The 72,089-nt window shown below is 41.8% G+C and overlaps 1 protein-coding gene across 1 annotated transcript; it reads left to right on the top strand.

Annotated features, from left to right (window-relative positions):
- The first annotated feature begins 35,289 nt into the window (after positions 1-35,289).
- On the top strand, positions 35,290-53,838 carry BLK (BLK proto-oncogene, Src family tyrosine kinase). Its single transcript, XM_075266839.1, has 12 exons — positions 35,290-35,391; positions 36,175-36,229; positions 37,101-37,194; positions 37,414-37,515; positions 38,838-38,941; positions 40,717-40,866; positions 41,126-41,275; positions 42,493-42,672; positions 43,523-43,599; positions 48,089-48,239; positions 51,587-51,718; positions 53,469-53,838. Exons 1-12 carry the CDS (start codon positions 35,290-35,292, stop codon positions 53,669-53,671), a joined length of 1,500 nt encoding a protein of 499 aa, XP_075122940.1. The 3' UTR covers positions 53,672-53,838.
- The last annotated feature ends 18,251 nt before the right edge of the window (positions 53,839-72,089 follow it).

The raw sequence follows: 72,089 nt of genomic DNA, 5'->3' as shown, positions 1-72,089 counted from the left end.
AGATTATACTGTGTGGGGGTCACAGTGGAGCAGAAAGCTCTATAAAGCCCCATTCACATGACCTTATTCTGCAGGTCTATAATTGTGTGCAATTGTGGATCCGCACATTATTAAGGTTAAATTGCCATGTTTGCACTCTGTGATAAATTAGTGGGTTTTGGATTGCAGTTTGGGCAATTGGTCTTTAAAAGGTTCGATATCACTGGTCTAGGTGAACCCTTTAAAGTGTATGGATTTGCACCCATGATATACAGCCCTGGTCCTATCCAAACCCCTCGGCCAGTTCTTCACCCTTGTATTTTTTTGTCTGTGTGCAGTTCTTTTGGAGAATCCTTCAAATACCATTCACTTCATTGACAAAGGCGGGCCCCTCTCTCCAAGGGCCCCACGGCGGCTACACGCTGTACCTCCATGGCAGTAACAGTATGACCTCGCTTAGATCAGACCATCAACTTTCAGCCGCGAGTTTCATCAAGTTTATGGACTCAGTAGGTACTTTCTTACTCAAACCACTGCGGCGTCGCTATTATAGAGGGGTTCCCATTAGATTCCCCCCATATTGCCTTATATTGTGCAGTATAGGATTGCTAGATAGGCGTATATGACGTCTCCAGCACCCTGCCCCCGCCCCATACACCTGTGGACTCCTCTGATCTATTACCTGCGTTTCATCTTTGTTTGCACAGTGCGGAAGTCAAAGAATGTCAGAGGAAACAAGTGAGACCTGAATCTACTGTTACCGCTCCGTAATCCCTAATCTATTTACATAAGGACAGAGAAGAAAAAGCCATTCATCCTCCGACTATCGGCACAGGCTTAAGTAGCACTTGACTCTGCGCAGGAGTAACATGCACCTGGCGGCGAATACGTCTGTTTTTATTCTCAGAACCGCTCAACAATTCCTGCATGTGCGATCCTCACCATCGCTGAACAGATCCTGGAGACCAGCCCAACACATAGAAGATACTTGAGAGCACCCCCTTGTGTTTACTCAGAGGAAGCTGCCTTATAAGACAGAATGATGTAACGTGGTATTACAAATGTAAAACTGTGTCCTATATATAAGGACTAGTCTCTACTCGCCACTTCGTCTGTGTGTTGTTGATGTCGATGATCCGCCTATCCTTTCAGCTATTTTTGCGTGATTGAGGAACGAACATCCAAACTTTCACATTTATAATATTAGTAAGGTAGGATAGGATTCTTGTACATAGGAGGCAGTATTATAGTAGTTATATTCTTGTATATAGGAGTAGTATTATAGTAGTTATATTCTTGTACATAGGAGGTAGTATTATAGTAGTTATATTCTTGTACATAGGAGCAGTATTATAGTAGTTATATTCTTGTATATAGGAGTAGTATTATAGTAGTTATATTCTTGTACATAGGAGGTAGTATTATAGTAGTTATATTCTTGTACATAGGAGCAGTATTGTAGTAGTTATATTCTTGTACATAGGAGCAGTATTATAGTAGTTATATTCTTGTACATAGGAGTAGTATTATAGTAGTTATATTCTTGTACATAGGAGCAGTATTATAGTAGTTATATTCTTGTACATAGGAGTAGTATTATAGTAGTTATATTCTTGTACATAGGAGCAGTATTATAGTAGTTATATTCTTGTATATAGGAGTAGTATTATAGTAGTTATATTCTTGTACATAGGAGCAGTATTATAGTAGTTATATTCTTGTACATAGGAGCAGTATTATAGTAGTTATATTCTTGTACATAAGAGCAGTATTATAGTAGTTATATTCTTGTACATAGGAGTAGTATTATAGTAGTTATATTCTTGTACATAGGAGCAGTATTATAGTAGTTATATTCTTGTACATAAGAGCAGTATTATAGTAGTTATATTCTTGTACATAGGAGTAGTATTATAGTAGTTATATTCTTGTACATAGGAGTAGTATTATAGTAGTTATATTCTTGTACATAGGAGTAGTATTATAGTAGTTATATTCTTGTACATAGGAGCAGTATTATAGTAGTTATATTCTTGTACATAGGAGCAGTATTATAGTAGTTATATTCTTGTACATAGGAGCAGTATTATAGTAGTTATATTCTTGTACATAGGAGCAGTATTATAGTAGTTATATTCTTGTACATAGGAGCAGTATTATAGTAGTTATATTCTTGTACATAAGAGCAGTATTATAGTAGTTATATTCTTGTACATAGGAGGCAGTATTATAGTAGTTATATTCTTGTACATAGGAGTAGTATTATAGTAGTTATATTCTTGTACATAGGAGGTAGTATTATAGTAGTTATATTCTTGTACATAGGAGCAGTATTATAGTAGTTATATTCTTGTACATAGGAGTAGTATTATAGTAGTTATATTCTTGTACATAGGAGCAGTATTATAGTAGTTATATTCTTGTACATAGGAGCAGTATTATAGTAGTTATATTCTTGTACATAGGAGCAGTATTATAGTAGTTATATTCTTGTACATAGGAGCAGTATTATAGTAGTTATATTCTTGTACATAGGAACAGTATTATAGTAGTTATATTCTTGTACATAGGAGTAGTATTATAGTAGTTATATTCTTGTACATAGGAGGTAGTATTATAGTAGTTATATTCTTGTACATAGGAGCAGTATTATAGTAGTTATATTCTTGTACATAGGAGCAGTATTATAGTAGTTATATTCTTGTACATAGGAGTAGTATTATAGTAGTTATATTCTTGTACATAGGAGCAGTATTATAGCAGTTATATTCTTGTACATAGGAGGTAGTATTGTAGTAGTTATATTCTTGTACATAGGAGTAGTATTATAGTAGCTATATTCTTGTACATAGGAGCAGTATTATAGTAGTTATATTCTTGTACATAGGAGTAGTATTATAGTAGTTATATTCTTGTACATAGGAGCAGTATTATAGTAGCTATATTCTTGTACATAGGAGCAGTATTATAGTAGTTATATTCTTGTACATAGGAGTAGTATTATAGTAGTTATATTCTTGTACATAGGAGCAGTATTATAGTAGCTATATTCTTGTACATAGGAGCAGTATTATAGTAGTTATATTCTTGTACATAGGAGTAGTATTATAGTAGTTATATTCTTGTACATAGGAGCATTATTATAGTAGCTATATTCTTGTACATAGGAGCAGTATTATAGTAGTTATATTCTTGTACATAGGAGTAGTATTATAGTAGTTATATTCTTGTACATAGGAGTGGTATTATAGTAGTTATATTCTTGTACATAGGAGTAGTATTATAGTAGTTATATTCTTGTACATAGGAGTAGTATTATAGTAGTTATATTCTTGTACATAGGAGCATTATTATAGTAGCTATATTCTTGTACATAGGAGCAGTATTATAGTAGTTATATTCTTGTACATAGGAATAGTATTATAGTAGTTATATTCTTGTACATAGGAGTAATATTATAGTAGTTATATTCTTGTACATAGGAGTAGTATTATAGTAGTTATATTCTTGTACATAGCAGGTAGTATTATAGTAGTTATATTCTTGTACATAGGGGCAGTATTATAGTAGTTATATACTTGAACATGGTGGGCAGTATTAAACGTAATAACCTACTAATGTTATTCTATTGTACATAACAGCTCTGTGATATTAGGTGATGTTACACTACATCTATGGATGATCTGGGGCAGACATTTCAGCAAACATTTCTTATTTCTCCATGTAGTTGATGTTGTGTAAGTCTTACTTTTTTACGAGCAGGAAATGTATCATTTGTATAGATATGGATCTGTGTTGCAATGTTAGAGCGTTAGGTGGTGTCATGGGGCGTAACAGGGGCCGACAGGATAATCTCATGTAATAATCTAGATAATTGTTCCAATTTGTCTGGCAGTTACATGAATGGCCACTTGGTTGACACCGGATATACTCTCTTATCAATCTCCTGCCGAATAAGGGAGAGTTTGACAACAGATCCTTATATTATAACAAATCCTGTGGGACTTCTTTCTATGAGATTATCCAACAAGGAGTCTGTCTGTATAATATTCAGATTAACTTTCCAATGTGTCTGTATATATATATTCTTAAATATCTTTTATGGCCTCCATAGTCATATGGAGTTGCTCCTCTCTTTGTCTCTGTCTAATCTAAAAACTTTCTACAAGATATTGGAATTTTTGCCCTATTATCCAAAAGATAATTTTTGATCACCTGTTGGATGAGAGGGTCCGGCTTACTGTATGCATTCTAGTAAATACTTTGGGTGTTAGGATGGGGTTGAGGTTAGGACTCTATGCAGCCAGTCAAGTCATAGCATAGAATATTCTTCGTGCTCTTAGGAACCTATCTATAAAACATAGTGTATAACACTGTCAGGGCTCCTAGGAACCTATCTACAAAACATAGTGTATGACACTGTCAGGGCTCCTAGGAACCTATCTACAAAACATAGTGTAGAATACTGTCAGGGCTCCTAGGAACCTATCTATAAAACACAGTGCATGACACTGTCAGGGCTCCTAGGAACCTATCTATAAAACATAGTGTACAATACTCTTAGGGCTCCTAGGAACCTATCTATAAAACATAGTGTACAATACTCTTAGGCTGGTCTTACATGACCATATTGATTTTACAGTCTGCAAGTTGCTGATCAGCAACATAGACACCGCAGACACCCGTGTCCTGTTGCACTCGCCCATAGAGTTCTATGGGCGAGTCCATGCAGTGCCAGGAATTCACGGCCTTTACGGACCTGTTCTATTCAGCACATAGGCCCGGCACACCACGGAGAAAATATCCGGTGATGTAAGAGGCTGCAATGAATATAACGTGTTCGCAAATGGTACGTAATTGAAAACCCTCAATTGTGGACCATTTGTGGACTTAAATTATAGCCGTGTAAGATCAGCTTTAGGGCTCCTAGAAACCTATCTATAGAACATAGTGTAGAACACTGTCAGGGCTCCTAGGAACCTATCTATAAAACATAGTGTAGGACACTGTCAGGGCTCCTAGGGACCTATCTATAATACATAGTGTAGAACACTGTCAGGGCTCCTAGGAACCTATCTATAGAACATAGTGTAGAACACTGTCAGGGCTCCTAGGAACCTATCTATAAAACATAGTGTAGAACACTGTCAGGGCTCCTAGGAACCTATCTATAATACATAGTGTAGAATACTGTCAGAGCTCCTAGGAACCTATCTATAAAACATAGTGTAGAACACTGTCAGGGCTCCTAGGAACCTATCTATAAAACATAGTGTAGAATACTGTCAGGGCTCCTAGGAACCTATCTATAAAACATAGTGTAGAATACTCTTAGGGTTATGTGTGGTGCATGGACTGAGAAAGGGAATGATGAGATATTTGTGGGCACAGACATATTGTGAACAAGACATCATGGTGGTCTAGGAAATGTACATGCTACTACAATGTATGGTTAGGAAACAGCTGATGATTGTGAGCAGGGCTTGTACATGGATCCCACCATATCGCACAAATTTACAAAAGTCCATATTCCCAGTACGAGCTTGCCAGGTCCTCCACATTTACATTGAGTTGCTCCTTGTAAGTTATTGCGGTGCTGCGGAGCGATGTGATTGTTTGTACACATGACTGGTAATTATAGCAACAAGTTGCAACACTCCGCATGTGTCCTGATGGCGGCGCCTCCCATTGTGGCGAGCTCATTACTGCAGCAGACATCAGTGATGAAGCAGAACATTAACATTAATGAACCTTATGTTGTCTTCACGGGCGCAGATAATTGCGGCACTTATGGGGCGGGTTACAGTAACACCTTCATGTATGTGTCAGCTAATGGGCGACACAATGTGCTATAGAATAAATACATCAGCGGCACAGGTCTCTCTCTGGGTGTGATGGTTTGTTACAATGTATCAGAAAAGGTAAAATAGATGAGTCTGGACTGGATACAACTGTACAACTTAGGGTATGTTCATATCTGGGTTCAGTGAGCGCTCGGGGATTCCGGTCCCCATTCTTCTTAGACAAAAGTCCTGCAAGCAGGACCTTTCTCTCCACATTTTTCTGCATTTTTTGGACGGAAAGCCGTTGGAGCCCATTATAGTCTATGGTTCTCCAGATCCTGCCTGTATAGCTGGGATAACAGGATCGTTCCTGAGCGGCATTGTCACCCCACATAACCCCCTGCACAGATCTTATTGTATTCATTACATAAGACACAAATAAATCTCAAAGACAGACCCCCCCTCCCTTACTGGGGAACCTTACTATCGCCTCTGGCTGGTGACTCTGCCCAACCTCATATTTACAGTCAACAGTCAGGTCTGAAAATATTCAGTAATAATGATACAGTATCACACAGGAGAGGATTAGATACACAGCTCAGTATACAGTATCACACAGGATAGGATTAGATACACAGCTCAGTATACAGTATCACACAGGATAGGATTAGATACACAGCTCAGTATACAGTATCACACAGGATAGGATTAGATACACCGCTCAGTATACAGTATCACACAGGAAAAGATTAGATACACCGCTCAGTATACAGTATCACACAGGATAGGATTAGATACACAGCTCAGTATACAGTATCACACAGGAGAGGATTAGATACACAGCTCAGTATACAGTATCACACAGGATAGGATTAGATACACAGCTCAGTATACAGTATCACACAGGATAGGATTAGATACACAGCTCAGTATACAGTATCACACAGGAGAGGATTAGATACACAGCTCAGTATACAGTATCACACAGGATAGGATTAGATACACAGCTCAGTATACAGTATCACACAGGATAGGATTAGATACACAGCTCAGTATACAGTATCACACAGGAGAGGATTAGATACACAGCTCAGTATACTGTATCACACAGGAGAGGATTAGATACACAGCTCAGTATACAGTATCACACAGGATAGGATTAGATACACAGCTCAGTATACAGTATCACACAGGATAGGATTAGATACACAGCTCAGTATACAGTATCACACAGGAGAGGATTAGATACACAGCTCAGTATACTGTATCACACAGGAGAGGATTAGATACACAGCTCAGTATACAGTATCACACAGGATAGGATTAGATACACAGCTCAGTATACAGTATCACACAGGATAGGATTAGATACACAGCTCAGTATACAGTATCACACAGGATAGGATTAGATACACAGCTCAGTATACAGTATCACACAGGATAGGATTAGATACACAGCTCAGTATACTGTATCACACAGGAGAGGATTAGATACACAGCTCAGTATACAGTATCACACAGGATAGGATTAGATACACAGCTCAGTATACAGTATCACACAGGAGAGGATTAGATACACAGCTCAGTATACAGTATCACACAGGAGAGGATTAGATACACAGCTCAGTATACAGTATCACACAGGAGAGGATTAGATACACAGCTCAGTATACTGTATCACACAGGAGAGGATTAGATACACAGCTCAGTATACAGTATCACACAGGATAGGATTAGATACACAGCTCAGTATACAGTATCACACAGGATAGGATTAGATACACAGCTCAGTATACAGTATCACACAGGATAGGATTAGATACACAGCTCAGTATACAGTATCACACAGGATAGGATTAGATACACAGAACAGTATACAGTATCACACAGAATAGGATTAGATACACAGCTCAGTATACAGTATCACACAGGATAGGATTAGATACACAGCTCAGCAGTCAGTATCACACAGGATAGGATTAGATACACCGCTCAGTATACAGTATCACACAGGATAAGATTAGATACACAGGTCAGTATACAGTATCACACAGGATAGGATTAGATACACAGCTCAGTATACAGTATCACACAGGATAGGATTAGATACACAGATCAGTATACAGTATCACACAGGATAGGATTAGATACACAGATCAGTATACAGTATCACACAGGATAGGATTAGATACACAGCTCAGTATACAGGGAGGATTAGATACACAGCTCAGTATACAGTATCACACAGGATAGGATTAGATACACAGCTCAGTATACAGTATCACACAGGAGAGGATTAGATACACAGCTCAGCAGTCAGTATCACACAGGATAGGATTAGATACACAGCTCAGTATACAGTATCACACAGGATAGGATTAGATACACAGAACAGTATACAGTATCACACATGATAGGATTAGATACACAGAACAGTATACAGTATCACACAGGATAGGATTAGATACACAGCTCAGCAGTCAGTATCACACAGGATAGGATTAGATACACAGCTCAGTATACAGTATCACACAGGATAGGATTAGATACACCGCTCAGTATACAGTATCACACAGGAAAAGATTAGATACACCGCTCAGTATACAGTATCACACAGGATAGGATTAGATACACAGCTCAGTATACAGTATCACACAGGAGAGGATTAGATACACAGATCAGTATACAGTATCACACAGGATAGGATTAGATACACAGCTCAGTATACAGTATCACACAGGATAGGATTAGATACACAGCTCAGTATACAGTATCACACAGGATAAGATTAGATACACCGCTCAGTATACAGTATCACACAGGATAGGATTAGATACACAGCTCAGTATACAGTATCACACAGGAGAGGATTAGATACACAGCTCAGTATACAGTATCACACAGGATAGGATTAGATACACAGCTCAGTATACAGTATCACACAGGATAGGATTAGATACACAGCTCAGTATACAGTATCACACAGGATAGGATTAGATACACAGCTCAGTATACAGTATCACACAGGAGAGGATTAGATACACAGCTCAGTATACAGTATCACACAGGATAGGATTAGATACACAGCTCAGTATACAGTATCACACAGGAGAGGATTAGATACACCGCTCAGTATACAGTATCACACAGGATAGGATTAGATCCAGGGTCTCAGCAGTCAGTATCACACAGGATAGGATTAGATACACAGCTCAGTATACAGTATCACACAGGAGAGGATTAGATACACAGCTCAGTATACAGTATCACACAGGATAGGATTAGATACACAGCTCACTATACAGTATCACACAGGATAGGATTAGATCCAGGGTCTCAGCAGTCAGTATCACACAGGAGAGGATTAGATACACAGCTCAGTATACAGTATCACACAGGAGAGGATTAGATACACAGCTCAGTATACAGTATCACACAGGATAGGATTAGATCCAGGGTCTCAGCAGCCAGTATCACACATACCCCACCCCTGCACTACACTGACCCTGGACAGGGTGTAGAAGCCCCCACCACCAGGCTTATAATACAGAAATCCTGGTTGTATTTTTAGGATGATAGAGAATGTGCCGATACTGGAGTCGTGTTGTGTCTGTAGTCACATATTGTGAATCTGCACTAACATTTACTTCCATTATGTCATTCGTCTTAATTCTACTGCCTGCAATTATAAGAGAGACAGGAAACCATCAGCAGGAAGGGAGATGGTAGATATGGGCAGAGACGTCCTCTTATTCCACGTAGTCAGGGATGAGATATAGTATATAGTATTGGCAGTAGTGACTGCAAAGTCCTTTTGGCTTAGTGGTTCTAGTAGGTAAATGTCCGGACCTTTTGACCTAGTGGTGTATGGTCCTGGTGGTCCAATGCATGGTGTACAGCCCTTTTGAACTGGTGGTGTTTGGTCCCAGTGGTCTAGTGGATAGGTGTTTAGTACTTTTGACTTAGTAATGTATGGTCCTGGTGGTTCAGTGGTTGTGTCCAGTCCTTTTGACCTAGTGGTGTATGGTCTTGATGGTTCAGAGGGTCACTTTCCAGTCTTCTTGAGCTACCGCGATATGGTCCTGGTGGTTCAGTGGGTTAGTGTCCAGTTCCTTTGGCCTAGTGGTGTATGGTCCTGGTGGCCCAGTGGGTAACTGTTCAGTCTTTTTGAGCTAATTGTTTATGGTCCTGGTAGTTCAGTGGGTAACTGTTCAGTCTTTTTTTTTTTTTTTTTTTTAGCTAAGGGTGTATGGACCTGGTAGTCCAATGGGTAATTGTTCAGCCTTGTTTTTTTTGTTTTTTTTTAGATACGGGTGTATGGTCCTAGTGGTTCAGTGGGTAATTGTTCAGTCTTTTTTAGGTAATGGTGTATGGTCCTGATGGCCCAGTGGGTAATTTTCAGTCAATTTGACCTAGTGGTGTATGGTCCTGGTTGTTCAATGGGTCAGTGTCCAGTCTTTTTGAACTAGTGGTGTATGGTCCTGGTGTCCCAGTGGGTAACTGTTCAATCCTTTTGACCTAGGAGTGTGTGGTCCTGGTGTGCCAGTGGGTAATTGTTCAGTGCTTTTGACCTAGTGGTGTATGGTCCTGGTGTCCCAGTGGGTAATTGTTCAATCCTTTTGACCTAGTGGTGTATGGTCCTGGTGGTTCAAAGGGTCAGTGTCCAGTCTTTTTGACCTAGTGGTGTATGGTCCTGGTGTTCCAGTGGGTAATTGTCCAGTCTTTTTGACCTAGTGGTGTATGGTCCTGGTGGTTCAATGGGTCAGTGTCCAGTCTTTTTGACCTAGTGGTGTATGGTCCTGGTGTGCCAGTGGGTAATTGTCCAGTCTTTTTGACCTAGTGGTGTATGGTCCTGGTGGTTCAATGGGTCAGTGTCCAGTCTTTTTGACCTAGTGGTGTGTGGTCTTGGTGTCCCAGTGGGTAATTATTCAGGCCTTTTGACTTAGTGGTGTGTGGTCCCGTGCTAGAGACACAGAGGCTTAATACAAAATACCATTATATAGTGACCAAGCAAAGCATAAGACATTGTTTACGGCACTGAAGCTTTCAGTCAAGACCAAGGGCAAGGTAAAGGATAGGCTGCACCGAGGAGGACCGAAGCACTTGCTGGGCTTAGGACCACCCATTGGGCACTTAGACCTCATTTGCATATGGTAATAGGCCTAGAATGACATGCTTACCTGCTACTGTAGTAAGTTTAATGGGCTTCTTTAAGAAATACCATATAGGAGTCGGTTATAACATGTCACACATTCCTACGTCTCCGACTGACTAGGAGGAGAGAGATTCTGAGGAGCCTTCAGGGGATCGTACACCCTTATATTGGTATCTGTCCACTCCATAGTGAAGGCCGGGTGATACAGGGTCCATAATGGCGGATGTTATGGGGCTATTGTCCTAATCCCAGCAGATCTCAGGATCCCCGCACTACCTGACCTTTATCATGGAAGGTTCTCGAGCCGTCATCCTGGGATTCGTCACCAGCAGGAATCTCCCTTCGTTACAATGTGTCAGCCGGATTCCAGTAATGACTTGTTCCTGATCTGAGACCGAGGTGGTTTTTCCAGTATGACCACTTATGGCGCTGCTGAAATACAATTAGAGGGAAAATGGTTTGTATGTGACGCTGCCCCAATGCCGAGAGCCTTAGGCCATGAGACGCTGAGAACATGACCTTGTAACGGATATCTCCTCCAACCCGACATGTGCACCTGCACCGCAAGATAACCGATTCTGACCACAAGAGGGCGAACATTCCAAATAGAATGTCCAAAAAGTTACAACAACATCTGATAAACTGTTACAAAGTGAAAAAAAATTGGACATGTTGAATCCAACACGCCTGATCCTCCATTGGGATAAGGTCAGTCTGTTCTGCTCGTCCCGCCATCTAACGTATATGGCCACTGTACGTAGGAAGTCAGGGAACAGTCAAGTTGGACGTGGAGGGGTTAATATAGGGGGTGTGCTGTGTTATATATACTGTCGGTGAATCCCCCCCCTACTGTCAGGTCACCTCTGAGTACTGGTATACAGATACGTGTTATATACATATACAATACAAGTATCATCCTCACTAGCAAGGCAAGTGTGCCCTCTGCTGTTCACTTTCAATAATGCACTCCCATAGGCTCTATGCTACTCATGAGAAGCCCAATATGAACACAGCCATATAACCTGAGGGTCACCGTTTGCACAGAGGGTGATATATATATATATATATATATATATATATATATACACCAGGGAGATTCTGACCTCTTGCTGGAGCTGGAAAAGGAAATATCAATTCTTGCTTGTACCTGAGAGTCTTATAGGAAAGCGGAAGAGACGACCACAAACTTTCTGTTCCTTATTGCACACAAGAACAAATGGAAAAAGTAGAAAAGTACAATATAAAGTTATCATGAGTGACTCAGCTTTACCGTACTCCTGAATGGCAGGTTTGTCTCCAAGCAGAAGTGTAACATGAAGCTCCCGAACCCCAAAGGCAAAACCTGTAATTCGGCCTCCCGTATACTATATGTCATATGGGTGTCTTCTCACATAGCAGCGGGCCGTATCCTGTATACACACCTGAGTCTTCGTAGTACATATGTATAGGATATACAAGACCGGAGGCAAAAAGTCAAAAGTGAGGTCGTTTCATATAACACTCTAATCCATAAAGAAGACCTTGTCTCACGGTTCTTATGATGTCATTTATTGTCTGTAATTTCTCTCTCTACGACAGGGATATCGATATTTTGGAAGATCCAGGCACGGCCCCTCAGCATTACAATGAACAGGAAGGTTTTGTTATAGACGGCTGATAGAGTAGAAATAATTCAGTTTCTTACCGGTGCTGGGATTTCCTGCTGCGAGAGGGTAAGATAGAGCTGTATCCTACACGGTCTGGACAAACGGATGTTTATTTCACAAAACAGGTTTCTAGTGGTTATACCCTATTGAATGGTACACACCAAAAAGAACAAACGCTCTACTTGGAAGCGCTGTGTAGGTTTGAGAACAAATGTGGTTACACGGAAAACACCCGACTGCCGTGGGATCACACACTAATATACGAATCAGAGTACAGACAGATAAGTATATCACATAACCAACAACATGATTAAAATGGACATAACTTACAATAATTACAGATCAAAAAATCATACAAATGACGACTCCGCATAAATACGACAAAACAAATCGCAATGATTTTGATCAAAGAATCATCCCAACGATCATTTTATGAAGAGTGCAGGGAAGTAACCATAATGAAATCTCTTACCCCATGGAATAGTGATATATAGTAACAGTCTAAATCCATCCCGTACGTATCCCAAGTTCCGGCCTACGTAAGTCATGTGATCCATGTAGCCAATGATGTTGTAGCCGCTGGTCCAATACCAAAATATGAATTATACTGCAGGATTTAATATATAAGGGATAAGTCTTGCTTGATATTTAACCCATGTGGTATCTAACTTCCATATCCACGTTTGAGGAGTAAGGATCTCAAACGTCCTCCGCGTACCGGACATGGAATATAGTCAATTGCATAATACGAGGGGGGACCCAAACGTTTCCAGAATGAGGTTGCTGCGCATGCAGTTTTCATAGTACGCGATTCTGCAGCTAGTTATTTGTTCAACCATGCCTTCTCAGTCAGTGTGCCATGCGGCCTTGATGCAGAAGGTTTCGTCTACCCGCAGTGAATTTTCTTGCAAGAGCTGTTTTGTCCAGCCGCCGTTTTTCTTCATGGAGAAGTTCGGCCGTGAAGTTTTGCTTTCTGCTCAGGAAAAAAGCATCGGAAACCGTTCAAATGTTGAAGACCGCTTACAAGGATTACGCTATGTGTCAAGCTCAAGTTTACTCGTGGTTCACCCAAGAAATATCAATTGATGATCAACCGCGTTCTGGACATCCATCAACTTCCCGAACGGACGAAAGTGTCCAAAAAATCAACGAGCTCGTGCGTGAAGATCGACGACGAACCATTGAGGAACTGGAAGAGTTGTCTGGAGTTAGTTGCGCAACAGTGTGCAGCAAAAAAGGTCCAAAATGTGGCAGTCTGGTGATTGGTTTTTCCACCACGACAATGCCCCAGCCCACCCCGCCATCTCGGTGACCACTTTCATGGCAAGAAACGGCATGGCTGTCTTGCCCCACCCACCTTATTCACCCGATATGGCTCCCAGTGACTTTTTTTTATTCCCACGAATGAAGAGGAACCTCAAGGGGAAGCGTTTCGCCAACGGGGAGGAGGTGAAGAGGAAAACGACGGAGGCGCTTGCACACATCAAAGTAGATGAGTTGAAAAAATGTTTCGAACAATGGCAGACGAGATTTGACAAGTGTATTGCCGCTAAAGGAGAGGACTTTGAAGGAATTTTGTACAAAAAAAATAAATACACGCTTCAAAAACAACTTTTCTGGAAACTTTTGGGTCCCCCCCTCGTGTTTCCACCATGCTGTACAGAAAAATGTCGGGAAACATTAGACATATTGCCTGTTTGTGTCTTGCCACAATCTGCAAGGTGTTCCAATTTACGGATTTTGTGCAAGCCACATACATGAGAGAGCAGGTTGTACGTTCAATCAGATAAATCACCAAGGAACTATTACAGGTGAGGTGATTCTGATCTTAAAAATCAACGTACCTTGTGATGTACTAAAGAAGTCTTCTTGCAGTATTTGCACACCTTGTGTGGCCGCAACTATTAAAAGCCAAGTGTTGTAACCACATGTGTTTATTGCTATATCCCAAACTGAATAAACTAAGATATCATTCTAAGATCTCCCTTTACGTGAGACAAACTGAATTCCTCTATCCAATACTTTCCTGGTGGCATGGTCTGTCTCCAAAATAGGAATATTTCTTTGAATAATCTGCACAATTTCATTATATTGTAGAGTATAGGGAGTTGAAAAATATAAAGAGGAACCTGTGCTATTGTCCCTATCAGTTTTTTTTTATCCATGAATAAAGATGTACAATCCTTATGTGTCACAATATGTCTTACTCTATTTGACATCCACTGTGGATAACCGTTTTTGCTCAATCTAGTAAGTGTCAACACAGATTGCATCTGATACTCTTTTGGTGCGATATACCGTATATACTCGAGTATAAGCCGACCCGAGTATAAGCCTTACTGACTGGAAAACTTATTGACTCGAGTATAAGCCGAGGGGGGGGAATGCAGCAGCTACTGGAAAATTTCAAAAATTAAAATGGTCGGAGTTTTTGGGTGCAGTAGTTGCTGGGTGCTGGGGGAGGGGAGGGGGTGTTTTGGTTGTCTGTCTGCCCCTTCCCTGAGCTTGAGGACTGAGGTTTTTTTCCCCCACTTGGTATTTAGCCTGGCTGTATATAGGGGATCTGCAGTGCTCCTATTAACCCCTTCCCGACAGAACAGGAGCACTGCAGATCCCCTATATTCAGTAGAGCGGGCACTGTCAGACACAGTGTTTCACAGTAATTTTCTACTTTTGCGTCTATTCTAGGGAAAGGCGGAATTTACAACTTTTATTTTTATTTTTTTAAAGCTTTTTTTCCCCCCACTATTTTATGGGAGATTCTATACATTGATATTGCAGCTGGTCATAGACCCCCCCCCTGACTCAAGTATAAGCCGAGGGGTTTTTTTTCAGCACAAAGTCTGTGCTGAAAAATTCGGCTTATACTCGAGTATATACGGTAAATACTATTGAAGTTTGATAAGAGAAAAAATTCCCATTAAAACCAATGGCAGCCAGTAGGGTGAAAGCTTTGTATACACCATGTCCTAGGTACAGGCCTACACCTAATGGGTGAAAGGACCTCCATAGTCATTTACTGATAAAGTTTTATGACTATCTTTATATTATATGAACATGGTATATGGGGTGGTCACTGGAAAATATACCCCGAGACGTCTAAATATGTCCTTCTCAGTTCTCCTCGTGTTTGACTTGGGCTTCCCCTGTGGCTTCCTCTTGTGTCTCCACACAGTGTCCACCACTGAGGCCTCAAGCCCTCTGCGTGACAGATCTCCAGATCATGATCTACTATACTTCATCTAGATCAAGAAGTACGGAGCAAAATGTGCTTAGGAGGAGAGAACCATCAGATGGCGAGAATTTGGTTTGGGTGACTCAGACGTTGAAGTCTTCTGGATGTCCTCACCATCTTACCTCTTGTGGTCCGTATGTGTGGTGTTACCTTCTGTATACTGATGTCCTCCATGCTTGACTTCTATGTATACAATGTATACTGAAATATTGTCCTGTATGTATTATATGGCGGCACGCTGTACAGGCCTGTGCTCACTGTAGTCTCAGTAGCAGCTTTAGGAAAATAGATTCCCATAAATAAAAAAAATTACAATAAATTTAGTGAGAAAAAAGACACAAAATTGTTAAAAACAATTAAAAAGAATCAAAGTGTATACAGATAAGAAAACGCCAACAGAAAATCGTACACGTAGCTAAAGCCACCATAACAAGTGATGCCCTTCCCATTTTTGTTCTCTCTATATGATCACAGTCCGACCTCTATTTTCTAGCGTGGGTTGCTGTGTACAGGAGGTAGATACTAATGAGAACCATGTGACTGCCATGTGACTTCAGATTCATCAGAGTCCTGCCCCTTGCTCCTCCTCTGCCTCTCACGTAATCTGCTCCCAATAGCCCCCCTTCTCACAGTCAGGTGCCCCTATTACATTCCATAGGGTTATCTTCAGCAGTTGGTGCAGCTTCCAGGACCTGTGGTAACAGAAACGCTACTGTCTCAGGTTCTGGAAGGTACATTGGGGTATTAGCTCTGCAGCCTTTTGCAGAATCAGGCAACAGAGATGGATATTGCTCATAGAGAAGGGTACAGGTACTACACATGGATACAGGCATACCTCCCAACTTTTGAAGAACCGAAAGAGGGACAAAATGCAAATTTAGCCCCGCCCACTTTTGTGTTGACTCCACCCACTCGTTAATTTTTCATGTGCCCGCACACAGTATAATCCTCCTACAGTCACCCGTAAATTATATGTCCCCCCTCTATCTCTCCCCCAGTTTCATATACGCCCTTCATCTGCCTCCAGTTTCATGTCCCTCCATCTCTGCCCCCAGACTCATGTCCCTCCATCTCTGCCACCAGATTCATGTCCTCTCCATCTCTGCCCCCAGATTCATGTCCTCTCCATCTCTGCCCCCAGATTCATGTCCCCACATCTCTGCCCCCAGATTCATGTCCTCGCCATCTCTGCCCCCAGATTCATGTCCCCACATCTCTGCCCCCAGATTCATGTCCCCTCCATCTCTGCCCTCAGATTCATGTCCCTCCATCTCTGCCCCCAGATTCATGTCCCCCATCTCTGCCCCCAGTTTCATGTCCACTCCATCTCTGCCCCCAGATTCATGTCCCCCATCTCTGCCCTCAGATTCATGTCCTCTCCATCTCTGCCCCAGATTCATGTCCCCACATCTCTGCCCCCAGATTCATGTCCCTCCATCTCTGCCCCCAAATTCATGTCCTCTCCATCTCTGCCCCCAGATTCATGTCCCCCATCTCTGCCCCCAGATTCATGTCCCCCATCTCTGCCCTCAGATTCATGTCCTCCCCATCTCTGCCCCCAGATTCATGTCCCCCATCTCTGCCCCCAGTTTCATGTCCACTCCATCTCTGCCCCCAGATTCATGTCCCTCCATATCTGCCCCCAGATTCATGTCCCCACATCTCTGCCCCCAGATTCATGTCCCACATCTCTGCCCCAGATTCATGTCCTCTCCATCTCTGCCCCCAGTGTCATGCCGTCCTCTCCATCTCTGCCCCCAGTGTCATGCCGTCCTCTCCTTCATCTGCCCCCAGATTCACGTTCCACCTCCACATTAAACTTACCTTCTCCTCCGCTCCCTCGCCGCTCTCTGCCCGCCTCTCTCACGGACACATGCGGCTGAAGGAAGGAGCTGACACAGGTCAGCTCCTCGCTTTGCCGCTGCCCGCCTCTCTCCCAGACATATGCGGCTGAAGCTGCTCGCGTGCTCGCTTCGCCGCTGCGTCTCTCTCTCGCTGACACATGCGGCTGAAGCGAGGAGCTGACCTGTGTCAGCTCCTCGCTTCGCCGCTGGCTCCTGCTTGTACATCGTGTCTACAAGCCAGGAGCCGGCGGCAGCAGAAGCGAGGAGCTGACACAGGTCAGCTCCTCGCTTCAGCCGCATGTGTCAGCGAGAGAGAGACGCAGCGGCGAAGCGAGCACGCGAGCAGCTTCAGCCGCATATGTCAGGGAGAGAGGCGGGCAGCGGGAAGCGAGGAGCTGGCCTGTGTCAGCTCCTTGCTTCAGCCGCATATGTGTTAAACTCAGATCTGCGTCCTCTGGACGCAGATCTGAGTTGAAATCGGGACATACCTCCCTCCAACCGGGACCGCGGGACATGTCACCCAAATCGTGACTGTCCCGCGGAAATCGGGACGGTTGGGAGGTATGATACAGGTACTAAATATACATACAGGTGCTAAACATAGATACAAGTGCCAGGCATGGGTACAAGTAATAGATATGGGTACAGGTACCAGACATGAGCAGACATGAGCACAGGTTGTATGGATATAGGTAATAGATATGGTTACAGGTACTAGATATGGGTACAGGTGTTACATATCGGTACAGGTACCAGACATGAGCACAGGTGGTAGATATGCATATAGGTAATAGGTATGGTTACAGGTACTAGATATGGGTATGAGTACTAGATATAGGTACAGGTGTTACATATCGGTACAGGTACCAGACATGAGTACAGGTACTAGACATGGGTATGGGTACTAGATATGGGTACAGGTGCTAGATAGGGGTATAGGTACCAGACATGAGAAAAGATGCGAAATATGGATATAGGTAATAGATATGGTTACAGGTACTAGGAATGAGTACAGGTGTTACATATGGGTACAGGTACCAGACATGAGCACAGGTGGTAGATATGGATATAGGTAACATATATGGTTACAAGTACTAGATATGGGTACAGGTGTTACATATGGGTACAGGTACCAGACATGAGCACAGGTACTAGACATGGGTATGGGTACTAGATATGGGTACAGGTGCTAGATAGGGGTACAGGTACCAGACATGAGAAAAGGTGCGAGATATGGATATAGGTAATAGATATGGTTACAGGTACTAGGTATGGGTACAGGTGTTACATATGGGTACAGGTACCAGACATGAGCACAGGTGCTAGATATGGGTACAGGTAGTAGATATGAGTACAGGTACTAGATATAGGCACTGGCATGGGTGACAGCATGAGCAATAACAGTCTAACAATCTACTATAATGACTACCTTGCATAGCTTAAAAAAACATGTTGGAGAGTCACTTTAATTCAGTCAAGGAGTTCAGTACGATGGAGCACAGTACTATAATCCAAGAAACCAGGTATGGGATGCTTTCTATGGAGTCCTCACACTGGACGGCTGCAGAAAGTTGGATTTTTGTAGGTGGTGGTGGAATGACTCTGGGTATGTAATAACAGGGACATGCTCTTTACATTTCTAACTGGTGGGAACTGGAGATAAAAACATTTGACAATTATTCTCAATTGTCCAAAAACAAAGCTACAATGAAATTCACTCAATGGCAGATAAGTTCTAACTCACTGGTAATCCAACCCCTACGAGATCTATCCGATTAATGGCCGCATTGCCAATATCATATAGAGAACATGGTGGGTTGGGGGATTGTTCCAGATTTTGCATTAGGGGCCCCAGAACATCCAGTTATATCTCTGCGTGCTAGCCATCCATCTGCACGTATTGGAAGAGTGCCGGCAGAAGAAAAGTCCTTGGAAACAATTCAGCTTCTTGGGGTTCTTCATGGGTTTGGCTTTGGGTCTTGTGACCTATCTCACATGGTCAAGGTTTTTAGAGCGTCTCCTCCTAGCTGACCTCCTTTTCTGTCTGTAATGTTATCTCTATAGTGTCCACATTAGGACATCCTTCGATGCATGCGTCTACTTGTACAAACCAAAATTTTCTACGATAGGTGGGTTGTCCTGTAGACATTTCTGGACCATGCATGGCTTCTTCACCCAGCCCAATGTGAGGTCAAATGACCCTACTACAGGCAAACAGAGCACTTCATAGGGGGCCTGAATAACTCTACAATGACTACCCAAGGAACTTGAAGGGGTTAAGCTGATCAATGTTTTGGGGTTTCTGTATGGGGTTTTTCATGGGTGTGGGATTGTTTCAGTTTCCAGCCCGATGAAATGGGACTACATAAAATATCACTCAGAGACTTGTAAACCTGTAGAGGTCCAGGGTTGTTGTTCTCGTATACTCATTCTGTTATGGGTTCATAAACCGGATTTTTTATGGATTTTCCAAAAATTTCAGGGTCATCTGAACGCGAATCTTTTTGGGTTCGCCATCCATGAATCTCTATCATACTGTGAATTCTCTTCAGACTACAGAATAATAATTGGAGGCCCAGGAAGCTTACCTTCCCTCTCCTCTCCTGAGCTTGCTCATGGTCCTCTTTGGGTGTTTTTTGACCTCTTCCAGCCTCTTGGGTGACCCCGGAGGACCGTTAAGGCCCAACCACAGGCCTCAGTATTCCAGGAGTGCTGGAGTGAGCGCCCAATGGAGCACTGGACACTGTGAGGGACCTTGAATAGGCAAGGGAAGGTGATTATAAGTGTGCACTTCTCCTGAACCTTCTGGTTCAGATGGAAACAAAACAGGTGGAAGAACCTTGCGAATATTCGCAAAATTGATTTGGCCACGTTCGCCCATATCTATTTAGAGATGGGCAAATCTCCCAAGATTAGTTTTGTTATGGTTTCGGGTGACTCAGGTTTCGGGCTGAACAAGTTCAGATAGAACTGAAAGAGAAACTATTATACTTACAGGTCTCTTTAGATCCCAAAGTATAGTAGGTGGAAGTCCACCTTCCCTCACCTCTTCTGAGCCTCCGTGCAGTGTCCACATTCTCTCTCGATCTCCTCGATGACATCACCATCACCACCAATGTTTTATCGTCTGGTTCCCATCCCCATCCGGTCATCTATAGGTGATTTCCTAGTTTCTAGCCTTCTGGTACATGTAGGGGTGTGATATGTTCTTCATATTTCCTGTTATTTCACCCCTACTATAAGTCCTGGGGATAACTAAGTACTCAGGGACACTGATAGTACCAGGGAAAGGATTGCATATGGAAAGTCCAGTTCTGCCATCTTTGTGTCCAGCTGGAGTTGTTACATATTCATAGAATGTATTCAGAATAGCAAGAAGGGAAATTCTTCAGGTTATCTGCTCCTTACTCTTTAAATACTAAGATTATATTTGCCATGAAATACCATTGTGTTTCTACGTCTCTAGAGCTGAAATTATAATTCTGCTGCTAGTTATTGGAAACAGTCGGCAAGTTTATAGACAGATACCCACTGTTCACCTGAACCTTCACTATTCAGAATGTAAATAATCAGAGCGACCTCTGTGTGGACATGCAGCCACCAGGAAATGCTGAGAGAGCTGCAGAACTGTGATGTTAGGTCCGAAGTATAATACAGGATGTAACTCAGTACAAGATAATGTACACAGTGACTGCACCAGCAGAATAGTGAGCGCAGCTCTGGAGTATAATACAGGATAAGTAATGTAATGTATGTACACAGTGACTGCACCAGCAGAATAGTGAGCGCAGCTCTGGAGTATAATACAGGATAAGTAATGTAATGTATGCACACAGTGACTGTACCAGCAGAATAGTGAGTGCAGCTCTGGAGTATAATACAGGATAAGTAATGTAATGTATGTACACAGTGACTGCACCAGCAGAATAGTGAGTGCAGCTCTGGAGTATAATACAGGATAAGTAATGTAATGTATGCACACAGTGACTGTACCAGCAGAATAGTGAGTGCAGCTCTGGAGTATAATACAGAATGTAACTCAGGATCAGTACAGGATAAGTAATGTAATGTATGTACACAGTGACTGTACCAGCAGAATAGTGAGTACAGCTCTGGAGTATAATACAGGATAAGTAATGTAATGTATGTACACAGTGACTGCACCAGCAGAATAGTGAGCACAGCTCTGGAGTATAATACAGGATAAGTAATGTAATGTATGTACACAGTGACTGCACCAGCAGAATAGTGAGCGTAGCTCTGGAGTATAATACAGGATGTAACTCAGGATCAGTACAGGATAAGTAATGTATGTACACAGTAACTCCTCAAGATTAGAGATGAGCGAACACTAAAATGTTCGAGGTTCGAAATTCGATTCGAACAGCCGCTCACTGTTCGAGTGTTCGAATGGGTTTCGAACCCCATTATAGTCTATGGGGAACATAAACTCGTTAAGGGGGAAACCCAAATTCGTGTCTGGAGGGTCACCAAGTCCACTATGACACCCCAGGAAATGATACCAACACCCTGGAATGACACTGGGACAGCAGGGGAAGCATGTCTGGGGGCATAAAAGTCACTTTATTTCATGGAAATCCCTGTCAGTTTGCGATTTTCGCAAGCTAACTTTTCCCCATAGAAATGCATTGGCCAGTGCTGATTGGCCAGAGTACGGAACTCGACCAATCAGCGCTGGCTCTGCTGGAGGAGGCGGAGTCTAAGATAGCTCCACACCAGTCTCCATTCAGGTCCGACCTTAGACTCCGCCTCCTCCGGCAGAGCCAGCGCTGATTGGCCGAAGGCTGGCCAATGCATTCCTATGCGAATGCAGACTTAGCAGTGCTGAGTCAGTTTTGCTCAACTACACATCTGATGCACACTCGGCACTGCTACATCAGATGTAGCAATCTGATGTAGCAGAGCCGAGGGTGCACTAGAACCCCTGTGCAAACTCAGTTCACGCTAATAGAATGCATTGGCCAGCGCTGATTGGCCAATGCATTCTATTAGCCCGATGAAGTAGAGCTGAATGTGTGTGCTAAGCACACACATTCAGCACTGCTTCATCAAGCCAATACAATGCATTAGCCAGTGCTGATTGGCCAGAGTACGGAATTCGGCCAATCAGCGCTGGCTCTGCTGGAGGAGGCGGAGTCTAAGGTCGGACCTGAATGGAGACTGGTGTGGAGCGATCTTAGACTCCGCCTCCTCCAGCAGAGCCAGCGCTGATTGGCCGAATTCCGTACTCTGGCCAATCAGCACTGGCTAATGCATTGTATTGGCGTGATGAAGCAGTGCTGAATGTGTGTGCTTAGCACACACATTCAGCTCTACTTCATCGGGCTAATAGAATGCATTGGCCAGCGCTGATTGGCCGAATTCCGTACTCTGGCCAATCAGTGCTGGCCAATGCATTCTATTAGCTTGATGAAGCAGAGTGTGCACAAGGGTTCAAGCGCACCCTCGGCTCTGATGTAGCAGAGCCGAGGCTGCACAAGGGTTCAAGCGCACCCTCGGCTCTGATGTAGGAGAGCCGAGGGTGCACTTGAACCCTTGTGCAGCCTCGGCTCTGCTACATCAGAGCCGAGGGTGCGCTTGAACCCTTGTGCACACTCTGCTTCATCAAGCTAATAGAATGCATTGGCCAGCGCTGATTGGCCAATGTATTCTATTAGCCTGATGAAGTAGAGCTGAATGTGTGTGCTAAGCACACACATTCAGCTCTACTTCATCGGGCTAATAGAATGCATTGGCCAGCGCTGATTGGCCAGAGTACGGAACTCGACCAATCAGCGCTGGCTCTGCTGGAGGAGGCGGAGTCTAAGATCGCTCCACACCAGTCTCCATTCAGGTCCGACCTTAGACTCCGCCTCCTCCAGCAGAGCCAGCGCTGATTGGCCGAATTCCGTACTCTGGCCAATCAGCACTGGCTAATGCATTGTATTGGCGTGATGAAGCAGTGCTGAATGTGTGTGCTTAGCACACACATTCAGCTCTACTTCATCGGGCTAATAGAATGCATTGGCCAGCGCTGATTGGCCGAATTCCGTACTCTGGCCAATCAGTGCTGGCCAATGCATTCTATTAGCTTGATGAAGCAGAGTGTGCACAAGGGTTCAAGCGCACCCTCGGCTCTGATGTAGCAGAGCCGAGGCTGCACAAGGGTTCAAGCGCACCCTCGGCTCTGATGTAGGAGAGCCGAGGGTGCACTTGAACCCTTGTGCAGCCTCGGCTCTGCTACATCAGAGCCGAGGGTGCGCTTGAACCCTTGTGCACACTCTGCTTCATCAAGCTAATAGAATGCATTGGCCAGCGCTGATTGGCCAATGTATTCTATTAGCCTGATGAAGTAGAGCTGAATGTGTGTGCTAAGCACACACATTCAGCTCTACTTCATCGGGCTAATAGAATGCATTGGCCAGCGCTGATTGGCCAGAGTACGGAACTCGACCAATCAGCGCTGGCTCTGCTGGAGGAGGCGGAGTCTAAGATCGCTCCACACCAGTCTCCATTCAGGTCCGACCTTAGACTCCGCCTCCTCCAGCAGAGCCAGCGCTGATTGGCCGAATTCCGTACTCTGGCCAATCAGCACTGGCTAATGCATTGTATTGGCGTGATGAAGCAGTGCTGAATGTGTGTGCTTAGCACACACATTCAGCTCTACTTCATCGGGCTAATAGAATGCATTGGCCAATCAGCGCTGGCCAATGCATTCTATTAGCGTGAACTGAGTTTGCACAGGGGTTCTAGTGCACCCTCGGCTCTGCTACATCAGATTGCTACATCTGATGTAGCAGTGCCGAGTGTGCATCAGATGTGTAGTTGAGCAAAACTGACTCAGCACTGCTAAGTCTCTGCATTCGCATAGGAATGCATTGGCCAGCCTTCGGCCAATCAGCGCTGGCTCTGCCGGAGGAGGCGGAGTCTAAGGTCGGACCTGAATGGAGACTGGTGTGGAGCGATCTTAGACTCCGCCTCCTCCAGCAGAGCCAGCGCTGATTGGTCGAGTTCCGTACTCTGGCCAATCAGCGCTGGCCAATGCATTCTATTAGCCCGATGAAGTAGAGCTGAATGTGTGTGCTTAGCACACACATTCAGCTCTACTTCATCAGGCTAATAGAATACATTGGCCAATCAGCGCTGGCCAATGCATTCTATTAGCTTGATGAAGCAGAGTGTGCACAAGGGTTCAAGCGCACCCTCGGCTCTGATGTAGCAGAGCTGAGGGTGCACAAGGGTTCAAGTGCACCCTCGGCTCTCCTACATCAGAGCCGAGGGTGCGCTTGAACCCTTGTGCAGCCTCGGCTCTGCTACATCAGAGCCGAGGGTGCGCTTGAACCCTTGTGCACACTCTGCTTCATCAAGCTAATAGAATGCATTGGCCAGCACTGATTGGCCAGAGTACGGAATTCGGCCAATCAGCGCTGGCCAATGCATCCCTATGGGAAAAAGTTTATCTCACAAAAATCACAATTACACACCCGATAGAGCCCCAAAAAGTTATTTTTAATAACATTCCCCCCTAAATAAAGGTTATCCCTAGCTATCCCTGCCTGTACAGCTATCCCTGTCTCATAGTCACAAAGTTCACATTCTCATATGACCCGGATTTGAAATCCACTATTCGTCTAAAATGGAGGTCACCTGATTTCGGCAGCCAATGACTTTTTCCAATTTTTTTCAATGCCCCCAGTGTCGTAGTTCCTGTCCCACCTCCCCTGCGCTGTTATTGGTGCAAAAAAGGCGCCAGGGAAGGTGGGAGGGGAATCGAATTTTGGCGCACTTTACCACGTGGTGTTCGATTCGATTCGAACATGGCGAACACCCTGATATCCGATCGAACATGTGTTCGATAGAACACTGTTCGCTCATCTCTACTCAAGATCCATAGAATATAGGTTACAATAGGTTGTAAATGGTGACACTTTCCCTTTAAATGAGTGGGCCTATATTAAATAAAGTTCTGGACTAGTTCACACGATAGTGAAAGTTTAAAAATAAAATTCTAGATATGAAACCTATAGACGTTTCCCTATTTTTTAAAATAATATTTTGCTGTCTGGCGCTCGCTCGCTGTCAGATGTTTCCTCCTTTATTACACGCAGTTATGAGGAGGATAAAAATAATATACGTTCCACAACTGATCGCAGGATAATACAGTGTTGAAGCCGATAACCAGCGACACCCTTGGGTGCTATTTTTGGTATCTGTGAACGTCACCAGCGACCAAACAAATTTATCATAACAGGGCTGGCAGGAAACAGGGGTCGTGTCTTATTGTAACTGACAGTCACAGGCTACATGATAGTGTCTGGGGCTGAGCCACTGACTGCAGCCTCCGATACATGAAGCTGCTGCTCTATGGACTGTAGGAATCCTATGGACTCACTAAACTGACCGGCGAGGTAGGTGATGGTGGATTTATATACGGGGCTTTATGAAGGACAGGACTGTGCATAAGGTCTAGATAAGCAGAGCAGGGGTCAGTTATATACCTGTTCATTTTGAGACTTTTTAGGGTATAGGATGTTTTTTTTTTAAGAAAAAAATATATATAATTTTTTAAATTTGGTAAAAAAAAATACGGAAATTGTTGAGATTTTTTTTTTTTTTTTTTTTAGCATTTTTGAGTTAGGAAATTCAAGTACATATTTTCCTGCTATAATAAAGAAAAAATAATTAAATGTCTGGGATGTTTCTATGGGCTATGGGGCTGTATACAGTATATATTCACATTGGCGGCAAGTATTTTTTTTTTTTGTATTTTAGTGGTTAATTTTTATAAGATTATTCATAAACTTGATATGTAATAATTTTTGTATATTAATGTGAATTATTATTATGTTCTATTATTGTTATTATGTTTCTATTATTATTATACAGCAGTTTATATAATGTGCTATTATTATTTTATAATTTTTATATATTTTTTTTTTAGGATTATAGTCTTATTATTCTTCTATTATTACTTTATTGTGTAGCGCTATTATTATTTTATATGGTTACTATTATTATTTATTATTATAGTTCTGCTGGTTTTATTTTTGGGATTATTTTGTATTATTTTTATATTATTATTACTATATTCTTTATTATTATTATTATTATATTGTCATTATTGTATTATTATTATCATTACAATTATTATTATTATTGTCATTATTGTATTATTATTATTATTATTATTACAATTATTATTATTATTATTATCATTATTATTATTATGTTATTTCTTAGAATTATTTGCTGATTTTGTTGCTGTAATGTATTATTTTGTTGGTTGTGTTCGAGGCGAGTTGAACACAGAAGACAAAGTATTTAGTATTTATTCCTCTGTTTGCTTCGGACGCCCCAAGATGTGATCATTTGAAAAGCAAATCGAGCTTCCTGTGTTTTGGTTGTTTATTATTTTAATTTAGATTAAAAAAAATTTGTACAAAAATTTTCCCTATAATTTGGAATCTGAAATATAAAATATTGTTCGAAAGGAAATTCCAAGTAAATTTCTATTCTGTTGTGTTTCTTATTTAATATGGCCATATTGACCAGTTGACCCCAAGAAACCGCGGTGGCAACGCATTGCGGTTCTTCCCGCACCGCTTTAGATAAAAAGTCCTCGGAATTTTCCTCCCCGGACTTTCTGTTACAATTGTACCTATGGGGAAACTGCCGACCCTTCCGTAGGTATAATCAACATGCTTTTTTAAAATATACAAATTTTTTTAAATATACAAAACATCAAAACATACAGAGCATGAAAACCGAAAACTGGAATGTGAAAGAGGGGGAAAAAAGGAAGGGGGGGGTTAGAGACCATTCAAAGTACAATACACGTCCCAGGGTGTCCATATAGCTTGGAAAGCCTCAACGGTATGGTTAAGTGAGGCCATCAGATTCGCCAAAATGTGCGTATCTTTTACCTGGGCGATGAGATTCGGGCAGGAAGGGGGAGAGACCTGCAGTGCATAAATAAAGAAACAATTTAGAAGACTGTTTGCCAAGATGTATAGGTGGAAGATTGAGAAGGTATGTAAGAGGATCTAGCGGAACCCCCACAAATAAACAAAACGCCCATAAGGGACTTAACCTCCAACCAGAAGGGGCGAATCCCCGGGCATTCCCAGAAAATGTGATACAAGGTGCCAACCCCCGCCCCGCAACGCCAACAGTGGAGAGAAATACTTGGGTTGAGAGAATGGAGTAAGGCAGGGGTATGATCCAGTGCATCAATAATTTGTATTGGGTCTCGCGGAATGTAACACAGGTGGAGGACTTAGCCACACGAGACCACATGATTTGCCATTGGGAGGGGGAGATCTGCCTATTCAATGCCCTAGACCACTTCTCCATATAGTTATGTGAAACGGAGCCCCGCTCCCCAGAGGATGAGAGGAAGCAATAAATACTAGAGATAAGGCCAGCCGTGGAGGTGCCTGCACGAAAGAATCTCTCAAAGGATGTCGGCCGAGACACCTTCAGGGAGCCAAATTGGGCAAAAACGAAATGGACAATCTGATCTCCAAGGTCAAAGGGTCAACTAGGTCCGCAAGATGGAAAAGGCCTAGCCTGCTCCAGGGCTTCACCAGAGCTGAAGTGAGTCCCTCCGGTAGGAGGGGATTGTACAAGAAGGAAATCATAGACGAACACTTGGAAGTAAAGGGGAAAATTTTAGAACAAGTGAGCCAGATAGACCTCGTAAAACATATAGGACCTGGTAGAGTGGTCAAAGGAAGGGGGGAAAGGCGGGACCATAAGAATGCATTGGGATGGATCAGAGCTAGACAAAGCTTCTCTATCCTGACCCATTTTGTGTATGCTTGTGGAGCTAACCAAATGAGTAGCCCAATAGTAATGCAGGATATGTGGAACCGCCAATCCTCCCTCCTCTTTACCAGAAAGCATCACCGAACGAGGTATACAGTGACGCCTGCCATTTTCCACTGAAAAACAGATTTCTGAAGGGAGCGCAATTCCGAGTGAGGGACAGCATAGGATTATATTTCCAAGGGGTTAGAGCAGCGCCGCACCTCCCATGAGGCGACCTGAAGTGACCGCTTCAGGCGGTGCTATGCCAGGGCCCCGGGGAGGGTGGCATTTTTGATGACCTAAGCCAGTCCAGGACAAGCTGGCTTAAGGTCACCATCACTGAGCGGTGAATTGGGGAGGCCGCTGGAGCAGCGCTGCCCCTCACGCTCAGGCAGAGAGCAGGTCCTCTCCCTGCCTGCTCTCTGCCTGCTAAAGACACTTGCTCCGCTTGGCCCCGCCCCCTCCGCTCGGCCCCGCCCCATCCGCTCTGACGTCCACCTCAGGCGGCAGAAACCCATGGTTCACCCCTGGGTTAGAGCAGTGTTTCTCAACCTCCCTGGCCCACCTAAAAATTCTGAAGACCCAATCCTCTAGTGATACAGAACAAAGACCCTGGTGGATGTAGAGCATTCAATGGGATCTGGGAGAATTGGACATTCTTCCCAGAGGCCAGGAGGTAGCCCCTTTTTGTTGGCACCTTTCTGACGTTTCAGGAGAGTTGGCAAGTATACAGCATACAGAATATTTTTGGGCATCGTTAGGTACCAGGGACTAAGGGCTAGTTCACACGGGGTCTCTTGGCAGCAGATTTTAAGGCGGAATCCACCTCAAAATCCGCTGCCAAAAATGGCTCCCATTAACTTCAATGGGAGCCGCTTGCTTTTGCTTTCAACTAGCTAGTAGCGGAAAATAGAAGCGAGTTGTCCTATCTTGCCGCGGATTCCGCAGCTGAATCAACTGCTGCGTCTGTGGTGTGAGGCTCTGGCCCATGCATTTGCATGTGAACTGGTCCTAAAGTCGACTGCTGCGGTACCTCCGCCCACCTATGAATCCAGGGCTGTGGAGTTGATAGGCCTCTATTTTTCCAAAGTCAGACTATGACGCCTGCTCCGATTCCGTTTTCTTCATAAATGCTTAGGGTCAGACAGAAGCAGTGAGTTTCTTGGTGAGGAAAAAATCCGCTTCAGGAATTAGGAAATGTTGTTTTGAAGCGGTTTTTGGAGCGCTTTTTTGAGGCTTTTTTAGTTTTTCTTTTTTTTTCTTCCAGCACAGTGTATGGACCTTGAAAAAACCACTGGCATTTTTTCCGCGCGTTTTTTGCCAATTCCGCGCCCATTTCCGCCTCCTATTGACTGCGTTGGTTTTTGCAGGTGGAGTCCACCTGAAGGAAGCTTTTTCTTCCACGAGTAGAAAAATAAAGCCAGCGAACCACATAGAACTCTATGGGGAGGCGTTTTTTCCACGTGGATTCTGAAGCGGATTGAGCTTCAAAATCAGTGCCGAAAAACTCTGTGTGAATGGACCCTAAATAGTCTCTGACCGATTCCTATGATAGTAAATATTAATAATTAATTATACAACATCAATAATTATACAATGTAATTAAAAATAATTAATCAGTAACTTTTTCCATCTCCAACACCACCCAACACTGGCCCCAACTCTGCGAGTTCAACTCTGACTCCATGGCTCTACTTGATTCTGATTGAAAAGTGATGGCTGGAATTCATTGGGTAGCAAATGTCACTTCTATTTGGAGAATAAACAGGGGTATTATTTGAGCACTGTATGGTATTATTATATTGGTGCATTATAAAGGCACTAGATTGCATCGTTATTTGGGCACTATATGGTAGTATTATTGGGGCACTATGTGATAGCTTTATTGGGGCACTATGTGATAGCATTAATGGGGCACTATGTGATAGCGTTATTGGGGCACTATATGATAGCATTGTTGGGGCACTATGTGACAGCATTAATGGGGCACTATGTGAAAGCGTTATTGGGGCACTATGTGATAGCATTGTTGGGGCACTATGTCATAGCGTTATTGGGGCACTATGTGATAGTGTTATTGGGGCACTATGTGATAGTGTTATTGGGGCACTATGTGATAGCGTTATTGGGGCACTATGTGATAGCGTTATTGGGGCACTATATGATAGCATTGTTGGGGGACTATGTGACAGCATTAATGGGGCACTATGTGATAGCGTTATTGGGGCACTATGTGATAGCTTTATTGGGGCACTATGTGATAGCGTTATTGGGCACTATGTGATAGCGTTATGGAGCACTATGTGATAGCGTTATTGGGGCACTAAGTGATAGCATTGTTGGGGCATGTTATTACACCATTGGACTATTTTTTGTATGTTTTATGTATGTTTTAATGTAACATAACGTATAACAGAGTAATGGTGTAACCAGGTATCAAGGATTGGGTGCAACCTCTATTTCCACACTTTCTATACCTATACCCCTCTGTTTTGGAATTGCTTCGACACAAAATAGGGATATTTTTGGAAAATAAATAGGGGTATGTGAGCACTCTAGGGCAGTGATATGGGTGCTTTCTGTTAGTATTGTGGAGGTTCTGGATAACACTGTACTGGTAATTCAGGACGGTATTATCATTATTTGGGCATCGTATTATTCTTATTTGGACACTGGATGGTCTCATTATTTGGGTCGTGTATGGATGTTTTTAAAGGCTAAAATACTGATGGAGCTGTTCATTGTAATTGTGTAATATAAAGCGTCCAGTTTTCCCTGTATAATGAAGGTATCTGGTCCCGTTCCTAATGGTTTCTTGGGCAAAAAAGTTGATCACTCTATCGATCTCTTGAAAGACCTTTCATGTTCATTGCAGAGACCACCACAATTTTTCACAATTTTTCTAGTCTTTTTCATATTTTCTATTTTTGGGTGTGTTGGTTTCCTGTGCGGATTTGAAGAAAATGAATTCAGAAAACTATTCGAGAACTAGAACTTCTTAGCTAAATGTGTCATTTAGCGTAAGTTAGTACCTACGAATGACGTAGATCCAACCAGTGTAGTGAGTATTCATGACTTGTGGATTCGTCTGTTAGACTAATTTTAGTCTGTAAGCCTTTATAATTTGACAAAGAACACAGTACATGGGGTAAAGTTATATACCTGGGGTCCCATCGTTACTTATGGTGTCTTTCCAGGATTGTCCTGACTCTAATTTGTATCCTTACTGCACTAATCCTAAGGATAAATGCCAAAAGGGGATGAAGAGGATTATGCAGCTGTAACCTTGGAGCTGCACAGTTCTCTCTATGATTGGGCAGAGCAACTCAGAAGTGCTCTGTCTGATTATTAAGCATAGAGCTCACAGTCTATGATTGGGCAGACTTTCAATGAAACATGGAGTTTTTTGTTATGATAGTATCTCTACAGCAAATATCAGAAATTACAGGAACCGGCTGACAACAGAGAGCAGTAGAACAAACTGCTTAAAGGGATCCTATCGTTAAAACTTAATTTTTTCTCTATACCACGTAGGAATAGCCTTAAGAAAGGCTATTCGTCTCCTACCTTTAGATGTCTTCTCCGCACCACCGTTTGGTATATAATCCAGTTTTCGTCGGTGTGTAAATGAGTTCTCTCGCAGCATTGGGGCGGGCCCTGGGGGTTGGCTTCAAACTTGTAGGCCTAGGGCCTAGAACAATGCCAACTGCGCATGCCCGCTGGCCACAAGAAAATGACCGCTTACACAGTATTGTAAGCAGCCATCTTCTTGTGGCCAGCAGCCATGCGCAGTCAGCTGCCCGAGACTAGAAGTTTGAAGCCACCGCCGGAAGAAGACATGAAGAAAACCCGTTCCTGAAGAAGTTGGAGGCGGTGCTGGAGAGTTCTCTTGCTGCATTGGGGACACCCCCAGTGCTGTTTCAGTGCTGGGGCCCGCCCCCAGTGCTGCAAGAGAACCCATTTACATACCGACAAAAAACGGATTATATATCGATATAGGAAAAATATGAAATTCTGGCAGTGTTTTTTTTACCATACGTTGTGCAGATTAAATTATATTTTAACTTTAGTAACATAGCATGTATCTATTTTTCTGTTGTCCTATCTAGTGATATACTTTACAGCAGTCTCATGGCCATAGGCAGCAAAGTCTAGAGCTGACTCGTGGAGGTCTATTGGAGAGTTTGTAGGCATGCTCAATGCAGGGAGGAAAGTAGATAATCTGTGACTTTATTGATGGTCATGGATCAGTGGTGTTATCTATAGAGGTGTTATCTTCTATTGTAATACTGTCTATGATATAAATGATGGAAGGAAAATCCATGACATATGATATTATACTCATGCATGTGTAGATTGAGGAGGAGTCTGGGAAACCCAGGGGTGTAGGCCTATGAAACATGAAGTAGTCCTATGGATAGGTGGGAAGTGTTGACTATGAAACAAGCAATGGCAAAGCCAAAGAGGGGGCAGATAGAGGCGTAACTTGAAGTTACTAAGCCCCAGTACGGATCATGGAAAGCAGAATGTCTACCTAACTGGGTAGGGATGGCGAGCTGTACCAAAGGGGGGTTGCAGGTTAATCTTTGATATGCCCCATCCCCACTCTTCTATGAACATTTCAGCTGTTTTTGAGTAACTTTTTGAGCTGGGTGATACCTAGTAATAATAACACCTTTACCATGACCACAGGGGTTGCCACAGTCTCTACATATTTGCTTTGTCATGTAGAGTAACGCTCCCTACCGCCTCTCCCCTCCTCTGCACTTTCTTTGTGAGTTGCATTGCTGTCAGCTATAAAATCTATATGTGTGAATCAGCAGGCTCAGGATGAGCAGAGCTATAGCTCCAATTTAGACAAACATTAAAAAAGCAGTGCTGCAGCGGTGCTCAGGATCACGGTTCATAGACTTAGTAGGCTATTATTCAGTACAAAACCTGTCTCGTATAAGGTGCTTGGAAACCTTCACTGATCTTTCAGATGCCTTGGTCACATATAACCAAGGCAGCTGAAGAGTTAATGCTCATGATCAGAGAAGACTCTGATCGAGGGCATTGTCATTGGGTCTCCGCTGTGTTAAAAAGCAGAGACCCAGCAGTGATTAGGCGGGTTCTGCTCCATGTTTAAAGACCTAACAGCTGCTATGTGTGTTCAGTGGAAGTTGGGAAGGGGTTAATTGTGGCAATGGCTGTTGTATTATTACTTTCCTCCAGAGTATTTGCTTCCGTACCTTACACATAGAGTGCGACAGACTCTTCATGCCTCTATACATGTTGCAGGTTCGGGAGGCCTTCATCTTTGCTGAAAGGCCAGCTACATGACTTCCACTGATTTGTCTCATGTGGTTTGTATTAATTTTTGTATAACTAGAGCAGTAGGACATGCGGCTGGTTAAGAGCGTACCCAGCACAGCAAAAACAAAGACACTTCCTGTCGTCACCGTTCAACAGGAAGTACTGACAGTAATTGCTGTTAATAGAGTAGAACATCCTAATATGTGATAGAAGATGACGACGGGGTAAAATGCTCACACATGATCCTTACTTGCATATAAAGAACATGATGTTATAGAAGTCAACCTCATAATAAAAATATCTCATAATAGTAATAATTCAACCATATATATATTATAGGGACTGCATGTTCTTCAATTCAGCTGGTCACTGTTACCAAACCTGGTGCATAGATGGAGTGTAGACACCAGGATGTGGCACCAAGGCAGCGGGCAACAATCTTATCTCAGGTCAAGGCAGGAGTAGTTCGGTGATAAGCAGTAGAGGGGCAGATGTCAGGGCAGGCAGGAGTCCGGTCGATGTTTTCCAAATAACAGAGGCAGTAGGAACAGACACCTTTACAAACAGTAGGAATTAAAGGCAATGTTGGACTGACCCACCAGGGTACCAGAGGATCCTCAGCTGACCATGAAGGTCCTGTTGAAAACACCCATGTTTGAAGAATACTACGGTCAACTTCTTAGGGGTGGCTGGAGGGTTGGCCCCCAGAATCATTATATTTTATGGGCCCAAGTCTGACATTGATTAGAGAGATCTTATTGCTCAGCCATGGAATGATGGGAAAGTTCCTTATAAAAATTGGGGCACGTTGGCTTTAGTAGGGGATTAGAGACATCTAGAGAGCAGAGTCCCTGCATGAGACCCCCAAGCAGAATGGCAGGAGGAAGCAGCAACAACTAGGTTCGTGAGAAATACTAGTCAAATCCTATATTTTTTTACAATTTTTTTTACTCCTCCCACTAAGACTCACCATAGTCTGATCATTCCTGTTCCGTAGAGATCACATCTCAGTGACCACCACATTATCACAAAATATATTGTCCATATAGATAACACAGGATCCACTATTCACAATAGGTGATGGTCACCGTTCGCCATCTCTGCCCAGGTCAAAGAGCACGCCCACAACAATCTCCCATAAAAGTCAATTGGGTAATTTATTAGTTGTGCAATTATTTTTTCCCAAAGTGCAAACAATTAAATTTTTGGGTAAAAAGAAAAGATGGGGGAGCAAACGAAGGCAAAAAAGGCACAAAAGACTTGATAAATGACACCATGAGTTATATACAGAATACAGGTTCCTATGGGCTACGTGGCTGCTGTAAAGCAAATCTCTGAACAAGATGGCCGCCCCCACCATTATATACAGAAAATAAAATAAAAAAGTGTAGGGGTATTGTCCCAGTAAAGAGCATTTTAGGCAAAAATCATCATGTAAAGTTCATCTGTTGAAGAATGTGGACAGTAAAAAGTCGCTGACTTTAGGAGTCATGTGACTTGGGAGTCGTCATAACCTTGTAATATGTTTTCTTTTACTTCAAGGATGGGGGTGATGGGCAGTAAAAAGCTCTCCTGGAAGAAGGACGACCATTATAACCTGAATTCCCCTACTGGTCAGTTTTACAAACCCTCTCATCCACCGATAGTAAGTGTTGTCTATAGATGAAGATGTTGTATATGTATACTGGATCTATAGGGTGTAATATTTGGTGTGATGGAACTTAGGTGGTTGTCCGAGGTCACATATATGATCGGGGGCCACTTACTTGAGGTCTTTCCTTCTGGATATAAACCCAGACATAATATCCAAATTATGGTCCTGGGTGGCTATAGGAAGGCCCATATGGACCACTGTTTGGTAGAGATATCCGCTGCTATATAGAAGATATTAGTATGATTATTGCAGCACCCTGTGAGATAGAGTCTGCCAAAATGGGCTAATTTTTAGTGGGAAAATGACTAACATAGTCGTCATGGCCTCATCATGAAGCGAAGCCATGACGCTAGTGGCGAGAGAGCCCTACTATACAAAAGAAGAAGAACATTCCCTGCAGGGTGATGACCTTTCCAACATATTCATGTTTAAAAAATTTACGACTGTCCTAAGAAATTGGGGCAATTAGTAATTTGCAGGAGTATAGTTTTGAGGGAAAGGATAATTGCCCCAGATGTTGGATGCCAAGTAGGACACCAGCAAGCTACTTGGCTTTAGCTAGGGTATTGAGATCCAGGACTAGAACTGAACCTATAAGATTCTGTTCACATCAAAATGTGGAGCCGTTGTTGAGACAACTTTCTTGTCTTGCCAAAACCTGGATGACCCCCCCATTTAAGCTTGTTGGCCACTATTCGGATCCACAGTCATGTCTAGTACAGCCTTAGTCTACCGTTAGATATGAGATTATTTCACACTCCATTTTGATTCCAGGTTCCAGCGACACGACCACACAATTTTTCCGCACAATGCCAAGGATCACAAAAAGGTGAGAGATGTTTTTGAACCCCCTTAAGCAAAACTTTCATCCTTAGTAAAACTTCAATGAAACCCAAGTTACATAATGTGCTCAATATAGGAGGACTAGGATTGAGCGATGGGGAACGGAAAAGATTGGATTCCGATCGGCGATCGAGTAAATTTCACGATCGCGATCGGAATTCCAATCTCGATCTTTTTCGGCGGGATCGTGGTCTCACGTTATTTCCCACAATGCTTGGCTACTGGCCAATAGGGTTGAGCGATCGGGAAAGATTGGATCCCGATCGGCGATCGAGCAAATTTCACGATTGGGATCGGCTGGAAAATGATCGAAAATGGCATTTTAAAAACGATCCTGAAATCTCAAGATTGTCTCAAGCCTAAAGAGGACTTTTCACTAACTCCAGCTAATTATATCCTACAGTAGTTGCTGCTCCACTAATGTGAGAGTAGTTGGAATTTATTCTCTAGCTCCTGCCGTTCCTGAGCAATCAATGCTGTTAGTTGCAGGGCCCAGTAGGCTAATTAGGCTCCCTACTGGTGGGAACAGTAGAGGCTAGAGAAAGATACCAACTGGATACAAGGATACAAAAAGTTGGAGATGGTGAAAGGTCCTCTCCAGGTTGTAACTTAGACCTTAAACCTATCATGAAAACCAATCCATGCCAAACTTTTTCTCCAGTCGCCAGACTCCAGACTGCCATATGCAACAAACGTTATTACTCAGAAAGGGAATAAAAATACTAACTAACTTTGACTTGCCTAAGAGTTCCCCTGTTAGAAGAAAAAAAAAAAAAATCATCATTTTTATTGTGTAATTTTTTTTGTACTTTTCATTCCCATATTGAATTGTTCATTTGGCTTTATTTTGTGTGCAGAAAAGAGATTTGTTGCTGCGTTGTTTGACTATACCCCTCTAAACAATGGAGATCTGGAGCTACAAAAAGGAGAGAAGCTTGAGCTCCTATCAGAGTAAGTTTTTAGCATTTTTGTAAAGCCACCATAGGGGGCGCTCTCTATGAACAGTCTGAACCTCAGGGTGTGCCTATATAGCGAGTGACAACTGTATACAGGAAAGGTTGTCAATCATTGTCTAGGACCGCCCCCTGGATTCCTAAGCATTATAAGTAAAATACAATATACAATATTCAGTGAGTTAGACATAAAATAGATCTGATGTTTTCTGCTCAGTTCCAGTGGAGATTGGTGGTTGGCAAAGTCTGAACGTACTGGTAAAGAAGGCTACGTCCCCAGTAACTTTGTGACACTCGTAAATAGCTTGGAATTGGAAAAGTGAGTAAAAATGTTGGCCAAAAATCTAAATTTGTCTCATGTATTAAAATAAATTTTTATTACGGTATATAGTTACACAAAATTTTTATTTGTTTTTGAATTTTTATATTTACATGTCCGGGTATAAATGGTCAGTTTTATTGAGTCATTCAATAATTTATTAGACACTTAATTCATTTTATTTTTTTTAAAAAAACAAACGGTAATTTTTATTTGAATAGTTGTTTTTAATTTAATTTATATTCTTTTTTACTTTATTTTTATTTATTTTTGAATTTTTACTAAGTTATGTCCCAGAATATATGGTCAGTTTTATTTATTAATCAATAATTTATTAGACAATTAATTTTATTAGTGAAATAAAAAACATTCAAATGTTTATGGAAATTTGAATGATTGTTTTTAATTTAATTTGTTTTTGTTTTTTTTTTACTTTGATTTGATTTTTGATTTTTTTACTCATGTATGTTCCAGTATACGTATGGTCAGTTTTATTTAGTAACTCAATAATTTATTAGACACTTAATTAATTTTATTTGTGAAATAAAAAAACATTCAAATTTTTATGGAAATTTGAATGATTGTTTTTAATTTAATTTGTATTTGTTTTTTTTTACTTTGATTTGATTTTTGATTTTTTTACTCATGTATGTTCCAGTATATGTAGGGTCAGTTTTATTTATTAAATCAATAATTTATTAGACACTTACCGTAATTAATTTTGTTTGTGAAATAAAAAACATTCGAATTTTTATGGAAATTTGAATGATTGTTTTTAATTTAATTTGTATTTTTTTTTACTTTAATTTTATTTTTGCTTTTTTTTTTACTCATGTATGTCCCAGTATATGTATGGTCAGTTTTATTTAGTAAATCAATAATTTATTAGACACTTAAGTAATTTTATTTGTAAAATAAAAAACATTCAAATTTTTATGGAAATTTGAATGATTGTTTTAAATTTAATTTTTTTGGGGGGGGTTTTTTTTTTGTTTTTTTTTTACTTTAATTTCATTTTTGATTTTTTTACTCATGTATGTCCCAGTATATGTATGGCCAGTTTATTTATTAAATCAATAATGTATTAGCCACTTAATTAATTTTATTTGTGAAATAAAAAACATTCAAATTTTTATGGAAATTAGAATAGCTGTTTTTAATTAAGTTTGTAATTTTTTTTATATCATATTTGCTACAAGTATTCTTTGTCCAGTGTATATGGTATTTTTTGTTATTAATTATTATATATCCATTAATTACCATGGCATGATAAATTTTACGGGCATAGGAATCCAGAGTGATATGTCACATTTTCTGCCCAGGTTCTTTTTTAATAACATCACCCGGAAAGATGCAGAAAGACAACTTTTAGCTCCAGATAACATCCCAGGGACATTCCTCATTCGTGAGAGCGAGACAAGTCTAGGTACGTTCACATGTGAAGAAAAAATGTAAAAAAAATTTAAAAAAATTTAGGTTTATTTTATTATTTTTTGCAAATTTGTTATCATTATAGCTCTTATGTCCTTCCAGTCCACTATCTATATAACATACATGGTGACTACCAGACCACTTATACCAGGACTACATAATGACTACTTGGCCACTTACAGTAGGCCTAAAATTTTTGCACTTCTCATGTATTTCCATCACTGTATTCTAATCTTAGCTGTAAGTGCTATACAATATTATTTCCTGAGGAAGGGAACGTTCCGGCCTATTATCATTATTAACAATCTGTGGCTGACACCATGCAGGGTGTAGAGCTACAGTAGAGAATCTGGTTACCCACCCATACCCCCCACCCCAATATTACTTTGCTTCTTCATTTCTGTTTTGAACAAAAAATCACACAGTTAAAGGGGTGGTCTGTTATAGAAACCCCCATTCTAAAATACTCTATTAGTCTGAGCAAAGAGGGGCTATAAAAATCACTGAGGAGGACCCTTCATGCCCAGACATTATACAGACAGTCCATGGATATTAATTGGGAAATGTATAATACCTCATATCCCCTGTGGGGGCACTGCAGGGAAATTCAGCACCTGCTGCTAGGCTTTCTTCCAGATTCCAGCTGATTTTCGGGTAAAATTACCTGCAATTGGCTAAATTTTTGGGAACAAAAAGTCAAGAAAAAGAAAAACTGCTTTCATGAAGCTAAATCTCATTAAGTTGTATCAAACAGATTTTCTTGTTTACGTATGTGATGGTGAGGGCCAGGCCACACGGAAAATTCAGAAAACAGCAGCGTGACAACAGTTGCGCCTCACTGAAGTCAATGGAAATATCTGTTGCCCTAGAGAAACAGAACTTTCCATTGATGTTGACCAAAATTATTCTTATTGAGCTGTTGTGTACAATGTACTAACGGGGATGGGATATGGCGTCAACCAATTTTTTACCCTTTCACCTTACTTTAGACTACGACAGTAGTACTATAGAGGATGGACTATGGACGTGACTACTATGGGGCCTGCAAAGAGATGGGGACCGGCATTCAACGGCTTCCTTCCCCTACTTCCTGTCACATGATTGGATTGTTTCTCTACAGCCATCATTGGCCACTGGTGGCCATAGGGAGTCTTCCCTTCTTAGTCTTTGATGGCTGAGTTAGTATACTTGTCTGAGGCAGCCATAGAGTCCTGACTATTTTGATCTCAATGATAAAATCTTTGATGGGAATACCAACTGTATAAATCTGTATACGATGAGCCCCCCCTAGTGGTGGTGCAAAAAGCCTGAAATTCATCATTTATGGGAAGGGAAGCAAAGGATTTGGAGCACTATGTGCAAAAATATACAAATTCTGAACATACACTTCAATAGAGAATTAATAGTGCATTTAGCAGAGCTTTCGGTGGACATGGGATTTGTCTTGAAATTTACAGTACTTATGATATCGTTGTATGTCTATAGTCATCTTATTCACATGTACAATTGATGATAAGCCACTTTGTGCTTACATCCAAGTCATTATCTCGAAGGGAATGAATATTTATGTATTCTGATGTCTTGTGGGGGTCAATACTTTTTTCTCCATTTTCCATTCCCCTCTACTTGTGACCCTTTAATGCCTATGGGGCTGGTCCTTGTACAAAATTTCTACCCACAATTCATTTCCATTTAGCGGGTGAACCACTAAGGGGTGAATACTTTTTCAAAACTGCATAATAATATAATAATTTGTTCCCCCCCCCCCAGGCACCTATTCACTTTCTGTACGCGACAAAGATGTATCACGAGGAGATCTAATCAAACACTATAAGATCAGGATGCTGGACAATGGCGGATATTACATCTCCCCGACCCTCACCTTTGCCTCACTACAGGATCTGGTTAAACATTATACCGGTAAGTATATATGGGTCTTCTATTTTTACAAAAAATTCTACAATTCTTCCATACACACTGGTGTGGGATTTCATAATTCTGCCATTTTTCTACCCACTATGGTAAGTGGGTGCAAAAAGGAGTCCATGGGACATCTTGGGTGCACCAAAGTTGCACCACCACCGCATCCACCTATACCATACACCTCCATTGACACTCATCTTTCATATCTTGAGGCCCCTTAACCCTCATACTGTGTTCCTTTCCATAACTTTTGCAGCCAAGGCCGATGGCTTGTGCCGCAAATTGGAGAAGCCGTGCCCAGCGCTGATCAGAAACAAGTGGGAGACCGATGTTTGGGAAATCCCAAGGGAATCTCTTAGGCTTGTGAAGAAACTCGGAGCTGGACAATTTGGAGAAGTGTGGATGGGTGAGTATATCATAAATGGAGATGCACTATCTGATCAAAAAGTATGTGCACCCCAAAACATCAAATCCAATACATGAAATTTTTAAATTTTTGGTTTACAGATGGCTGGGAAATGGTCCTAGCGAAGGTGGTGGGACTTAGTGTTCTTGGTCTTCTATTACAACCAATGTGGTTGACTACGCGGGTGGGACAAAGGGGTATACAGACTAGGCAGCTGTCCAGTATACTAGTGAGGTGGGCGCCAATTTCAGATTTTTTTTTTTTAAACAACACATTGGTTGAGTGGATGGAGTTGGAGGGAGTTGAGGAGAATTTATTACAAATAAGAAAGCTATGCTCACCTGTACAAAGCCAAAGGCTCTCCTAAAAAACAGCTTTACCGGTGGCTTCAGGGGCAATCTTTTGGTCTCCACACTGACTATCCTACCAACAATTGTTGACTCTCTCCAACTCCCCATCTCAAACACACACACTTCAGAACCCATAACACAGTCTTAAAGACTGTCCACTCACCAGCCATCATAGAAACTCAAGTAAGTTAGGTAGATTCCAGAACCTTGCCTTAGTCTTCTCTCCTATGATATGGACATCAACTGGAGGTCTACTGAGGGGATGGGGTAACAGGGTGTGGTTAAACAAATTTCAAACAGAATGGGGGGAGGCTCCTGCTGCAGCCAGTCCTCATATAGTTACGTGAACGTGAAAAAGGTGAGGAGGAGGAGTCATGGCTGATCTTGATCATCTTCCGTGTTTAGTGGCCTTTACAGCTAAACTTTTATTTTTTTTACCATTTAACTGCAGTGAAAATTACAAGAAATTTTGTAATGTATGTTAATAAAAAAAAGCCTACAATAGAAGTCTATGGAGAAGGGAGGAGGAATAAGAGAACTCCTCAAGGCAGAGAGACTCTGAACTATAGAGACATAGACTTCTGCTCATTTAGGATGAGGCCCCACATCCGTTGCTGTAGACAGCCTCATTGCTCTGTCTCTTTGATTCTCCTCCTCCCCCTCCCCTCTCCATAGACTTCATTGTAACCTTATCTGTTTGTGTACACAGTAAGGAGCAAAATTATTCATATGAGTAAAGACTGGAGTAATGGTACTTTTCTTGTGAAGTTTGTTCCCTTCACCTACGCTATGAATCTATAAAAATACATAGGTTTCTTTTACTCTTACTTTGATTATTACTAGATCACTTTTCCTTTACATTTTCAGGTTTTTATAATAATAATGTGAAAGTAGCCATAAAGACCTTGAAGGAGGGCAGCATGTCACCCTTGGCTTTTCTGGAAGAAGCAAACTTGATGAAAATGCTCCGGCACGACAAGCTAGTGCAGCTATTTGCTGTGGTCTCCAAAGAGCCGATATACATTGTAGCAGAATATATGAATAAAGGTAAGAACAAGGCAGCGATATACAGGATCTGACCTACACAATGTTCCGAAGATAGGGATTGAGTGGCATCAGGGGTGAACCTAGCCTTTTTGCCGCCTGAGGCGGACGACTGAAAGCCGCCCCCCCCAATCCCAACCCCCCCACCAGCCGCCCCCCCCCCCCCACGGCAAAAAGGCTAGGTCCACCCCTGACTACACAGCATGTAGTCCAAAAATTGTTAAAATTTTTGGACCCCACTCTGTGTAGAGATTAACCCCCTCCCCCCCACCGGTGTCCGCTTACTTGCAGCTCCCTGTTCTTCATGGTCCGATCCTTTGTCCAGTCTGCAGAGCGCCCCTTACCCCTCCGCGTAGGATGCAGGCACACGTCGGGTGCGGGCCTGATTACGTGGCCACGTCACCTAGCGTGTGGGGAGGAGGGGGCGGAGCAGAGGGGGCGGAGCAGAGGGAGTACGCACCATAGAGGTAGACCATGTTGCTGCTACATTGTCCACCACTGGTTGGCCCCATCTGCTTTGCTATTGGGTGGGAATAACCAGATGAGTGCGCCTTGTCAGCGGGATGTCTCTACCCCCAGACGTTGTGGCTGGATCAGCCATGGAACCCATGACAAGATGGAGCAGGACGCTTATTTTTTCATCATCCTGCTCCGATCTTTGCCTCTCATTGAATACGATAGGAGGCAGAATCAGAGCAAAATCTCCCGCTGAATTTTGGACGGAATCCGACTCAAAATGAACTGCAAATTTTGTCACGTGAATGAGCCCGAAATCCTACAGGACTCATTATGAAACGCAAATGATATAAAAATACAGTAACATAGTGCTCTAAAAATTCCGTCATTGTTGTAGGAAGCTTAGTGGATTTTTTGAAGACGGATGAAGGAGCAAAACTGCGCTTTCCGAAACTGGTAGACATGGCGGCACAGGTACGTGACAGGATATCTGGAATTATCTAATATATATATATATATATATATATATATATATATATATATATATCTATATATATCTATATCTAACCCAACATCCATTGCTGTAGACAGCCTCATCTCTCTGTCTCTTTGATTCTCCTCCTTCCCCTCCCCTCTCCATAGACTTCATTGTAAACTTATCTGTTTGTGTACACAGTAAGCCCTCTCCTCTGGTATATGGCGCCTTGTATGCCCTCTCCTGTATACGGCCCCATGTAAGCCCTCTCCTTCTGTATACACCCCATGTATGCTCTCTCCCCCTGTATACACCCAATGTAAGCCCTCTCCTCCTGTATACAGTACTATGTAAGGCCTCTCCCCTTGTATACACCCTCATTTAAGCCCCCTCCTCCTGTATACAGTCCCAAGTAAGCCCTCTCCCCCTGTATACACCCCCATGTAAGCCCTCTACTCCTGTATACACCCCCATGTAAGCCCTCTCCTCCTGTATACACCCCCATGTAAGCCCTCTCCTCCGGTATACAGCCCCTTGTATGCCCTCTCCTGTATACATTTGTGTATGTAAATGCATGTACACAAACCATAGAGGGTTAGCGTGTGTTTACACATAGATCAGAAGCTGAGATAAGAGCAGTGTAATATAGTACGTGAATATAAATTCATAACAATCATGAAGCCATGTCATTTACCGGGATAAAAAGTAGCCTATATTTTAATCGGGGTTACAATCTATCTATCTGCCAAATTTCATTCAAATCCGTTCAGCCGTTTTTGCGTGATTGAGGAACAAACATCCAAACACACAATAATATTAGTAGGATTAGTAGGATTATCTTCTATTGTAATCCTGTATGTCTTGTAAATGTGGTGACTGCTGCAAAGAAAACCCCTACAGAACTGTCAAGTGTCGGTCTATTTGTAGGCTTAGTGGCCAGAGTGAAAACTGCATTTATTGCTTTTTAATAAATCTAGATTACATTTAAAAAAAAAAAAAAAAAATCACCAAAAATTCTTAATTAATAAATATGTTTAACATGAAAACATTGTTCTAGTGACACACACCAGGTTATTCAAAATAAGACGAGAGAGCGCCACCCTTGTCGACAGGTGATGCCTGGTACTGCAGCTAACCCAAGTGAATACTGCAATACCAGATCTATGAATTAACGCTTTCAATTCTGGGTTCAAGGACACATTGTACAGTATTGTGAACTAATATATAGCGATAATAAAAAGCAGCAGTCTCTCATGTGGTTAAATTTAGACAGTCCGGGGGTAAATATAGCTTGTGGTCACATCTCGATCAGTGACAGGAAGACACTCGTTTTATTTTCCATTGCACAATGTGAAATTTCAGTCTGAGCTTCTTTTACAGAAACCTCTGAAACATCTTAAAAGCCACAAGTTCATCTTAAGACAGATACGAATCTCCTGCTCCTCTGGCTGGAGATTGCAGCTAGCTAGCGGTGCAGATGTACTAATAGCTTCAGTATTATTCTCACTGATCCAACCCCTGTATACCCTGCTGGGTCTATGTTATGAGATCTGGTGTCCCTGTCCATCACGGTCTGCTGAGCAGAAGACCACAGAAAAACAAAAACACTTCAAAAAATCTTGTCTAAAAGTGTTTTTGTGGCCGCGTTGTTGTGCAGGAAGACATCCTCCCCGATAACTGTGACTAACTGCTGCACCATGTTAAGGTGGCCGTTATAACCTGAGGGGCTAGAGCTGAAGATTGAGGTCCTCAGGAGACTCACGTTGCAATGTTTTTGTAATTCATATCATATAGGGCCATCTAAAAGCTCCACCTAGGGTGAACTTTGACTCTGTGGGTTGCAAATGTCACATACAGTGTTTGTGGTATGTGCTCAGTCCTATCAATCTCCTTTTCCTACTGGGAAACCATCAACAAGCAGGCCCTTTGCTACTAAAAGATCTGGGTATATATTGTTTAGTAAACTGTATTTGTTCAGTTTGACTCAGGCTAGGATCATTGGTATAACTATAGGGGTTGCAGTGGTAGCAGCTGTGGCCCCGGAAGTCATGGGGACCCACACGTCACCCGCACCATACTAGGGCTGGATAAATTTCTCCTGATTTCTTTGCATAGTAAATTTATCTCCCCTGCCCTCTGTTGCACTGAGGGAGAAGATTTATGATGCACAGCCTTCCACTGTCAGAAAGGAGAAAATGAACCTTTTCATGGCAAAAATAGCAGTTGGTCAGCAGGGAGGGAGGAATGATGGGGAGCTTTTTTGCACAGACATGTCGAGAACAGGGGCGTAACTACCGTAGAGGCGGCTGCCACAGGGCCCGGGCCATTAGGGGGCCCGGTGACAGCCATAATACTGTGTGCAGGGGCCACTATGGGCTATAATACTGAGTGCAGGGGCCAGTAAGGGACAAAATACTGTGCAGGGGCCACTATGGGACATAATACTGTGTGCAGGGGCCACTATGGGGGATAATACTGTGTGCAGGGGCCACTATGGGGGATAATACTGTGTGCAGGGGCCACTATAGAATATAATACTGTGTGCAGGGGCCACTATGGGGCATAATACTGTGTGTAGGGGCCACTATGGGGGATAATACTGTGTGCAGGGGCCACAATACTGTGTGCAGGGGCCACTATGGGGCATAATACTGTGTGCCGGGGCCACTAAGGGACATAATAGAGTGCGGAGGAGGGGGATGGTTGAGGTCTTCGACGTCGGTGTCGGTTGGGGGGGGGCCCCCATGTCAAAAGTTCACCACGGGGCCCCGCCATTCCTAGTTATGCCACTGGTCGAGAACAAGTCTTCATGGTGGTCTGGAGCCATGCAGGAAAGGGAAACTAGAAAATGAGAATTTGCACTGGGGAACCCAAGCTGAGCTTTTGCACCAGAACCTGTGAACCTTTAGTTACACCCATGGGTGACGTTTAGGGTTCAGCGATCGTGTTCAGAAAAGATCAGATTTCAATCGTGATCGGAATTCTGTACACAATCTTTTTAGGTGGGATTGAGATCAGTGATTATTTCCCACAATTTTCCCAAGCATTGTCGGAAAATCTAACAATGTTAGCCTTCACACTGAGTATACGCTCCGCTCATTCTGAACGTAATCTCGTTCAGAATGAGCGGCGTTAATACAGATCCCATTGATTTCTATGGGTGCCGGCATACGTGCGCTCCCCATTGAAATCAATGGGACCCTTTTTAACCTATTGCTTTCCATGGGAGACTAGCTAACATCTCTAGTAGCTACTTACCTGCAGAGATGGCTGGTCCGGTGCCCGGGGTTCTCGTTCTTCTTCGCCTCGCTGCCCCCGCCTCCCAGGTTAGTATTAAAGACCTAGGAAGAAGGCCGGGCTTGTGGCTTAGGAGAGTGTGGGCGGGTACAGGGCGGGGATACGTGACGTTCTCGCCCATACTCTCCTAACCTGGGAGGCAGGGGGCAGCGAGGTGAAGAAGAACGAGAACACCGGGCACCGGACCAGCCACCTCTGCAGGTAAGTGGACACCAGGGGGACTAAGTAGCCAGAGGATTAAAAAAAAATCCTCTGGCTACTTAGTGATTAAAAAAAATCACTACACAGCGTGGATTCTAACAATTAAAGCATTCAATTGTTAGATTCCATGCTGTATAGTGAATAGGATTGTTTTTAAAATCCGATCTCCGATTAGTAAAAAAATCCCATTGACTTGCATTGGGATCGGAATTGGGATCGAGATCGGGTTCGAATGAAAAATGATCGGAAATCGGATTTCTAAATCGATCCTGAAAAGTCAAGATCGGCTCAACCCTAGTGACGTTATATCACTGCCAAAACTCCTCCCATTGAAATCTCAATGCTCTGCACCAAAGACAACAGCAATGTTAAATTGTCATAGGAAAAATGCTTCGCTATTATGCCCAGTGACACACAGATATACAGTAGATTCTGTTTCTTCATCTTCTCCATCTAGCCCAGACTGCCATGATTACTTCTTCCAACTCTGCAAAAACATCTTAGGGTCTTCACTTTTCCATCGTCCTCTCATCCTGGTGCCCTAATAGTGCCATCCCACTGCTTGTGCCCCCATTAAGTGACTGGTACATCTAGTATCATTGTAGTTCCTACACGTGTGTCCAGCCTTAAAGAGAGTGTGTCACCTGACCTCAGCATATGAACCCCATGCAGATAGATAGGTTAGAGTCACCTGACCTCAGCATATGAACCCCATGCAGATAGATAGGTTAGAGTCACCTGACCTCAGCATATGAACCCCATGCAGATAGATAGGTTAGGGTCACCTGAACCAAACAATGGTTTCCCCTTGTGAATCTGTCCCTCTTTGGCCGATTATGACCATTTTTGTCAATAATTTGGTGCAACCCTGGAGCTCCCATTGCTCCAAAGAGCTCATTTCCATACTTAAAAGTGTGACCGCCCCCTCTGCACTCCTTCTAGTTACGACCCATAACCCATTGAACATTGACCATTTTGCTCTGGTTTCAGGTGGCGGAGGGCATGGCGTACATCGAAAAGAAGAATTACATCCACAGAGACCTGAGAGCCGCCAACGTCCTGGTGTCTGATATATTATGTTGTAAAATTGGAGATTTTGGGCTGGCGAGAATCATCGATAGTGAATACATAGCCAAAGAAGGTGAGCGGGAGATTTATGGAGGGATTATGTAATAAAATATATCAGCCATTTTTCCATTGCATAAGACATGGTTTACTTGCAAAGGAACCCTGGAATCTACAAAGTGGTCATCATTTCCTGGGCATCTATTTTTTTTGTAGATTGTGAGCCCCATATAGGGATCACAATGTACATTTTTCCCTACCGTTACGTCTTTGGCGTATGGGAGGAAACCCATGCAAACACAGGGAGAACTTACAAACTCCTTGCAGATGTTGTTCTTGGCAGGATTCGAACCCAGGACTCTGGTATTTAGAGCATGAGCACAACAGATTTAGGAAAAGAGGTCCAGCTAAAGATACTAGCTACAGCATGATCCTCTCCCTACTATTCTGCCACTTTAGCATAGACTCACCTCCATGGACATGCTCAACAAACAAGGAGGTCCATCAAATGGCAGATTTCCACTACGCCCATAACTTGACCACGGAATTCAATTACAGTATAAACAATGCAAGGGCCAGGGGCGTAACTCTAAAAAAAAAAAACGGGTCCCATAGCAAATTTTTCACTAGGCTCCCCCAGAAATATGAGAAATGACTCTCGACCATAGGGCTTTACTGGTTCCCATGTTGTATAATGCCACCACATGGTATAGCACCAGTTTAATGGTCACCCATGCAACATACTGGCCCCTTTACTGGTCACCAAACAGTATATTGCCCCCTATAATATTCCCTCACATGGTATAATGCCCTCTTTATTGTCCCCCTACAGTATATTGCCCTTTTACTGGCCCCCGATTCAGTGTATTGTCTCCTTTATTGCCCCATACAGTAATTGCCCCCTTTTGCTGCCCCACCTACAGTAATTTCTCCCCTTTTAGCTCCTTCACACTATACTGTCCTCTTTAATGGCCTCCATATACTAGCTGCCCCCTTTGCTGGCCTCCGCAGAGTGACATTGGGTCTTTATTAGAGATGAGCGAGTACTGTGGGGATCAGCCGATCCGAATAGCACGCTCCATAGAAATGAATGGATGCACCTGGTACTTCCGCTTTGACGGCGGCCGGCCGCTTAACCCCCCGCGTGCCGGCTACGTCCATTCATTTCTATGCGAGCGTGCTGTTCGGATCGGCTGATCCGAACAGTACTCACTCATCTCTAGTCTTTATCCAACAGATTATTCAAGCAGGTAATCGCCAATGTTCCCTTCCCATCCCCGCTTCTCCCCAACAGGGCAATATATTACATCGCAATGCTGAACAACATCAGGATGCGACATTCGGATGTTGTTCAATGTCGGGAGGTAATATGTAGAGCCCCCTGGAGGCTGAAGTGGAGGTGGCCATGGGCAGGAACGGGAATGGATGGTCAATATAAGCCATTACCTACTGAAATAAAGTAGCGTGCTCCATAGTCTGCTACGACAGTAGTTCCACCACTGGACAAAAAATGGATGTGAGACTTCAACCGACACTTAGATATTTTTTGGATATTTATGCCATGTCCGACGGCCAGTGTTTGCAAAAATCATCTCAATGCCAAAAACTTATGGACTTTGTTGCGTCACATCCTGTTATTGTCATTTCTGAGCCTTCTCTTGTGCTGCACCTATACACTGGAATGGTTTACCCTGACTAACCAGTCATTTTCACACCAAATTAAGTGGACTCGAGTGGTATGAATCGTCCCTCCATACCTAGTGTGCTATTGTGTTCTTCTCCTCTCAATTGTAAGCTCTTGAGCCTCACATCCCAATTTAAGTAACAAACCTTCTTCTTGCAACCTCTAGCAGCGTCTCGATGATGTTTGTTTGGTTTGTGTTTACGTCTGTAAAAGCAGAAGTAGGAGACGCACCTTGTCATATTGATACTGGCAGTTTGACGATCACTTCTACTTTCACATGTGCAGTAGACACGCTAAAAAATCACAAAGCATTCGGTTCTCTGGAAGTCGGAGAAGGCGAGCGACTCAGTCACTGATTTGGGAGAAAGAAGATTTCCAAAAATGATATTAAAAATTTATAAAAATTTTTGTTCGAGATTAGGATTGAGGGAAATTTTTTAACAATTTTTTAAATCTTTTTGAGCGCAGTAAACGGTCCCTTTTGAAAAACTTGTAGTTGTATTTTTGCACGTTGGGTGCTACTAGGTCCGACACATGAGTGGCTCTCCAGTATTCAGTACAGAGGGCCCTGGTCCTCTCTGAAATACACAGAGCATTAAAGGAGTCTTAAAGGGGTTTTCCTGAATTTGCATATTTACCAACAGTGGAAAGCCTGGGACATTTTTAGCACCTGTAATGCCCTCCAAACATACAGAAATAACCCCTTCAGAGGAAAAAAAATTGTCAAAAGCTCCATCCCCTTTACAGTTTAGTTCATGAAAGAATCCCACCAAAATCAGGACTTTTAGTATCAAACACAGTTGCACATGCATGTACATTGTAATATGATCTATTTCTGATCATGGGTGTAGAGGAGATAGGACCCCATAATACTCCGATGACTCTGCTATAGTCGGCCTTATCACTGATTTAACATATTTAACATATTGGACTACCCTATCAGTATTGTGCCCATACATACAAAGCCTTGTGAGACCAGGTCTATAATAATGCTGCTACAAGACAGACCAATATATACCCTATAATGGTTAAAGGGATTCTACCATTAAAAGAACTAATTTACATACTGGTAAAAACCGGTATTTCTAAGGAACGGCGCGGCGGAGATCACATCTAAAGGTAAGAGACGAATAGCCTTTCTAAAGGCTATTCCGATGTCTTATCAAGAAAAAAAGAGGTTTTAATGGTAGAATCCCTTTAAATACACAGACATTGATGAATGATTACATAGACAGACCCCAGTGAGGTGCTAAGAGCCACAGTGAATACCCCCTCCAGTGATGTACCATACCATCTGAGGAGAACGCCCCTATCTTGACAAAGTCCAGCTTCTTGGATGAAACGTGCGTCGGGTGTTCTCCTATCAGTATTGTGCCCATAGCTATCTGGGGTCAGGTATTCTTTGGTATTTGAATTACCTTGTCCCCCCATTTATATGTACATGTTGTCATGTTATTTGTATATTTTACTTATGTGATTAATAAATTTGATAGTTTTATTATAATTTTTGTGTGTAGGTTTTCTTAGTTTTTTGATGGTAAGGGATAGGCTTAGTGAGACATTTAAGCCCCATTTATAGACAGGTCTATGGAACGACCTCAAGCAATGTGCCCAGTTCTTAGTCCATCTCCATGATAAGAGGTGCCAGATGTATCTTCTTCCATATCCATTACCAACATGAATGAAGGACGCATTATTATTACCTGAATGAATTCCTAACAATGTATTTCCTATCCAAGGTACAAAATTTCCCATCAAATGGACAGCCCCCGAAGCCATCAACTTTGGAGTCTTCACCATTAAGTCAGACGTGTGGTCCTTTGGAATTCTTCTCACCGAAATGGTGACCTATGGTCGAATTCCATATCCAGGTAACCTGCCCGAGCTCTAGACTTATCCATTAAAAAAAATAGTATGTTATTTTTTAGTAGAACACCAATCTCTTATCTTGGATGTGAAGTTCAGAAGTCAAAAGGACGAGTATTGTCTACAAAATCAAGCCATTCCATTATTGAATGTCTGTCCATAAGACAAGGTCTTCAAAATCAGAATATTTGAACTAGTTCCTTAACATACAATGAAAGGTTTCTTCAACAGATCAGACTATTTCCCATGGAGTTCATGGATGTGCTTAGTCCACCATGGTGAGGGTTAGTCTTCATAATGTCTCGTAGAGAAGGTTTTGACTTGGTGACCCTCTTGGATGTTTGTTAGTCAATCACGCAAAAACGGCTGAATGGATTTGGATGAAATTTGGCACATAGATTGTAACCTCGATTAAAACATAGGCTACTTTTTATCCTGGTAAATGACATGGCTACACGATTGTTATGAATTTATGTTCACATACTATATTACACTGCTCTTATCTCAGCTTTTGAGAAATCCAGGGCTGTTATCTCTCTATGTAAACACATGCTAACCCTCAGTGGTTTGTGTACACACATTTGCATATTATCTGATCTGCTCCAGGCAATGCAGACAAAGTGACATGGGCAAACACCTTTAATTCAAATTGGCAATTTCTCAATTTTAAACATGTCGGGAAAAAGAAAATCTAATTTGTCGCAAACAACGAGAGCTATGAAGGTAGCCAGAAGTCACAGAGTTCTCCTCAAGCGGAGCTGAGGGGGATCATCAACACCAACAACACATGCATTATATGGCATCGCAGCGAGTTGCTAAGATGCCGGAACAATTACAGGCACGGTGCGAAGAACAACTTCAGTGCCTGGCCAACTTGAGAGCTGATGAAACACCGGAGCAGGCGGATCATCAATGCCCACAACATGCTCATTATATGGCATCCCAGCGAGTTTCTCAGATGCCGCAACAATTATGGGCACAGCGCAAGGAACGATTTCAGTGGCATTCCAGCTTGACAACAATCAAAACGGCGGAGCTGGTGGATCATCAACACCAACAACACGCTCATTATATGGCATCCCAGCGAGCTGCTGAGATGCCGCAACAATCACAGGCACGCTGTGAAGAACAAGTTCAGCAGCAGGACAGCTTAAGTGCTGCCAAAACGCCGGAACAGGCCAATTAGATGCCGGAACAATCACTGGCATGGTGCAAGGAACAACTTCAGTGCTAGGCCAACTTGAGAGCTGCCAAAAAACGCTGGAGCAGGCAGATCATCAACGCTAACAACACGCTCATTATATGGCTTCTCAGCGAGCTGATGAGATGCCGGAACAATCACAGGCACAGTGCAAGAAACAAGTTCAGCAGCAGGACAGCTTGAGAGCTGCCAAAACGCCAGAGCAGGCAAACCATCGATGGCAGCAATTTGCTAAATTTAAGCGGATCATACACGTCAACAACCCTCAGACGAAGTCGTGGGCAGAGGCTAGTTGTACATAAATAGTAAATACCGCCATACAGTACTCAAATAAAACGGACATACAGTGACCAAATAACAGCTTAACCCATAATCTAAAAACACACTATCTAAATAATTCTGCTCCATTATTGATATGGAGATTTGTAGTAGTAGGGGTAGGCCAGTAACAGTGTCGTTGGGTATGACCACTGAAGTGCCAATCTAGTATGGATACCTTAATATGGATCTGTCAACATAAAATTGAATGATGATTTTTTTGTTTCCCCCTTAAGGTATGACGAACCCCGAGGTTATACAGCTCCTAGATGAAGGCTACCGTATGCCTTGCCCTGAGAATTGCACGACAGAACTGTACGACATCATGCTGAAATGCTGGAGAGAAAAGTCGGAGGACAGACCAACCTTCGAGTATCTACAGTCCGTTTTGGAAGATTTTGGGACAGCAACTGAGAAACAGTATGAGGATGAACCCTGACATTGACTTATTGTGTATTATCTTCACTGCCAAATGGGTTGTGGGATACAGGACAAAAAATATGGACGGTCCACAGTCATCTCAGTAATCTCTGCTTATTATGTTATAAATAGTGCCAAAATTTTACCAGCCCATGTATACAATGATTCAGTCAGAACTATGTATACCTGGGTTCACACCTGGCATATATTGTATAGTATATAGAATAGTGGATGACCTATGTATATCCATTTACACAGGGCTGCCATGCACTATGTGAGTTTTACTCGTTGTTTTTTGTTCATTTGTGGTATGCATGGTCTCTGTGGGCTTTATGGTGTTTCAAAGAGGAGTTGTACCAGATCTGAAAAGCCCAAGCCACCATCTGATTGGCACTGTCGCCCTGAGCATTTTGGTGTTTTGTTGATCCAAATCCGTTCAACCATTCCAAAGATATAAGCCTTTTAGTATCTACTACTAGATAAGTGGGCGGTATTGCTGCATAACACACAGCATCCATAGACTCCACCCCCAGAGTAACCACAGTGTTCCCGCCCACTTACCTAGTAGACCTTAATTTGTATCACCACTAACAGGGCTTATATCTTTGGAATAGCTGAACGGATTTGGATGAACAAAACACCAAAATGCTCAGGAGGGCAGCGCCGATCAGAGGATTGATGTCATTGGGTTTTCTAGACCTGGTGACTGGTTCCCTTTAAAGTCATCACTTATGGGGTTTTTTGACTCGGCTCTGTATGTAGCTTAATTCTATACATAAAATGGGGTTTACAAGTGGGCAAAGACTAAAATGAGGTGTGAATGGGTTGAAATGATGTTGCAATAAAATAATGATTGTTTAATTTATTACAATTTACGGTATCATAAATCAGAAAGAAATGTAGAATGCTGTAGTTTAGCCCTTTGACTTTTTTGGGGGTGTTCCCATATGTTGTATAGCTGAACATGTATCATTCATAGGAGAATGTCAGACTGACTTTGTCCTTTATATTTGTGAAGTAAAATATAAGTTCTTTTTATGGCTTAGCTCCTTTCTTGAAATATTTTGGGATTCCCTATAACATCTCATCAGGAGTTTCTGAATGGTCACGACAAAAAGAAGGAAACACTTCTGTAGAGCCCCCAAAAACAGTGTGGCTCCAGATGCTTGGGGGTCCTTGTGCGCCCCCTGCGTAGTTCATATTCTGCTTGGAAAGTGTAGCTGCAATTTTTACTTTGTAATTGGGTCGGGGGGTGTTTAGTTATTGTAATATCCTTTATTATCCTACCTAACTTCCTTTCTAATAGAAAACAGGCTGTAACATTCTCTTTAGCAAGTCTCTAACTGAGTTGTTACTAGGGAAAGTCTGCACACATTTGTGTAGTAAACAGTGGCGTAACTACCTCTATAGCAGTAGAGGCAGCTGCCACAGGGCCCAGGACATTAGGGGCCCGGTGACAGCCGCTACCGCTGCTATCATTATACTCGGGGGTCTTTTTGGACCCCCCAAGTATAATGATCGGTGGCCCTGGAGAGGTAAGAAACATAAAAAACACTGTTACTTACCTCTCCACGATCTGGGCAGACTTTGGCCTAGTCGTCTGACGTCTCATGACCCCGGCCCGCGTCTCGGGTCCATGTGACGTCTGACGTCATTGAAGATCGACTACTTCGGAGGCCGATGGTGTAGGAGCCGGGAGATAGCTGAGTTATAGAGTTTTTTTTAAATGTTTTTCTCCCCCTGGGTCTCCGATTATTATACTCTGGGGTCTGAAAAGACCGAGGGTATAATAATTGTTTATGGGTGTTCATTATGGGGCATAATACTGTGTGCAGGGGCCACTATGGGGGATAATACTGTGTGCAGGGGCCACTATGGGGGATAATACTGTGTGCAGGGGTCACTATGGGGGATAATACTGTGTACAGGGGCCACTATGGGGGATAATACTGTGTGTAGGGGCCACTATGGGACATAATACTGTGTGCTGGGGCCACTATGGGGCATAATACTGTGTACAGAGGCCACTATGGGGGATAATACTGTGTGCGGGGGCCACTATGGAGCATAATACTGTGTGCAGGGGCCACTATGGGGGATAATACTGTGTGCAGGGGGCCACTATGGAGCATAATACTGTGTGCAGGGGCCACTATGGGGGATAATACTGTGTGCAGGGGCCACTATGGGGCATAATACTGTGTGCAGGGGACACTATGGGTCATAATACTGTGTGCAGGGGACACTATGGGGGATAATACTGTGTGCAGGGGCCACTATGGGGGATAATACTGTGTGCAGGGGCCACTATGGGGGATAATACTGTGTGCAGGGGACACTATGGGGGATAATACTGTGTGCAGGGGCCACTATGGGGGATAATACTGTGTGCAGGGGCCACTATGGGGCATAATACTGTGTGTAGGGGCCACTATGGGGGATAATACTGTGTGCAGAGGCCACTATGGGGGATAATACTGTGTGCAGGGGCCACTACGGGGCATAATAGAGTGCGTAGGAATGTGTAGGAGGGGTCGGTCGAGATCATCGGTGTCCATGTCAAAAGTTCGCCACGGGGCCCCGCCATTCCTAGTTACGCCACTGGTAGTAAATATACAAAGCTGAAGCTTTTACCAAAGGGGGATGGTTTTATCTCCGGTTTTATATCACCTAGAGAAATAATATCCAAGATGGAAGTGTTAGCTATAACAGAACCTGGGAGATCACTAGTTAAAAACAGAGTAGGGAACTTGATTTCTATATTCAGCATGAACTGAATGAACTATACATTGGACTTCAAGCTTGAATCTGAGACTCTCAGCTTTTTTATGACACCGGAATCAATTTTCTAGGTTGTGTAAAACCGGAGATATGGCCATTTGAATTGACTATTCGCCCCTTTGGTAAATCTTCTGCTCTATGTAATACATTGAGTACAGACGGAGTCTTCTTGACAATGGCTTACAGCCTGTTTTCTATTAAAAGGAAGTTAGATAGGTTAATAAAGTATATTACAAAGAAGAACAATCCCCCTCTACCCTGACACAATAGCACAAAAATAAAAAATACAATAAAATGGGAGTAACACTTTAAAGTTAGCCTTGATAAGCAAAATATTTCTGCATCCAAATACAGGGCCACCCAGTCCATGATTTGGGTCTAGCGTCACCACCCAGCTGGTAGACTACCATTCTACTGACAAATCACCTTTGGCAGAGCGGACCGCTGCGAGATGTGTAGGAAGAGAGGGGATGTTGTGATGATGATCACTGGGATGTTGAGCCATGCCGACTCCAGTGCTGTGGCCAGCTGCGCTAGGTTACACGATTGATCATCCATGGCACGAGCAACCTGATTGAGGTGGTCCCACAGATTCTCAATTGGGTTCATGTCCAGCGAATTTGTTGGCCAAGGGAGTACGGTAAACTCATCCTGGTGTTCCTCGAACCGCACACGTACACTGCGAGCTTTATGACACGTCGCATTGTCCTGCTGGTAGATGCCGTCATCCTGAGGATGAACATTTCACATGTAGGGGTGAACATGGTCCACAAGGATAGATGCATACTTGTGTTGATCCATCGTGCCTTCCACAATGATGAGTGCACCCAGATGGCTGATGACCCGCGCCTTCTGCCACTGGTTATTTAACGTTGACGTCAAAATTAGGCGGTGGTCACATTAATAGGACTGGACTGTGTAGTATATTTTTTAACAACCTTTAGCTGTTTCCTCCAAAATCCTGGAAAAGTCCTCAAAAGTATTTGGCCTTGAACAATATTTCTCACTTCTCTACAGTATTGCTCATAAATATATGTTCAAGGGATACAGACTTCGTCCCAGTGTGGAAGCTAGGGTCCCACCCCGTATCAATAGGCAAAAAGAAGAGCTTCACACAGATGTATATGCCAAAACAAATGAGTGTGTTTATTGGTAGAGCTTTAGCTGGAGCAAACGTTTTCGGTCTGAGTTGACCTTCCTCAGGCTCTACATAAAAAACAATATAACACAAAATGATACAGAGATAAGATCCCGAATGATCACAATAAACACAACAAAAAAATATAACATAAATCACCAAATTAAATGTATACTATTTACAAAGAACCATAATATAGTCAGAATGTGGGTGCTATCCGTGGGGATAACTTGGAAAGATATGAGAACATTAAGTCAAGGTAGATAACATGTCATAAATTAACATAATAGCATACAATGAATAGTATCAAGGTCCATCCCTAACTTCACTGTTGTAGTATTTACAATACAGTTATAAAGTGAAGTATGACCAGGGGCGGAAAAGACGTATCCATAAATAGGAGTTGTGAACATAAAAATATTAAATGTCACAGTACCTGTAATGTGTAATATAAAGTCGCAGGTAGCTATGGTCTGGAGGTAACTGGAAGTAAATGGAGCCAGTAACCTGAAGATAGCATGTGGTTATAGATTAGACCTAATTACAATAATCATAGGTATAAGAGTCATAGGTATAAGAGGCCATAGCTCCCTATAAACAAGGCTCGTTGCTAGGGGTTCCTTACCTCTACCGACACCAGTCCGTGGCCCGCTCACTCCGTGGAGAAAAATGAGCAAAAAAGATATGCAATATAGTCTGCGCACAGTAAATAGGCTAGCCGCCGCAAGCAAGCGCGTCCGTGCTGTGTCTTGCGGGTCTTTAAATAGTGCGCCGGACCTTGTTCGTCCGGAGCGCGCATGCGCACATGCACCTGTACGGGTGTAATCTAAGTGCGCATGCGCGAGTACGCGTGTTACATGAGAATGCCGTACAGGGTGAGGAAGCAGAAAGAGATATGGACAGCGCATGCGTGCGCTGTGTCCGTACGTACTAATGATATAAACTACACACAAGTTTAAGTGCCGGTATTGAGAGTATCCAATCTGATAGTAAGTGAGTTATATAAGGATCCGGGAAACAGTGAGACTGAGAGAAGAATAAGGCTGCCACAGAGACCAGACTGCAATATAATGAAGCAAAAAAAGTTGAATTTGAATGAAAAAATGAGCATAACAGTGAAAATAGTGGAATACAGACTACGTGAGAGGAAGGAAATAGGAGAATTAAAAATTAGATATGAAAATAAGAAAGGAGTGACAGTTAAACGTGAGAGAAAAAATGAAAGTAAAGGCATACTATAAAAAGTGAAAGAAAGAGAACCAAAAATTAAAAATAAAAATAAAAATAAAAAACAAAAAACAAAAATGATACATGTTGACAAGGATACCAAGATGGGCGGGCCCGGTGGGGTCAGTCAGATGGTGGCCTAGCGAGTCTGTAAGAGAACATATACAGGTAAGTGGAGAGTTATGACATGTCAAGGAGATGTACAATTAGAATAAACGCTAAACAGATAGTACCACCTGGTTCATAAATATGCCTGAATATCGTAATCCCTATTGAGACCACGTGGCTCCATGGTTTGTAATTTGTGTATCCAGAATGCCTCCCTCTTTTTAAGGAGGGAGATTCTGTTACCACCTCTCCGTGGGTTCTCCACGTGTTCAAGCACTTGAAATCGGAGCTGAGAGACACTATGCCCTGCTTGAATAAAATGTGATGGGATGGGTAAAAGTAAATTACAACAGCGAATATTCGATTTATGTTGTTTGATGCGGTCTCGCACACGTTGGGTGGTCTCCCCAACGTATGCGAGACCGCACGGACACTTAATAAGATAAACGACGAAGTTTGAATTGCAAGTGAAAAAGTCCCGAATGGGGAAGGTCTGACCTGTATGTGGGTGGTAAATTTTATCGCCCCTCAATATGTTAGAGCACTGATGACAGCTAAGGCATGCAAAAGTCCCATTCCGTGGGCTGCTCAAAAAAGTTTGGCGAGATTGTTTGATATCAGATCCTAGGTCAGCTCTCACCAATCTATCACGCAAGTTCTTTGGTCGCTTAAAACAGGCTCGAAATGTGTTTTTGAATTCTGGGATCTCAGGGTATGCTCTAGTCAGCAAGGGCCATGTGCTACCCAAGATACATAAATGCTTAACTGACCCTCCGGGTCGTCCAATAGTAGCATCAAGTGATTCTGTCCTCTCCCCCCTCTCAATATTGGTTGAGAAGATTTTGGCACCATACGTCAAGAATACACGTTCTTTTCTACTCGATACATCTGCATTCTTAAACTTGATACACAATATGGACACCCTCCCACCAGATGCGATTTTAGTGACATTAGATGTGGCAAGTTTGTACACATCGATACAACATGACAAAGGCATATTGGCGAGCCGCATCCTTTTGGAATCCAACAAGGTGGATCCGAAAGTCATTGAATTGGTCACTGACCTATTAGATATCATTCTCAATGAGAATTACTTTATGTTTCAGGACAACTTTTTTGCACAAAGACGAGGGACCGCCATGGGCTCTAATGTGGCACCGCCCTATGCCAATGCCTATATGGCTTTCTTTGAGGAAACATTTGTGTACACCAACACTGTATTTATTGAACATGCAATTATCTGGAAGAGATATATTGATGACGTGTTTTGCGTCTGGAGGGGGACTGTCACGAGTCTTTTGGAGTTTGTCCATTACCTTAATAACGTTTGGCCCGAGCTACAATTTACACTCCATCACGATTCCAATAAGATCAGTTTTCTTGATACACTCATCACAAAATCTGAAATAGGTACATTGACATCTGACATCTATACCAAAGAGACTGATCGCAACAGTATTTTACATTTCTCCAGTTGCCATCCTAAACCCACAAAAGACTCACTCCCGAAATCCCAATTCCTTCGGGTTAAGAGAATTGTTCAGGAAACAGGGGTTAGGGAGACTAGGTATAGTGAAATGGAGAAGAAATTTTCAACTCGTGGTTATCCCAAAAAAATCTTAGACGCAGCTCTTCAGGAAGTTAGACGTGATGCTCCTGCTCAGTCAACCCCGTTTGGTCCAGATCGGGAGGACAAAAGGATCACATTTGTACATTCATACCACCCTTACAGCTATAAAATACATAATATATTAAGGAGACACTGGCCCTTGCTGACTAGAGCATACCCTGAGATCCCAGAATTCAAAAACACATTTCGAGCCTGTTTTAAGCGACCAAAGAACTTGCGTGATAGATTGGTGAGAGCTGACCTAGGATCTGATATCAAACAATCTCGCCAAACTTTTTTGAGCAGCCCACGGAATGGGACTTTTGCATGCCTTAGCTGTCATCAGTGCTCTAACATATTGAGGGGCGATAAAATTTACCACCCACATACAGGTCAGACCTTCCCCATTCGGGACTTTTTCACTTGCAATTCAAACTTCGTCGTTTATCTTATTAAGTGTCCGTGCGGTCTTGCATACGTTGGGGAGACCACCCAACGTGTGCGAGACCGCATCAAACAACATAAATCGAATATTCGCTGTCGTAATTTACTTTTACCCATCCCATCACATTTTATTCAAGCAGGGCATAGTGTCTCTCAGCTCCGATTTCAAGTGCTTGAACACGTGGAGAACCCACGGAGAGGTGGTAACAGAATCTCCCTCCTTAAAAAGACGGATAGACAAAAAACAGCACCGAGCTGCACATAGTGAAGTACCGTATAATACGGAGGTTAATATGACAAGAATGCTCCTCACCTTGAAAGGTTGTGATCACAACCTTCTTGACAGTATATAGACCACTTGGGGAGGGGAGGTCCTGTACCCCTGGAGGAGAGCCAGCAGAATCCACGTCACCCTAGGGGTAGGTAATGGCGAAAATGGACCGGACAAACCGAGGATCACCGCGCTCAATCCGTTGTTCTCTTGAAAACTCACTTTATTTAGGAAAAGTACACACAACGCGTTTCGGGCTAACCGCCCTTTTTCAAGTGTATAGACCAGCCAAGTGTTTGCTCTTCCCTCTTCTTCATCCTTTATGGTGCTAGATGTGCGACCACCCAGTGGGACTCACTTAGCTGAGACACTCAGATGTTACCAATAAACACCTTTGTACAGATCACCCTCTGCTCATGGCTCCCTACACGTTGCATTAGTTCACAGAAGCTGCAGTCATCTCCATATAACATATAATATAACATGTTATATGGAGATGACTGCAGCTTCTGTGAACTAATGCAACGTGTAGGGAGCCATGAGCAGAGGGTGATCTGTACAAAGGTGTTTATTGGTAACATCTGAGTGTCTCAGCTAAGTGAGTCCCACTGGGTGGTCGCACATCTAGCACCATAAAGGATGAAGAAGAGGGAAGAGCAAACACTTGGCTGGTCTATACACTTGAAAAAGGGCGGTTAGCCCGAAACGCGTTGTGTGTACTTTTCCTAAATAAAGTGAGTTTTCAAGAGAACAACGGATTGAGCGCGGTGATCCTCGGTTTGTCCGGTCCATTTTCACCTCCTTAAAAAGAGGGAGGCATTCTGGATACACAAATTACAAACCATGGAGCCACGTGGTCTCAATAGGGATTACGAGATTCAGGCATATTTATGAACCAGGTGGTACTATCTGTTTAGCGTTTATTCTAATTGTACATCTCCTTGACATGTCATAACTCTCCACTTACCTGTATATGTTCTCTTACAGACTCGCTAGGCCACCATCTGACTGACCCCACCGGGCCCGCCCATCTTGGTATCCTTGTCAACATGTATCATTTTTGTTTTTTGTTTTTTATTTTTATTTTTATTTTTAATTTTTGGTTCTCTTTCTTTCACTTTTTATAGTATGCCTTTACTTTCATTTTTTCTCTCACGTTTAACTGTCACTCCTTTCTTATTTTCATATCTAATTTTTAATTCTCCTATTTCCTTCCTCTCACGTAGTCTGTATTCCACTATTTTCACTGTTATGCTCATTTTTTCATTCAAATTCAACTTTTTTTGCTTCATTATATTGCAGTCTGGTCTCTGTGGCAGCCTTATTCTTCTCTCAGTCTCACTGTTTCCCGGATCCTTATATAACTCACTTACTATCAGATTGGATACTCTCAATACCGGCACTTAAACTTGTGTGTAGTTTATATCATTAGTACGTACGGACACAGCGCACGCATGCGCTGTCCATATCTCTTTCTGCTTCCTCACCCTGTACGGCATTCTCACGTAACACGCGTACTCGCGCATGCGCACTTAGATTACACCCGTACAGGTGCATGTGCGCATGCGCGCTCCGGACGAACAAGGTCCGGCGCACTATTTAAAGACCCGCAAGACACAGCACGGACGCGCTTGCTTGCGGCGGCTAGCCTATTTACTGTGCGCAGACTATATTGCATATCTTTTTTGCTCATTTTTCTCCACGGAGTGAGCGGGCCACGGACTGGTGTCGGCAGAGGTAAGGAACCCCTAGCAACGAGCCTTGTTTATAGGGAGCTATGGCCTCTTATACCTATGACTCTTATACCTATGATTATTGTAATTAGGTCTAATCTATAACCACATGCTATCTTCAGGTTACTGGCTCCATTTACTTCCAGTTACCTCCAGACCATAGCTACCTGCGACTTTATATTACACATTACAGGTACTGTGACATTTAATATTTTTATGTTCACAACTCCTATTTATGGATACGTCTTTTCCGCCCCTGGTCATACTTCACTTTATAACTGTATTGTAAATACTACAACAGTGAAGTTAGGGATGGACCTTGATACTATTCATTGTATGCTATTATGTTAATTTATGACATGTTATCTACCTTGACTTAATGTTCTCATATCTTTCCAAGTTATCCCCACGGATAGCACCCACATTCTGACTATATTATGGTTCTTTGTAAATAGTATACATTTAATTTGGTGATTTATGTTATATTTTTTTGTTGTGTTTATTGTGATCATTCGGGATCTTATCTCTGTATCATTTTGTGTTATATTGTTTTTTATGTAGAGCCTGAGGAAGGTCAACTCAGACCGAAAACGTTTGCTCCAGCTAAAGCTCTACCAATAAACACACTCATTTGTTTTGGCATATACATCTGTGTGAAGCTCTTCTTTTTGCTCATAAATATATGATCACTGGGGGTCACATGGGACTGCGTGGTTTTAGCTCAGACATGACGGCCATAATTGCGGTACTGTAATTTTCTGCGGCGGGCCGTGACATAGAAACAAGGTGAGAAACCAGGATGTGCGAGACGAAAGGAGATGTGAGAGGAAGGAAGGGAAGCAACAACAGGTACTGCCATGTGGAAGTGCGGCCTGTTCTTAGGCTGAATATACCTGTTGTTTATAGGCCCAGAACCAGGCCTTCATAACCAGGCATCGCTGCTGTTTCCAAAATAGTAAAAAATCCAGCACAGAGGTCTCCAAATATGTAAATCTTAACATTTTATTGAAAAAATGTCCATAAAATACAACATAAAAAAACAAATTCCCAGCACGATTAGACGATAGACTGACTTACATGATGTAATAGCGGATGCCTACATGATGCCGTGATGAAGGAGCTCATGCTCTGAAATCTGTAGGCAACCGCTATTACAACATGTAGGTCAGTCTATCGTCTAATCGTGCTGGGAATTTGTTTTTCACTTCCCGCGCTGGTTACCGTATATACTCGAGTATAATCCGACCCGAATATAAGCCGAGGCCCCTAATTTTACCACAAAAAACTGGGAAAATTTGATCGATCATATGGGTATGTCGAGCGTCATGACAACCATAGGCCTCAGTAATGACCCCCATACATATTTTTTTTTTTAAGTAATTACTATATCCTGCAATTTTCACTCTGGCCACTAAGCCTAATAATTACCTGACACTTGCCAATTCTGTAGGGGTTTTCTTTTGAGAAGTCACCTCATTTCCAGCATATACCATAGACCTCAATGAGTCGGCGCCAGATTATCGCTGCCTAGGACCATGACCATAACCGAACAGACAAACAAAAAGCAGTCGCCTCTTCACTTCCCTGGTGATCCAGTGGTGGCGCTCTTGCAATACTGTGAAAGAAGAGGTAAGTGCTGGTTATTTTTCAATGATCTAATGAATTGAATGAATATTTATTTACCTGTGGACTCTTTTTTTTCCCACTTTTCCCCCATAATATGCCAGGTGGGGGTGATAAAGCACCTTTGTGGCCACAAACTGAGGAAGCCATACAGAGAAAATAATCTTTTATATGCACATCATCCTTCAAGTGCACTGGGGGCGGGGCCTGATTTACCGTATTTGACACCAGACAGCCATGACGCAGGCAGAGACTGATGATGCCATTCACAGCTACAGAGACCAATGATCAACTCCATGGCTCATCCCGGGGTATCGGTGCAATAATCCTGAGGCCCAGGATGGGAGCGACAAGATGGATGGAGCAATACCATACATGTACCAATGCAGATTTGTCACTTACAGGTGAAATCTTGGTATTTCTCAGTAATTTACCCAAAATCTGTAGAATATTGGAAACAACTGCTCACAGAAGTGATGTCCACTAGATGTCCCTGTAACCCTGCAGGTGGAAGAGAATGCTGAACATGAGAAAAGACCATGGACTGGATGTAACATGAGCGCCCCCTAGTGGTTATCCTGAACAAAACAGAGCTCATTACAGGTTCAGATGTAAAATAACAAATACTTAAATTTATTAAATGATGTAGATATATAATAGTAAATGATAAATAGATAGATAGATAGATAGATAGATAGATAGATAGATAGATGATGATAGATAGATAGATAGATAGATAGATAGGAGATAGATAGATAGATAGATAGATAGATAGATAGATAGATAGGAGATAGATGATAGATAGATAGATAGATAGATAGATAGATAGATAGATAGATAGATAGGAGATAGATAGATAGATAGATAGATAGATAGATAGATAGGAGATAGATAGATAGATAGATAGATAGGAGACAGATGATAGATAGATAGATAGATAGATAGATAGATAGATAGATAGATAGGAGATAGATAGATAGATAGATAGATAGGAGACAGATGATAGATAGATAGATAGATAGATAGATAGGAGATAGATAGATAGATAGATAGATAGATAGATAGATAGATAGGAGATAGATAGATAGATAGATAGATAGATAGATAGATAGATAGATAGGAGACAGATGATAGATAGATAGATAGGAGATAGATAGATAGGAGATAGATAGATAGATAGATAGATAGATAGATAGATAGGAGATAGATAGATAGATAGATAGATAGATAGATAGGAGATAGATAATAGATAGATAGATAGATAGATAGATAGATAGATAGATAGATAGATAGATAGATATTTTAAAGAAAAATAATTGCAGCAGCACCAGCAAATCTGGGGATCATCCCACAAATTGCATGGCAGAATCCCCTCTCCAGGCAAAAGGGTCTGCAATAGAAGAAACAATCCGGTCTGTCAGCAACTTGTATGGATGGAAAATGTCCTTTTATTGGAAAAAGCCATACACCACGTATCCACACTGGGACCTTTCTCGGCAGGACTTTGTGTCTGGAGAGCCCAAAACGCTCACCGGCGCTCCCGGCCGGACACGGTCTAACAGGTTTCCATCTTCGGTCTGCAGAAGACGGAAACCTAAGAACGGAGACTGAGGTGCAGGTGTGAGCCCAGCGTAAAATGTACAGATGGGTCACAGCTAACACCTGCGCCGGTGGCAGTTCCTATAGGCATTGGCATAGGCTTAGAACATCCTTCTGAGATCCACAGAAGCTTTTTATAGACTTAGCAGACGTTATGTAGGAGGAGGTTTTGCTCTTCCCGTCACTTTTCTCTTTATCTTGAATGTTACCAAGACCCCACACCTCCATACACCTCCATGTACCTCCATACACCTCCACACACCTCCATACACCTCCATACACCTCCATACTCCTCCATACACCTCCACACACCTCCATACACCTCCATATATTGCATCTGAGCCACCAAATATATACCTCGGTATTCGGCAAAGCCAATCCTTCCTCCTGTGACAACTCTTCCTCTTTCTCCTGGGATATTCTCCACTTCCAGAGCAGTTCCCTGAACATATTGTGAATCCAACAGGACCAGTACCAAGGTAACTACACTGGTGCATTATGTACCTGGTGAAATTTGATTACATTCGTCCACCCCAGCTTGTCCAAACCTCTGTGTAGTTGCTAGAGCTGACTATTTAGCAGGACGTATTCCTCAGCCTTTCTCGGGATCCAGTTACCTATTTAATTTCCATCATACAAGGTATTTCTGGACCATCAACAAAATGGGTCTATCTCCAGGGTCTTCAAGGTAGCAGGACGGACTTTGTCCAGAGAAGTCCCAAGAACTTAACAAACTGTCTAATATGATGGATGGCCATTGGGAGAGACATATCCATCGTACCTAGAAATGGCAGAATATTGGCTGCATAAAGAGCTATTCCCTCATCCCAGGAGCCGTACTAGAATCCCACCACCTCAACTCTGGCCAATAGCTCTACAGCCGGGGCAACAGCAGTGGCAAAAGAGGACATCTTTACTGTGTCTCCACAGCCAAGGAAAAAGCAACCAGACAAGAGGCCATTTGCCCTAACTTGGGCAACCAGAACTCCATACAACCGCTGTACTCGCTTCACAAATTTTGGTCCAAGGACCATCTTTTCCTGGAAGATCTACAAGTACAGCACTATTTTAGCTGTGTCTCCAGGCTATAAATTTCTCTACCATCTAAGTCTAGGCACCTCCAGCACTCTACACATTTTCGAAGCATCTAATCTTATAGGTGTCCACTCATCTAACAATTTAAGTCAAGACATGTCTACCAATTTATCAGTTTCGGTACTATCTAAATTTAGATGTGCTACCCTATCCACCAATCTCCGTATGGTCTAAGTCTAGATATGTCCACCAGTTTCTGTACCGTCCAAGTCTAGGTGTATCCACCACTCTACAAATTTTTGTACCCTCTAATTCGAGAGGTTTCCAGTCATATAAAAAATTCTGTAGACGTGTCCACCAATCTACCAGTTTCTTGTATGGTGAGCTAACCAATCCAATCTTTGTATGGTCTATGTCTAGTTATGTCCACCAGTTTCTGTACCATCCAAGTCTAGGTGTATCCACACATTTCTGTACCCTCTAATTCTGGAGGTTTCCATTAATTTATCAGTTTCTGGACTATTTAATGTGTCTACCAATCTATCAGTTTCCAAACTGTCTAAACCTAGGTGTGCTACCCAAACCACTGATCTTTGTATGGTCTAGATCCGTCCTCCGGTTCTAGTACCATCCAAGCCTAGGTTTGTCTACCACTCTACATATCTTCAATTCTAGATGTGTCCACTAATCTAGTAGTTTCAATACTGTCTAAATTTAGATGGACTAACCAATCCACTAGATGTCCATCAGTTTCAGTACCATCCAAGTCTAGGTGTATCCACCACTCTTTACATTTCTGTACTCTCTAATTCTAGATGGCGCCCATTAATTTATCAGTTTCTGTACTATATAAGTTTAGATGTGTCTACAAATCTATCAGTTTCTGGACTGGCTAAACCAAGGTGTGCGAACCAATCCACCAATCTCTGTATGGTCTAGATCTGTCCTCCAGTTTCAGTACCATCCAAGCCTAGGTTGGTCTACCACTTTGCACCCTCTAATTCTAGGTGTGTCCACTAATCTAGTAGTTTATGTGTCATTTGAGACTAGATGAGTCCACCAATCTACCAATATCTATACTGTCTAAATTTAGAAGGACTAACCAATCCACTAGCTGTCTAGATGTGTCCACCAGTTTCGGTACCATCTAGTTCTAGCTATGGTCACCAATCTACCAATCTCAGTTCCACGTAAGTGTATGTTCACCGATCTTCTGCTCGCTATCGCGTACGGCCTATCACGTGAGCTTCTATGGATATATTTAGGCTGTTAATTTTTCATGTGCAAACATTGTTCTGAGATGGAATTTGCTCTACAAGGTCCAAGGATCCTTTTTGTACCAGTCCACGCACGTTCTCTGCACCATGATCTGCATTGATTTTTCTCTCCTCTATCTGGAAAGCTGGTGTTATTCTCTTTTGTTAATGGATTGACTGCAGAGAGGTTATCTTAATCGCTAAAAAAACGGCTTTTACTGAGGCTTTCATGTCACTTTATAAGCAATGGTTGAAGGTTGTATGGACTGTAATAGGTGCTATTGATGCTACACTTAATGATGTGCCATCGTAAAATCACAAGAAGTAAATAATTATCTTAATAACTAAAGGAACATCTTAGAATCCAAGTGGACATAGTGTCATCTGCCCGATATATCTGATAAACAAGTAGTCCCAGGAGGCTCAGGCACTGGCGTAGGCCCTACATTACAGTAACCACCCCATTACATGTATCCTACTAATACAGAGCCACATTCTAATCATAGGAGGCTTTATAAATGGGAGCAGTGGTATAGCAGTTATATTCTTGTACATAGGAGCAGTGGTATAGCAGTTATATTCTTGTACATAGGAGCAGTATTATAGTAGTTATATTCTTGTACATAGGAGTAGTATTATAGTAGTTATATTCTTGTACATAGGAGGTAGTATTATAGTAGTTATATTCTTGTACATAGGAGTAGTATTATAGTAGTTATATTCTTGTACATAGGAGGCAGTATTATAGTAGTTATATTCTTGTACATAGGAGCAGTATTATAGTAGTTATATTCTTGTACATAGGAGCAGTATTATAGTAGTTATATTCTTGTACATAGGAGTAGTATTATAGTAGTTATATTCTTGTACATAGGAGCAGTATTATAGTAGTTATATTCTTGTACATAGGAGCAGTATTATAGTAGTTATATTCTTGTACATAGGAGCAGTATTATAGTAGTTATATTCTTGTACATAGGAGCAGTATTACAGCAGTTATATTCTTGTACATAGGAGGTAGTATTATAGTAGTTATATTCTTGTACATAGGAGCAGTATTATAGTAGTTATATTCTTGTACATAGGAGCAGTATTATAGTAGTTATATTCTTGTACATAGGAGCAGTGGTATAGCAGTTATATTCTTGTACATAGGAGCAGTATTATAGTAGTTATATTCTTGTACATAGGAGCAGTATTATAGTAGTTATATTCTTGTACATAGGAGTAGTATTATAGTAGTTATATTCTTGTACATAGGAGCAGTATTATAGTAGTTATATTCTTGTACATAGGGGCAGTATTATAGTAGTTATATTCTTGTACATAGGAGTAGTATTATAGTAGTTATATTCTTGTACATAGGAGCAGTATTATAGTAGTTATATTCTTGTACATAGGGGCAGTATTATAGTAGTTATATTCTTGTACACAGGAGTAGTATTATAGTAGTTATATTCTTGTATATAGGAGCAGTATTATAGTAGTTATATTCTTGTACATAGGAGTAGTATTATAGTAGTTATATTCTTGTACATAGGAGCAGTATTATAGTAGTTATATTCTTGTACATAGGGGCAGTATTATAGTAGTTATATTCTTGTACACAGGAGTAGTATTATAGTAGTTATATTCTTGTACATAGGAGCTGTATTATAGTAGTTATATACTTGTACATAGGAGCAGTATTATAGTAGTTATATTCTTGTATATAGGAGCAGTATTATAGTAGTTATATTCTTGTACATAGGAGTAGTATTATAGTAGTTATATTCTTGTACATAGGAGCAGTATTATAGTAGTTATATTCTTATACATAGGAGTAGTATTATAGTAGTTATATTCTTGTACATAGGAGCAGTATTATAGTAGTTATATTCTTGTACATAGGAGCAGTATTATAGTAGTTATATTCTTATACATAGGAGTAGTATTATAGTAGTTATATTCTTGTACATAGGAGCAGTATTATAGTAGTTATATTCTTGTACATAGGAGCAGTATTATAGTAGTTATATTCTTGTACATAGGAGCAGTATTATAGTAGTTATATTCTTGTACATAGGAGGCAGTATTATAGTAGTTATATTCTTGTATATAGGAGCAGTATTATAGTAGTTATATTCTTGAACATAGGAGGTAGTATTATAGTAGTTATATTCTTGTACATAGGAGCAGTATTATAGTAGTTATATTCTTGTACATAGGAGTAGTATTATAGTAGTTATATTCTTGTACATAGGAGTAGTATTATAGTAGTTATATTCTTGTACATAGGAGGCAGTATTATAGTAGTTATATTCCTGTATATAGGAGCTGTATTATAGTAGTTATATTCTTGTACATAGGAGCAGTATTATAGTAGTTATATTCTTGTACATAGGGGCAGTATTATAGTAGTTATATTCTTGTACATAGGAGTAGTATTATAGTAGTTATATTCTTGTACATAGGAGCAGTATTATAGTAGTTATATTCTTGTACATAGGGGCAGTATTATAGTAGTTATATTCTTGTACACAGGAGTAGTATTATAGTAGTTATATTCTTGTATATAGGAGCAGTATTATAGTAGTTATATTCTTGTACATAGGAGTAGTATTATAGTAGTTATATTCTTGTACATAGGAGCAGTATTATAGTAGTTATATTCTTGTACATAGGGGCAGTATTATAGTAGTTATATTCTTGTACACAGGAGTAGTATTATAGTAGTTATATTCTTGTACATAGGAGCTGTATTATAGTAGTTATATACTTGTACATAGGAGCAGTATTATAGTAGTTATATTCTTGTATATAGGAGCAGTATTATAGTAGTTATATTCTTGTACATAGGAGTAGTATTATAGTAGTTATATTCTTGTACATAGGAGCAGTATTATAGTAGTTATATTCTTGTACATAGGGGCAGTATTATAGTAGTTATATTCTTGTACACAGGAGTAGTATTATAGTAGTTATATTCTTGTACATAGGAGCAGTATTATAGTAGTTATATTCTTGTACATAGGAGCAGTATTATAATAGTTATATTCTTGTACATAGGAGTAGTATTATAGTAGTTATATTCTTGTACATAGGAGTAGTATTATAGTAGTTATATTCTTGTACATAGGAGCAGTATTATAGTAGTTATATTCTTATACATAGGAGTAGTATTATAGTAGTTATATTCTTGTACATAGGAGCAGTATTATAGTAGTTATATTCTTGTACATAGGAGCAGTATTATAGTAGTTATATTCTTGTACATAGGAGTAGTATTATAGTAGTTATATTCTTGTACATAGGAGCAGTATTATAGTAGTTATATTCTTGTACATAGGAGTAGTATTATAGTAGTTATATTCTTGTACATAGGAGCAGTATTATAGTAGTTATATTCTTATACATAGGAGTAGTATTATAGTAGTTATATTCTTGTACATAGGAGTAGTATTATAGTAGTTATATTCTTGTACATAGGAGGCAGTATTATAGTAGTTATATTCTTGTACATAGGAGTAGTATTATAGTAGTTATATTCTTGTACATAGTAGCAGTATTATAGTAGTTAATTCTTGTACATAGGAGCAGTATTATAGTAGTTATATTCTTGTACATAGGAGCA

This window comes from Leptodactylus fuscus, chromosome 3 (genome assembly GCF_031893055.1).
Source record: "Leptodactylus fuscus isolate aLepFus1 chromosome 3, aLepFus1.hap2, whole genome shotgun sequence".
NCBI lineage: Eukaryota > Metazoa > Chordata > Amphibia > Anura > Leptodactylidae > Leptodactylus > Leptodactylus fuscus.
This window is presented reverse-complemented; position numbering and strand designations above follow the sequence as displayed.

What these genes read in the sequence shown, in the direction of transcription:
- BLK (XM_075266839.1), top strand. Translation starts at nt 35,290, where the DNA reads ATGGGGGTGATGGGCAGTAAAAAGCTCTCCTGGAAGAAGGACGACCAT. An exon ending in AACCCTCTCATCCACCGATA is followed by an intron (nt 35,392 to 36,174) that starts GTAAGTGTTGTC and finishes TTTTGATTCCAG; the next exon opens with GTTCCAGCGACACGACCACA. An exon ending in TCTGGTTAAACATTATACCG is followed by an intron (nt 40,867 to 41,125) that starts GTAAGTATATAT and finishes TAACTTTTGCAG; the next exon opens with CCAAGGCCGATGGCTTGTGC.